The sequence below is a fragment of the Passer domesticus genome, chromosome 15 (genome assembly GCF_036417665.1).
Source record: "Passer domesticus isolate bPasDom1 chromosome 15, bPasDom1.hap1, whole genome shotgun sequence".
Lineage (NCBI taxonomy): Eukaryota > Metazoa > Chordata > Aves > Passeriformes > Passeridae > Passer > Passer domesticus.
Window position 1 is genome coordinate 5,966,026 of NC_087488.1, and position 60,706 is coordinate 6,026,731.

Below are 60,706 nucleotides of genomic sequence, written 5' to 3' on the forward strand. Positions count from 1 at the left end.
ACTGTTTATTTCACAGCTGCCAACATTATGCAACTCTTTAGAAATAGTCAGAAAAACAGATGTGTGGTACACAAAAAGCCATGTCTCCTCCTCTTCCATCAAGCTCCCTGCCCTAACTTCTGATCTCAAAGAGCATCTGCAAAGCCCATGAAAACTGACAGGAAATTCTGCTATGTTTCTGGTGAGGGAAATGAATTTCAGTACTTGATTTATTTGTAAATACTAGAACAATCCCATCACACATTCTTGTGTGATGCTTTACAATATTTCAACAATTTAAGAGTATAAGGAATGAGTATTTCCAAGTTGTAGGTATTTTATAAGAAATCCTATGCAATAGAGAAGATCTTTTCTGTTCTTTGCTTTTCTTAAACCAGTTGCACAGGAAAAAAATCCATGTTGTGCCACATTATGTACTTACTGCCCTTCTGATCAATGGATGATTTACAAAGCCAGTTTGGCTGAAGTTCATAACCTTAAACAAGAATTGGACAGAGCCTTGCCTAGAAAGGAAGGGAATATCAATGCCTTTGTGTTTGTGCATTAGTGTCATATATCTGAGATACTTATATTAAAAGCCAGTGCCACAATTTCAGTTTAAGGAGACATGCACAAAGTTATGGGTGCTCGTACCCCTTCTACTCCCATGGAGTGCCCCGGCATAACCCACAAGTAGGAGGCCCTTAGAAATTAGTCTCAGTGGTTTAGGAAATACAGTAGCTGCAGCTTCAGCTTTCAGTTGTCCTCAGAGATAAAAAATCCCAACCCATCAGTTCCAGTTGGAACACCACTTCTTTCCCCACTATACATGATTTAGGCTTGAATTCCTGAATGTTTTACGGACTTGTATGAACATCCAAGTTCAAAAAAGGAACAAGCATGGTCTGGCTAGAGCAGCCTGTCGGAGGAGGGAGCGGAGCCGGTGAGCGCTTCTCCCGCGGGGCGGGACGGGCACCAGGCTGCGGTGCGTGTCTGTGCTGGGCTCGGCGATGCGGGCACGGCCGGACCGGCTCACCGCGGGCCGCGCAGCCTGGACAGCGGCTGTGAACCCAGCCGTGCCCTGTCCTGGCTGCAAACCCAGCCGTGCCCGGTCCTGGCTGCAAACCCAGCCGTGCCCGGTCCTGGCTCCAAACCCAGCCGTGCCCGGTGCTGTTTGCAAACCCAGCCGTGCCCGGTGCTGTTTGCAAACCCAGCCGTGCCCGGTCCTGGCTGCAAACCCAGCCGTGCCCGGTGCTGTTTGCAAACCCAGCCGTGCCCGGTGCTGTTTGCAAACCCAGCCGTGCCCTGTCCCGGCTCCAAACCCAGCCGTGCCCGGTCCTGGCTGCAAACCCAGCCGTGCCCGGTGCTGTTTGCAAACCCAGCCGTGCCCTGTCCTGGCTCCAAACCCAGCCGTGCCCGGTCCCGGCTCCAAACCCAGCCGTGCCCGGTCCTGGCTGCAAACCCAGCCGTGCCCGGTCCCGGCTCCAAACCCAGCCGTGCCCGGTGCTGTTTGCAAACCCAGCCGTGCCCGGGCCTCGCTCCGCAGCACGGGCGGGTTTGCTGTGGCTGAGGCGCGGCTGGAGCAGCCGGGCAGTGCATTTGCACGGCAGCCAAGTGACAGATCGCGAGGTAAACCAGTGTTTCTAAACGTGCGCAAAGCAGCTGGGACTTCAGTCTGCTTGTTGGGACCGTGCCTGCTACAGCGCAGACTCAAGAGATGGTAAATAATGTGTAAAACAGGCAGAAAAGCGATGCCGTGGGTCTGAACTCTCGGGCAAACCCCTCAGCCGTTCCTGCCGGACGCTGGACGCGGGCCCGGCCGTGTCACACGGCTCGGCCCTCGGGCCCTGCGCGGCCGCCATCTTCCCCCGGGGCCGGGAAGGGAACCGCCTCCCGGGCGGGCTCTGCCCCTCGGCGGAGCCGCGGCGGCCGCTGCCACCTCCCGGTCCGGGCGCGGACAGCGCTGCCGGGCTGGCCCGAGGCCGGCAGCGCCTCGCCCGCTCGGGGCGGCCCCGGGGCCGCTGCCGGGGGGCGCGGGCGGGGCCGCCTCACGCCAGGGGCGGGGCCGGGGCCGGGGCCGCGCGAGGTAGCGCACTGCGCACGCGCACCGCGCCGACGCCCCCGGCACGGGGCTGTGACGGCGTAACCAAACCTGCGTTAGCCCCGCCCCCCGGGGTGTCCCGCGTGACGGACACGTGAGCGAACCAATGAGCGCTGGGAACCCCGCACGGGCCGGCGGTGCCGGGGCGGTGGTGGCCAATCGAGCGCTGCGGGCGGGACGGGCCGGCTGCGCGTTCCCAGGCGCCTCGGCAGGGCTCTCAGTGCGCTCGGGGCGGTGCCGGCGCTCGGAGTGTTTGGGGCCGGCGGAGCGACGGGCGGGCCCGGCATGGGGGTGAGGTAGGGCCGGCCCGGCGCACGGAGCGAGCGCGGCCGGCTGTCGGGACCGGGTGTACGCGGCGGTGGGACGCGGAGCCGGGCGGAGGATGGAGGACAAGAAGGAGGAGGGCGAGGCGGAGATCCAGGAGCACGGGCCCGAGCACTGGTTCAGCAAGTGGGAGCGGCAGTGCCTGGCTGAGGCCGAGCAGGAGGAGGCGCTGGCGCCGGAGCTGCAGGACGAGGCGGCGGCGCAGCCCGAGCACAAGCAGCAGAAGCTCTGGCACCTCTTTCAGAATTCGGCCACCGCCGTGGCGCAGCTCTACAAGGGTGAGCGCGGTCAGGGGCTCGGCGAGGGCGCAGCTGGGGCGGCTGCGGCCGAGAGGCCGGTGGAGCCCGAGCGCGGTGGGCTCGGGGCCCGGGGGGTGGGGGCGCCCAGCAGCCGCGGAGCCGCCGGGGTGGGGAGGTGCCCGTAGCGGTACAAAGGGGCCGAGGCAGCGGGAGGAGCGGCTGCCGGCCCGCGGCCGCCCTCGGAGACGGGCTGGAAAACAAAATGGCGAGAGGGAGGGGGAGCGGCGGTCGCGGCCCGGACAGCGCCCGGCGCGGCCTCCGGGGCGGCTCCTGCGCCGGCCCGGCCGCACCCCCTCCCCCGGCTGCCCGAGCGCTCGGGCCGGAGCGCGGCCGCGGGGCGTCGGGGCGCAGCGGCGGGGGCCGCGCCGGGAGGGTCCGGGCGGCGGGGGCGAGCCCCGAGCGCCGGGAAGGGTGGGGGGGGCCGGGAAGCCCGGCCCTGCCGGCGGCTCCCGACGCCCAGCCCCGGGAAGAGACTCCCGACAAAATGGCGAAGCGGGGCCGGGCTCATTGTGCGGCGGGGCCGGGGCGGGGGCGGCCGGGCGCTCCCCGCCGCGCTGGGGGCACCGCGGCCGCTGCCCCGGCCGGGCCGCTGCCCGCCCGGCCCGCTCGGCCCCGATCCGGAGCTGCCTCCGGAAGGTGGAACAAAATGGCGAAACCTAACATGGCCGTTCGGAGCGGGTGACTCCAAAATAAACAGCGTGTGTCCTTCCCTCCCTGCAGACCGGGTGTGCCAGCAGCCGGGGCTCTCCCTCTGGGTCCCCTTCCAGAACGCCGCCACTGCGGTCACCAACCTCTACAAAGGTAAGGGGCTGCCCCCCCGCTGCCCCGGCAGCCCTCTCCGCCGAGCCGGGCCCCACTCTGCCTCCTGCCCCGGCTTACTCATAAGTAGGGCCTGTTAATGTCTCTTATTCACCCTGATAAAATCTAACCCGAGACTGCTTCCTGAATCTTGCAGGTTTTCCCTGGTCCACTTTAGCTGACAGTAGCTGAATCTTTTCTGTTGCCTCATGTCAATGAGTCACAAACTTAAAATCTGTTTTACTTTGAGACCCTTGAAAAAGGATATCTTTAACATATGTCTGTTTCTTGTGAATTCAAGGGAAGTGTTTAATGGTTTATTAAACAGTACTGAAATTCCCTGCATTGTTTATATTTCATGGTACATTAGATGTTGGGGTGTCAGTATAATGCCTTCTCTTTTGTGGTGCAGCGAAGTTGGGTACAGTGTTCATAAAATTCTGCATAAATGTTATGTGACAGAAAATTTTATCTTCTTGTGGCACTGAGGCTTCTTAAGTAAGCTTCACAGTTTATTTTAAGCACTAAAATGTCATTATGTCTATGTTCAGCATGGCTGTAAGAAGGCAGCTTTAGCCAGAACTTTGATAGGAGTGTGCTTTGCATGTGGCTGTGCTTTAGTGTTGGTTTACTGGATGTTTCTGAACTCTGCAGTTCTCTGGGTTGTCCCAGGAATTCTTGTCTGCAGAAGGATCATTCAGTGGCTTTTACTTTATTTAAAAGGTTGTGCTAAAATGATACATATCAGTGAAGGCTGAAATTGATACATTGCGATTCCCATCGTTACTGCCTTCCATTCCAAGGAAGGGAAGTGCTTTAAAATTCCAGATGTTTGTTTTTCTGGCTTATAGTTTGATTTTTTCCCCCCTGTTTTTTTTCCCCCCCTTTATCTGTACAGTATTATCTGTATCTATTATCTGAAGGAGCACAGTTCTACCCCTCTGCTCCTTCATTTGCCTCCAGTTTTGTCATTTTGGATTTGCTTTAAGCAGTTGAACTTGATGTGTTTGTGACGGGTGATCAGGTTTCTGGCAGATGTGGACAGAGTGAGGAGGAGCTGTAGGTGCACAGCCCTCACTGCCAGAGCCTTTCCTCCTGCAGAAGGTGCATTTGGGTGCTGTGTGTAGGTCAGGTCGTGTGAAGGGGCAGCACCTCAGAGCAGGAAGGTGCTGGCCTGAGGGTGTGGGTCACTAGAACATGTCTGGGAACAACAGTCATTTGAGAATGGTGCTAGGGTAGCAGCAGGTAGTGTTAATAAATTGTCTGGAATAATTATAATCTGTCTTTACAAATGGCATGGCTCTCCCTTACAGTGTCTTTAGTGTGAAGACTTAGGTTGTTTATTTCTGGTTGAAATGTTAGATTACTTGTGCTCTAGGCAAAATGAGCCTTTTTGTTTGCAATGATGTGATTAACTGATGAGTAGGTGATCAGGGAAACTAGGCTTTAAATCGGAGGCTGACTTTGGTCAGGTATAATGTAATACTTCAAAAACCAGCACCTGAAACAGATGTTTTCTTCAGACAGATCCTAAAGTACCTGAGTTACTCAGGAATGCCATCTTTCAGTTTTCAGTTAACTTGCAAGTCAGTAGAAATTTGGTGATAACATGGTAGAACCAGCTGAACACTGTCATATCTGACAAGTTGGAGTCTCTTACTGTGAGCTTGCTTTCCCTAGTGGTGAACATGGCTCTTAAAAAAACCTCCTGTTTTTCACATTCTCAGTACTGTTTGTTTTGGAGGACTCTGTCAAAATACTGGAGGAATACTTGGTGTGGTGAACTGAACACCACAAACTGCCTCTTGCCTTGTCAGCTGCTTTCTGATCTGATAAATACTTGGATTTTTGAGGCATCATCTTTTTAACAAGAACAACCCGAGGAATGGTGCATAATGAGAATGCCATGATGTCTTGAATGTCAGCATTTCTTCTGAATATAGATTAGAAGTTTAATATCACACCACACTGATGGTCTTATGTCCTGAATTTCTGGTGCTGGTGATAGAGACTGCATTCTGCATTCAAGGCACTTCATTATCTTGATTGCACTAAAAAAGTGAAGGCATGGCTTGTAATGTAAGATTTAGAACTTAAGACCACTGGAAAGTTCTAGGTATGTTAGAATAAGACTTCTGAGCCTACAATTTACCTTGTTTTTATTTAAAGAAACTCTGAATATTTTCTAATGTTGATTTTGACTTAGTAATTTCAGAATATATGCAACTTGACTGCTTAGGTTTTGCCAGCTTAACTTTGTAAACAAAGTAGTTGTGGCTTTTACCATAAAAATCTAATGTACCCGGGGTAATGATGCTTGAAACTTCTCTGGGCTGCATCAGCAGTCAGTGTTTGACCTCACACCTAGTTCACAGTTAGCACTTTGTAAAGCATTCTCATACACAAAGAAAGCAGGGTATTGACGTAAAGTCGGCCTCCAAGCCTCAGAAGGACACTCGTGGTATTTCAGGAAGTGATTAAAGGAGTATTTTCAGTTTCCAAGTTGGCTCCGGAGTGTTTGGGCAGCTTTTCTGCCAGTGCATTGGAGTGCGGGCTGCTGTGCAGTACAAAATGGCAGGAGGAGTAATCTGTCATGGTACCATTGCTTTCAGAGGAATTAGCATTTGTAAATGTAGCCTTCAGATTACAAAGGAGTCCAGGCAGAATACTCTTAGAGTGGATACAAATAGCAGGTTAAGTGTACTTTGTGTACTTGTTTAGTTTATATTCCAAAAGCTCCAAGATTTAACTCAGCTCAGTTTGAGGTGGTTTTGGTCTGTTGTGTTAGGTTTGAAGTGCTGCTCTTTGGCAGTGTAGATCTCAGTGCTGTCTTTCATGGTCTGTGCAGTGGTGCCTTAGAATACAAGTCCAAGAATAAGATTTAACAGTAGTACTTTCTGGGTTCTGGAGTGTGACAAAGCTGCATTAGATGTGTACAGCATTGTTTGTAAACCAGTATTTTGGGATAGCTGTTCCTAAAGAAATACCTTTATCTTCTGGTTTTTATCTTGGGCTTCATTAATAAAACAAGAATATAAAATGCTGTTTAAATCAGGTTTGCCACGTGGAAAAAAAATATGGAATTCAAGTAAACAAAATTGGAGTGGATATGTTCATGTCTTTTAAGGAGCAAGAGCAACATAACAGTATGAAACTTTACATGAAACTGAAAAGGTGTTGTTAAAGCTCTGATAGGAGATCTATGAAGAACAACATGAGCATAATTGTGTAGTGAACAGGATTTGTCCCACCTGTTACTGTGGTTTGAAATTTATTCAAACTGGTAGCCAGAAATACACTTCCCAAAGTTTGAAAGCAACTTAATACATTGGAGACATAGTTATAACTGATGTGCACAGGTGATCAGTTACATTAACAGAGAGTGTAATTGAATTTTGTAGTAGGTTTTATTGTAAATAGTGTGTTTAAAACTTTTGTATATCAGAATTGCCATGGGATCCTAAATGGGGAAGGAAACTTTCTTAGCCTTTGTAAGTGGTATGTTGGCTAATTGAAAGACATTGAGGACACTTGTGTTCTAACTAGTTTCAAAACTGTGGCCTGTGAATTGCCTCTGCAATTGAAATCCTGCTGAAAATAGAAGAACTTGAAATAAATTCTGAGTTTTCTGGCAGTTCCTTACCTGTCAGAATGAAGAAGAGTTTTTCCTTTCTTATGTTGGGGCTGCCTGGCTGTATTGATGCACTTTGTGTTCTAAGTCTGTTGTCTGTTGATTTAAGAATCTTCCTCAGTCTGACAAGCTCTAAGTATGTTTTTAATGTAAATAAACAGTGCTGTGGTGTTGACCTGAAGCATAGTAAATGCTGTTTAAGTGGTGCTGGAGTTGCTGTTGACTATCTGAGGTGTAAAGAGGATGGAATGTTTTGGCTAATACTCTCTTCAGGTTTGATGGAACTCCTCTTTGCTGCTGCAGCTGCCTCGGTGCTGCCTTGTGGTGTAACCTGTAGAAGATGTAGATACTTCTTCTTTCCCATGGTTGGCAGGAGGCCACATCAGTGCTGAGCCATGCTGTGCATTGCTGTGTAACACTAAGAGAACTTTTTTCTGTCCTTTTGCAGAGAGCGTGGATGCCCACCAGCGAAGCTTTGATTTAGGAATTCAGATTGGCTATCAGCGTCGGAATAAGGATGTGTTAGCCTGGGTTAAGAAACGCAGAAGAACTATTCGAAGAGAAGACTTAATCAGCTTCCTTTGTGGAAAAGTCCCTCCTCCAAGAAATTCTAGAGCTCCCCCAAGACTGACTGTAGTATCCCCTAATCGAGCTACTTCAACAGAAACTAGCTCATCTGTAGAGACTGATTTGCAACCCTTCCGTGAAGCCATAGCTCTGCATGGTAACAGTCACTTTTTCAATACTACTTGGTTAAAATTGGGTGGGGGTTCTTAAAGTGTGTTTGGCATATCATAATGTGTCATGTGCCTGGTGTTCCAGCTGAAGGTATCCCCTTCATTCTTTAAGGGAGCTTTTGCATGGATAAGGCATGTGTTGGCTGCTAAAAATTTGTATAGTTGAGTATTTTGAATGAAGAAAGGGTACTGAATAAAATGGAAATTTGGTCTATAATATTGCACAGCTGTGAGCTCAACAGTTAAGTATCAAGTCTTGGTAGTGTTTTTGAAGCATGAAGAGACTTGGCATTCATACCAATGCTAAAGTAAACAGAATTCTTGGAAAATAGCAATGCTATGCTAGCAACTAGTTAAATATTAAGATTTGACTGCTAGCAAATTTTTGGGGGCTTAGGGAGGGAGTTTGATGTCTGAGGCTTCTGTCTCTAGCTCTCTAGTACCTTTGTTAGGTACTGGATAATGCAGTTCAGCATTCTACTTAAAGTACCCTGGAAAGGGTGTTTCGGTTACACATTTTTGAAATAATTGAGTCCTATTCAGAACTTTGTTCTAGTTCACTTTCAGATTTACAGGTCTTCCAGTGTCATACTGAATTGCCTTCCTTGCCATCACCAGCAATGTTGGGTGTATCTCTTTTCAGACATGAATATTCAGTAGTTTTTTCTATATTGGATTATGATTCAGCAAGTGATAGACAGATGTGCTTTAAATTGCTCTTGAGGTGAGATGAGGCAGTTCACCTCTGGGTTTTCTGCCTTCTAAAATTCAAAAGGGTAGCAGATATCTTGAGGTACAAACCCTAGACCATTCTAAAAATGAAAATTAAGCTATCTAGTAGTGCAATCTAAATGAAATTTTTACTGTCTGGATATTCTCAGTGTGGGGTAGAATTGATGGGTTAATTAGAAGAGTGAATTCCTGAAAATGCAGTCTTGGCTTCTGTGCTGTGGTGGTTTTTAAAGATGCCCAGCCCAGACACTGTTACTGTCTAGGTGACAGCCATTTAAACCAAACATGCTTCCCCACTCAGTCATGTTGGTTTTGGCAGTTTCCTGTCTCATACTGGAAGGAGGCTAGGGAATTCTGTGCACCACTGTTGCTTACTCAGTGTAGATAAAATTAATTTCATGAGAACAGCTGCAGAAGCTGGCTCTCACTGTGGTAAGCACCCTCGTAAATTGCTTTTCTGAAAATATAGTTGAATCTGTGGAGTTTGATTTAACTGTAAAGGCTCAGGCTCAGGTGAGAGGAAGCTTAGGTAGGCTCACTTCAGCACAGTAAGCTCTCTGAGTAAACTCAGAGGCACTTTTATCAGTAATATGGCTCTTTTTGTGTCCATGTATCATTTCATAGCATCTGCTTTGTACAGAGGTTGTTTATGGAAGTCACTTTTCTATAGCATGAGGATCTGAACAATGATATATAAAGTTGCCCATATTTCATAATGTAATGCAGGGTCATGAGGAAGTTCTGTCCTCTGTAGTGGCACTGCAGGGGCTCAAAATGTACTTTTCCCCTTCATCAGCTGGTTGACAAGATTACATGTCAGTCACCTTCTGGATTAGGTTCTCCTCATATCAGTTTCAATCTGAAAATTGACACAAATGCTTTTGTGCTAATGCTTTAGTGACTGGGCTTGTATTGGGCCTCATAACTCTTTTTACGCTATTGCCTGCAATGTTTACATTACTCCAGCTTATCCCCCCCCCCCTTTTTTTTTCTTTAAGGAAGTTGTGATTAAGCAATCTCATGAACTCATTTCCTATTTATTGTAGGGCTTCTCAAAACTATGTTTTGATTTTGAATCCTGCCAAGGATCTTCAGGTGTGTGTAAATTGTCCTCATTAGGCCTGTGCTTATCATAATTTTTGGCACATGGCTTGGAAGTGCTGCTCCTGAGTATCATGAGGGAATGTGAGACCCTGATGATACTGAGGAGCAGTCCAGGCACACAGGTTTTGAGAAGAGTTTCCAGCTGACATGTGAAGGTGGGAGACTGTTTTGTGCTGGTTGGCTTTCTGGTGGGAATAGAGTATTTCTTTATTAATCATGTGGATGGGTTGAATTAGATTTGAGGAATAATGCTAAAACTTTGCTGTTTGCAGCAAGACCTCTTCCAGTGAAGCAGGGATAGGTTTGAACAGCCTATGGCACCAAGTAAAGCTCAGTGGAAGCAGAGCTGGAGTATTGACTTCTCAGAATAGGTACTATTATATGTCTAAAGATCATGGCATTATAGATTGCTCATCTTCCGCTTTGGTGGTGGAAAATACTTTTTTTTTCATAATTTAACCCCAAAATGCATCATAAACACACCTGAAAATTTTGACAGGAGCAGTGGTAACGGAATAGCTAATAGAGTATTTCCTGGAACATAAAGCACAATTCTAGGTGTATGCCCTAGACTAAAACATTATAGATTATATCCTTTAGGCATCAGTACAATCTTTAAACTGTATGCTTCATCAGAAAAGAAATGTCTTAAAACTGAATTTTTGTCTCCAGCCCTGTAACCTCTGACCTGTATTTTATCTATGCAAGATGGCTGACAGTTTTTTGGACAGGTTATTGACCCCAGAATTTAATCTTGTGATACTCATTATCAAGTCTTTTACTATAAGAAAGCTTGAGATCAGAACAGCAGAGAAGAACCTGTTATAGTAGCTAAAAGCAAAATTATCATGGCAGAAAATTAGGCACGAGGATGTTTAAGATGTGATCTCCCTTTTCTTTTAAATCCATGACACTTATGCTCTGCAGTTGTTACTGAAATCTTTAGTGTTGCTTAGGGAGAATGAGACTTTGGAACCTTACTCTTGAGAGAGTAAATTTTGGTAAACAGCATCTTTTCCCTTATTATCAGCTTTTCACTGTTAGCATGCTGATGGGTAACATTAGAAATAAAGTATGGCTGGTGACTTGAACTGTGAATATTTGAAAAGAAGTTCAAGCCTTTTAGAAAAGCTGAGTAGTTATTTCAAGGTAACACATGATGTTTTACTCTGAAGTGCCAGTGCAGTTTTCTGAAACTTTTAATGAAACATCAATGTAATGCTTGGTGTTTTAAGATGTGGCAGTAGATGATAATACCTCTATTGTCCAACATCTCAGTTACAGAATTGGGTTTTTACCTTCCATTAGTCCCTGAAGTGTCATTCCATTAGGGAAAGTATGGATGTATCTTCACCTACTCTGGATGCGTATTGACATTTCCAGTTCTGTACAAGATGAGTTTCAAGTGACATCAATCTGAGCTAACAGTACAAGATTCCCAAACAGTGCCACGTGCTTGGCCACGTTGTGCCTGGCTGTAGCTGGAGTACCAAGCCTGGTGCCCAGCCTGTGTCCTTCACTGTGGCATGTGCTCCATGTTTCACACACTGTCCTGCCAGCATAATGGGAGAAAATGCTGTGATTGAGGAGGGGCAAGAAGCAAGCTTGGAAAGGTAGGGGTGAAATGCATTTGACTTGAGCATTCCTAATCAAAAATTAGGTGAATTTGGAAACAAAATAGGGCAACAGTAGAGTGAGAGAACTTTAGTTCTTTTTCTCCTTATGTTTGATGTTGATGTGTATAATTCATGTGATTTGGTCTCTGTGGGGTAGGGAGAGCACTTGCACATGCAAGTATGTGACTTGGCCCCTTAAGAGTCTGAATTTACATTGGCCTTTGTATTTTCTTCTCAGAATATTAAAGTGCAGTTTAAAACAGGAGCACTTAGAGTGGAGAAGCAGCAGCTGGTAAAAGAGGGGATGGGAGAGCAGAGTTCAGATTGGTCTGACACAGATTAATTTAAAGGTTGTATGTATATATAGCTGTGCTGGAATTGTGTTTTGGTATGTGCTGCTAAAACTTGCTCTTTGAGCCAGTGTTATGAAAGGGTGAATATGACAGAAAAGTGACAAGGATCTCTCTGCATGCCATTTTGTATTTATCTGGGGTTATTAACTAATTCCTGCTTTAGTCACACTACCTAAGCATGAATGTTCCTTTTGATACTTCCTTATTAAAACCTGTAGAAACAATAGTTAGTACTATTACTGTGTGAAACAGTAGCTACCCAGTATATTATGCTGTGATAGCAACCTGAATAAGTTTCACATGGTCATGATTGTAGGGCAGATGAAACAGCGTGTACAGTTTGTTAGGCCAGTGGTGATAAACTTGCTAATTTTGAGTTGACATTTTAATATTTTGTAATCCATTAAACATATTTTCAGTCAAGCATTCTAATATCTTGATAGTTTTGGAGTGCACTGAGTTGTAAATTGGCTAGTATTGATCACAGCTCCTTCTAATACTACTGTAAGACCCTTTTAGACTATAACTCTTTGTAAAAACATTGTCCATGAAATGCAATTTTGTTGATGAAAGATATGACAGGAAAGAGTGTACTAGGTACTGTAAAATGCTTGAGATATGCCTTCCACTTCAAACTTTTCTAATTCAAAAGGGGGTCAGAGCCATGTGGACCTTCTTAAAGGCCTCTAAGAATAAAGGAGATGTCCCTGGTAGAAAGGAGTGGGAAACTTGAGAGATGGATGTGAAATTGTGGGAAAAGTGAAGCCACTTCAGCAGCTCTTTGGATCTCTGGTGTATTGAGTGGACAAAACTGGTGTGCCTGTGGTTAAGGCCATATTAATCACAGTATAGAAATTTGAGGTTGGGAAATGCTGTTTGCTGACAGTCATGTCATCTTACCACTTCCGAGTGTTAGTTATTGCTTTAAATGCTTTGGGAAGAGCTCTGAGTCTGCTGAAAGCTTAAATTCAGACTAACTCACAGTAAATGGTTTTTCTGAGATTTCCTCTGCCTTTCCACAGCTTCCCAATTTAAAACTTGACTCTTTTCCCTGTTGACCAAAAGTAGATTTTTTTTTTTTGAGCATTGCAGGTTGTTCTCAGAGATGTTGGTTCCACGTAGTGGCATCTTGATATTTGAATGTGTGCCTTGAGTTTGCTCTGACTTTTCCATGTTAGCTCAATTAGCCAATCCTAATGTGCCAATCCAAGCTGTGATCTGATTGTTTCATTTGGCAGTTTTGCCCTTCTGGATGGATGGGCAGTGCTGTGTAATCTGGCTAACTGCCAGGAGCTGAGGCTGTCAGTCTGTCAGTGTACCCAGCCATGACTCTTACTGGTACTAAATACCTGTGTGAGATGCAGAATTAACCTGTAGCTCAAAGCCCCTGCTGTGATGCAATATCCTTGTATTCTGATCTGTAGGAATTAATTCAAAGCTACTCTCCTGCCTTAGACAAAGTTGGCTTGAAGATTTTAACTTCTAATTATCTCCTGAAGGTTGTTTGTGTATTTAAATGTCCAGTGATTCAGCATTACCTAAATACTGGGAAGTCAGTGACTGCTTTAGGCATTGCTTGCAAACTTTGTCAGTCTGGTTTTGTGTATGCTGCAGTGTGTTAAGGATGCATCTTTTAACTGTATCAACTATTTTAAAGAGTGCTTGTTGCTTGAAAAGGCTCCACTTCAAGCATAGTTGTTAAGTAGTGCCAAAAAAATGTCTTTTGACATCACAGGTCAGTTTTGGGGTTTTGTTTAGAATAATTTTTCTTCCCTTACTTGGGCACTAGATGTACTAAAAAGATGTCATGATAAAACTGAATTACTATGTTGCTCCTATGGTATGAGTTGTATAACAGTAAATGACTGATAAGTGATGTAAATTGTGTAAGTAATGACACTGAACTTGTGTGGTCACAGCAGTTTTGCTTGGAAAAGGGATGTGGGGGGAAATCTCTACAGTCAGTTTAGTTTGAAAAAATGTCACCTGTATGCTGTCAGACTTTTTCTAATTTAAATGTGCAGGATGAATTAATGTTTTTTCTGATGGATGTCGTGCCAGTTGAAATTAAAATACTGATGTCTTTGAATTGTGAAGTGATTTGTTACCTGCCCAAATTGTGTATGTTAGTAGTTGATCCAAGATACGGTATCTGAATTGGCTTTTTCTCATACATTTGTCACCAAGTTTAGCTGCATTACTTTCTTTGGTAGATACATGGGAAGTTGTTTTCCTATTAGTTTTGAATTCAAGCTTGACCTTAATCCTGAGAATACTGTCACAAGCCTAATTTCTGCGTTACCTTTACACTGAAACAGCTTCTTCTGTTTAAATACTTTCTGCCATTGTGCATGAACAATGATTTTGCTATTAATGAAATCTGCAGGGTGCTCTTGGAGTTCAGACCATGCTTCTGGGCCCTGTTTGAGCACCATTTGGAGCTGTAAGCAAAAGCCCTAAGAAAGAATCAGTGATCAGTGGCTGTGTCTGCTGTTGTTGTGTAATGCCAGATCTGTGTGCAGTATTTCCTGTGCTGTTACAAGCTGGAAGCTTTAAATGTTCATTCAGTAATGTTCAATAGAGTGAAGTTGGTTGGGCTGCTCCATCCTGACTTGTGTGTCAACCTGCCATTGCTGCAGATGGCTTTTAGAGTTCAGCTTCTGAGGTTTCTGGTGACTGATGTAGTTCTGTCACTTCTCTCTTCCCAGAGCCTCTGAAGTTGCCTGTTTGGCCTGCCAGCAGCTGATGGATTGGGCTTTATTAGGCTTGACTTATCAGTCAGTGGATTTTGGCTGCTCATTTGACAGTATATAGAGATGTGAATTAATGCACACACAAGTTTATGATGGCTGGACAGAGCTATAGAATATTTGAGACTGGAGAAGAGAGCTCTAAGATTTTGAAGGTTACTGACAGTGGAATCTTCCGGGACAGTTCCACATTTCCTTGTTCTTACTGTTAGAAAACATGCAGATCTATCTTTATCTTTCCTAGGGCCAACAGATGTTTCTGTACTCTTCTACTAATATTCAAATTTGAAAAAGTTATGATAGTAAATATGTTTGTCTTATCTCTGAGCTCCTGTTTATTTCCAAATGCAGCCTGAATTGGAAATTGAGAAGAGTAGTTAGACTTTGTGTATTAGTCCTTACTGAATTTATGTTTTAGAATGTCCCACTTTTGCAAAATTGTAATGTTACAGAAGGCAGAGGTTAAATTAGTATGAAAGTTCATGGTTGTCTTTTTATGACCTTGTTTCTACAAGAAATAAACTTCAATTTGAATCAAATACTATTAATCTGAATACAAACCAAAGTACTTTCAGGGTACCTGTGACAGTGGTTTGCATCAGATCTGTTGATAACAAATTTTGGGTGATTGTCATGTGGTTTTCCTTGCTTGTTCTTTTAAGTGCATTTCTGAATTTAGGAATACTGGTGTGTTGGCTGTTAGTGTTAGCCATGAAATAAAAGGTTGTATTTATGAACTAGCTGTGATGTACACCTGCCTGAGACCTGCTGCCACACTGCAGTTTCCTGCAGGGAGTGAAAGGGAGCAGGGTGCTGCTGTTGACACAAGGCCAGCTCAGTTCAACTCGAAAGTCCTTGGCAGGGCTGTGTAACTCCTGGTCCAGTGTGAAGCCTTTAAATTGAAAATATCTGCTCTCCAGTATATCCCTGTTTTGAATAGCATGTCATGCCTATGGAGTTAACGTTTGCCAGAGTGTGCTGTTACATCCTGGTGTGTAAGCTCACTTCCAACGTCACAAAAAGCAATTCTGGTATTTACTGGATTATTACATGGACTGAAAGCGGAGAAGGTGTGCTCTGGACTGGAGTGGTACAAACAGCAGGATGAAGTGTCTTTAAGGTCTCGGTGGCATTGGGCTGAGTGTGATCCTGTGTGGCACACAGGGACCTGAACTTTCTGTGCTGTCTGACTGAAGCCCTTTTTCTCTCTCTCCCCAGGTCTTAGTGGTGCAATGGCTAGTATAAGTGTTCGCTCGAGTACCCCAGGCTCGCCTACTCACGTGAGCAGTGGCTCCAATGCTAGTCGAAGGAGAAATGGACTCCATGATGTTGATTTGAACACTTTCATATCAGAAGAAATGGCACTCCACTTGGACAATGGTGGAACTAGAAAGCGTACCTCAGCCCAGTGTGGCGATGTCATTACAGACTCACCAACTCATAAACGCAACAGAATGATCTAAACTGCAAAAATTTCAAACCCACCATGCTGCTTGAAAGCCACTTGATCCTCAGAGTACTATTGAAAAGGAAACATGAGGCCATCTTTCCATATTCACTGTTTAAGACAAAGAATTCAATAAATGCCATAAAGGAAATTTTAGATATTACATTAGATGCCTCTTGTAACTGCGGCTTTCTTAAACTATATTCTTAGCAGAGGACATCAGATATTGTGTAGTAGTTAGCAAGATCATCATAGGCGAACATGTATCTGTTCCAAGGCTAAAAGTGACCTTACTTGTATTATTAAAGGGAAAGGAAATTTCAGATGTTTATTTGGCTATAGAATTTTTTTTGTCCTTTATTTCCTGCTTTGAGTATTTGCTTAAACAGTATTGCCAGTTTGACTGAAATTGTCTACAACATGACTTGGCATCTTTGTCAAAACTGCAGGCTTCCATTTTTGCAGCACTGTACCATGCACCTAGTTTCTGTATAGTAACAGTGTGCAAGTTATAAATATTGGACTGTACCCTTTTTAGTTTTAAAAAGCAGTTGATAATTCTGGTGATTGTGTGATAATGTAAAGAGGTGCTATGATGGTCATGCAATTAATACTTAATATTGAATCAATACAAGGATCTTTATTGGATTCACTTTGTGTGTTCTAGTGCTCTGAAGTAGCAATATTAAACTTTTCCCCAATTAACTTCATAGGCTTTTAAATCAGTTTGAGAAAATATATGTACTTATTGGTATTATCCTTGTGGTAATCATACACAGTGCAGACTGCACCAGTGCTGACCTAAATTTAGAGAAAAATGTCCTGTAATTGGAAAATAGGCTTTTCTGTTCAGTATTAGTGAAGGGTAGGTTTTGTGTACACCCATATCCTATTTTACATTTCTTGTGAAGTAATTGCCCATTGCTGGGGAGGGGTGGGAGGAGAGGGAATGTGGGGAATAGTTGGAAAAGGGGTGTGTTCTAACAAGTAAGACTTCTGGTCACATGTGGAAACTTGGACTAACTTAAACGAGATTCTGTGATGCCATCCCCTTCAGGAGGGAGTGACATGCAGGTTCTGTGAAGTGCTAAGAAAATAATTTAAAACTGGAAGTTGTTTATAAAACTCTGGATAAACATGCTGTAAGCATGAATTAAAAAGGATAAATGGCTTTCTTTTTGTGTTTAGCTTACATTCATAGGATTGAACTCTGGCTGCCGTAACTTAAGCATAGTCTAAAACTGAACTAGAGATCAAGACTGATCTGCTGCAAATCTGTTTCTGAATGGGGAAGGACAGATGTCAGTCTCAGAGTGTCCTGACTATTTTTATACGTAGAGGGAGGAAGTTCTTTGGTGGAGAGCTCTGAATCTAGGGCCTCTAAATCTCTGCCTTGGAAAGGGATAACACAGGAAGAATAAGAAAATGGAGAGCTCCAACCCTGCACGTTGGGAAAAGGGGTATTTAGAGAGGCGGTATGCATGCTTTAACTGGAAGCATAAGCTGATCCTGGGATTAAATGTAGCTATGCTAGATTCCCAGTACTAAAAATTGTGGTTTCTGGCGAAGTTAAGGCACCTTGAGCTCCATGTTAATACACAGCTCTTCAAGACTTTTGCTTACGTGCTTGTAGAGTCAGATCTCTTTTGTATTATCTTTGCTGTTTGAAGCAGACTTCACTGTAGGTTTGCCCTTTTTACCCTCTCATCGATGTCTGTAGTCAAGGCAGGACAGCAGTGCTGTGTGAGATTCTCAAGGCTCTCTATTTGAGCCTGGTTTCCTTGCCTTGTGGTGCTTCCATCACATTTCTCTACACCGAAGAGCCCTTGAAGATGTCAGTAGGTGCACAGTACTGTAGTGAGAGGCTCTGTAGTTCATGGACAGCTGTCAGAAGTGTCCAAAGAAAAGTGCTAAGAACTGCTCCAACCCCCACCTGTGTTACATAGCTGAACTTGCACATCACTTGAAGACTCAGTATACATTAATTTCAGTTACTGCTATTAACTACAATTCATAAGGTTTAGTTTATGTAAGATGTTAATACTGCATAAAGCTAGTTTCTTTTGGAGACTGCGTTTTCAGCAAAGATTTTGAAGATGGTATCTGAATATACATAAGTATTTATTAGACTATTGGCAGAGGGATTTTTATGTTCTAAAAGAAAGGTGGAGTCCTGAACAGAAAGGACAGGTATGAGAACCATTCTTCAGCTCTTCTGTTTATTTTTTAACTGGCTTGTACAAATAAGATGCTTATGCTCTGTAACTTCTAACACACTTTGTTCTTGATGTGGTAAAGGTGACATCATACTGGTATCAGTCCTGCACGCAGGGACTGAACTGTAGCAGTGCTGCTGGTCTAGCCCAAATACAGAGCCTGTTGAAATTACTTCTCCCCTTTCTTGCAATGAAATAAATCTTGTTAATGCTCTGAAGCATTAATTCAGTCTATTACCATCTAAAACTAAATTTGTCTGGCTTCTTATTTAATTTGTGCCATTTTTCTTTGAAAGAAAGCAGACCTTGATATTAAACTGGTTGCATTAATGTTTTTTTGCTTGTACCTTAAATATTTGGCAACTTTTGATTGTTTTTCATTTAGCCCCAACTGTTGTTTGCTCTTTGACCTCTGCCAGAGTGATCAAAAATGCATGTATTCACCTGATAAACACAGGAGAACGGGTTGTCTCTGAAAAAAAAATAAAAAGAAGTCCAGTACCTGTTGCTTTGAAGACTATTTCTTGTGCCAGTGTAGAAAACAGATGTTCTGGAAATAGCTTTCAGCTATATCCAAACTGTAGCGCCTGGAGCCAGAAGTGAGTTGATTTTCAGTAAGGAGGAACACTGACTGGAGAACTGTTTAGTTTGGTAAAAATGGTGCTTATTTTTGCTTTCTCCTTTGACCGGTCTCTTCTCCATGTACATCCAATCTAACCTGAATGTGCGGCAGTTACATAAAGTACATCCTGCACTGAAGCTACTGAGCTTGGCTTGCTTATTAATGAAGTAAGTTTTAAATGTTCAATTTAAATCTATATTACAATAAAGTCATGCAAAAATGATTTTGGTTGAAATTGAAGTCCTGCAGTTAAACTTACTTTCAAATGTGGTTTACCCAGCTGGAGTAATAGAAACTCTAAGTCATAATAAACCTAATAAAAAAAATACAACTAATCAGGCTGCTTCGTAGTTCTTTGAAGTTTCTGAATAATACAGTCCAATAATGCCAGACAAGATGTGATTAGTGTGAGCTGACAGGCTGCCTGGGCTGTGCAAATCAGGACTTTCCTTGAATGCACTTTACTGGTAGCTGTTTGGTGTAGCTTACACCCAGGGTTTTCTTCTGTCTCCTTTGGACTAATGGTACAGAAAATTGGGCTGTACTACATCTGTACAAGATGTTCTGCAGTCTTCAACATCACTAATACTTAAAAGAAGCATCTTAAAGAGATTTAAGTGGCATAGTTTAGGAAGTTAAGTGGTGTTGACTTCAACAGTAGAGCTTTCCAGTCTTTTGCAGCAGACTCTTTGGACTTAAGTGAAATCAGGTGCTTTAATTAGCAGAATTTCCTGCTTCATGTGGCTGTCCCTAAACCTGCAAACTATTTTCCACTTGCTTTATCAGGAGGTTTTAGAATTCCATTATGAAGGAAAGCTTTATTTCATAGAGGCTTTCATGTTTAAAAAGTATCTTTTTAATTAATGTTAACATTTTTCCCACTTAATTAGCCACCAAAATGCTACAACAGGAATTTAGAAAGATTCTTAAATGGCTTCTAAAACCCAGCATCTTTCAATTATTAGCCTCGAGCTAAGTAATCCTTTGGCAGAGATGAGGAATGCACGCCTGGTGTGTTCTGTGGGGTTCTCTGTCCCAGGTGGGGCTGGTGTGGTGGCCACAGGGCCCTTCCAGAGCCTGTGGCTGTGCAGGGGCAGGGCCCTGGCACTCCTTGTCTCAGCCCGGGGCTCCTGGGGACACATGGAGCCTGGGCAATTCCCTCAGAGCCCTCAGTCAACACTGGTGCTTTCTGCAGCCCCCCTCCACTGGGCCCCTCTCACTGTCCCAAAAGGATAACGCACTTGGGCTGTAGTGAATAAAGCAGCCAGAGTCCCTCCTGTGCAGGGCAAGCATCACCTGCCTCGGGGGGTTTTGTAAAGCATGTTCCTCAGTGGCCAGTGAGGTTGCAGCACTGACTTTGGTTGTCCCAGCAGTTTCCAGGGGCTGTGGAACACCAGCACTGTTCATTGGCCACAGTGGGATGGGAGGGGGGAATGCACACAAGGTACCAGGAGCTCCTTGGGATCTGCTGTGAGCCCTTTGGACAGACACTGCCTTGTAGAAAATCTTAAAATTCAGTATTAAAATGCATCAGTCAGCTGGTTGAGACAACATATAATACCAGTCTAAATCATGCTTTGTAGTATCTCACTGTTCTATCAGATTTATTTTAAGGTGAAGTTGTCTCTGGGTGCTATAGAACAGCAACCTGGGCATGAAGGGGAATCCTGGGGTCCCTGTTTGCTGTTGTCATGGTGTAACAATGATACATGTTAGAAGAACTCACAGTGCTTTTCCAGCTCTGAAACTCAAGCCACAGGAATTTTTTTTTTTGGTACTTATGTGTTTTTTACAAAACATCAAAGCAGAGGATACAAAATGTTTGCACTTAAAGTAGGTGTGCTCAGAACCTTGTTCTGTTTCTGCTGGAGTTCTGAGGTGGCCACGTCCAGCTCCTGCCCATGCAGCCCTGTGTACCTGTGCTCACAGAGCAGGCCAGTGCTGCCCAGGTTTGTTCTTTTCCTGGGGTTTTCCATTTTTATATTGCTGTTTACACCTAGCTCTCTTCTTTTGAAGTGAATTATTTGGGTACCATCTATAATAGCGTATGTGAGATCAAGATGGGGAGAAAATACCAAATTCTGCTGTTAAAGTGAGTAATTACTTGATCTCATGTAATTAATAACTCATAGTGTTTAGTGTTACCTCTCTGCAAGATTATAGTCTCCACATCACTTTCAAACCACAAAAATCTGTGCATCTTTGGTATGCTTTAGGCCAGTCTTGTGGCTGTTTTTAAAAAAACACCTGCTGTGCTTTTTTGAATATATTTCAAATTTCAAAGCTCTGGGGAGAGAGCTTCACCATAAGTTTGCAAGAGTGGTATTGCTATATCTGTTTCATAGAGTACAGCTGAAGATAGCTAATGCTGTCTTCAACAAAAGTGTTCTAACACCTGTTTTTCTATTCTCCCTGAAAGCCCCAACAAAAAGAAATGCATGGTTTGTGCTTAGAGGTGAGTGAACTTCTCAGCTGAGGGGGACCACCTTCTGGAGACTTGCATTGAATGCCCTGCCAGTAATCCTACTGTTTATTCTCCTGAAGGAACTATAATTTATATTTTTGCTTTCATCTCCAAGCTTTTCTGCTGAAAAAGCTCACTCAGTGAAACCTGTTTTTTTTTTCCTGTCTACATTTAAATTACTTCCTGTGAAAGAGCATCTGTGATCTCCCATGGGGTAGGCAGGCTTTTTTCCTCTCCCTGGAGAAACTGTTGTCCTTAATGTGAATCACTGAAGATGCTTGTCTTGCTGCTAAAAGGAATTTTAAAGTCTTTGATTTAAGTGATTGCGGTTTTCAGAGCAGGAATCTGCTGAAGCTACGCTGAGTGTTGTAGCTGCAGAGGCTTGTGTGCTTCCAGATGACAGTGCAAGGATGCAGCTCATTTGGAGTCTGAGATTATTAATTAAAACCTGATTTGTCTGCAACTGCTTGCTCTATAACAGCTTCAGAATTCCTTAGGCCTAGATGCATATCCCAAAATATGAGCAGTTAATCTGTCCTGTGTAGAAATTTTCCAGAAAAATGGGTTCAACATATTTAAATCCCAGTAACTGGGTCTTTAATCCCTTCAAGACAAGACCTAAGAGTTCCTTCAGAGTAAGTTTCCAGGTTAACTCGATCTTTCCTGATTGACCCATGAGCCTTGTCTGAATCTGGTTTTCTTCCTCCCATGTGTGACCCTACCCAAGAAGCTTCTCCCTGTGCTGAACACAGCCTGTCTGAAGGTCCAGATGTTTCTGGTAAGTGCTTTTATGTAATTTGTGGTGGTTTTTCCAAGTTAATGTAATCTTGGATTGCCTGCAGGTTGTGGGGCTTCCACCCCTGAAGACACTGCAGACTCCATCCTGTTCTTGGCCCTGCTTTGGGTAGAGATTGGAGCAGGTAACGTCCCAGGCTCACTTTCCACCTGGATTAGTCAAACATTTGCTCTGTGCTGACCTTCTCAACACAGTTTTATCTGTGAGGGGGTAAAAGGCACTGCTGTCCTTGCTGCCAAGCCACAGCTGCTGCTCAAAACACTGACCACTGGTAAGAGCAGATGAATTTTCCTTTCCTATAAGACACATGCTCCTCTGGAAACTTAAAGGTTGCCATCAAAACTGCAACTCCTAAAGTACAGGTAGCCCTTCAAAGCAGAAACCAATCCCAAATTTGACTATGTGGATTTCTTGTCTCCATCTTGCACATTTCATGAGCTTTGAAGGAACTGGGTGGGTTTGGGCTGGATTGTGAAGGTGCAGGTGTGTGCTGAGTTTGTGTCACCCGATGGAAACATCGCCTGCAAAGGAAGGAGAACATCTGCCAGACCCTGCTTTTGATCAAGGCATAAAAATGCCATTTTCTAAGGGCTGAAATTCAAGTTAAAAGTTTCTCAGCAGTTCTGTATTAAGGCCAAGCCCCTTCCTCATTCATGATTTGGCAGGTTGGTAACTAATACAGTGAACTGGGGAGTGAAACATTTATGTTGGATTCTGTTAGTGTGCATTCTGATGTGATTTGGTACACAGGAAAGGGCAGAACACTGAGGATTAGATACATAATCATTTAAGGCTCTAAATGTTGTTATGTCCATTTCTTCTATGACTTATTGAGAGATCCTAACCCTGAATTTACACCTGTTACAACTTCCTACTTACTGGAGAGTGCCTCAGAAAAGAACCAACTGAGCTGTTGGCTTCTTGAAATTGTTTTACATAAACCGGGGATATTACCTGAAAAGTAGATACCAGATTATTTATTCTGTTTCAGCCTAAAATCTCCAGAAATTCAGGTTTTTGGAAGGTGTTCCAATGCCTGAGTGAGCACAAACTATGCACAGATGTTCAGCAGGAGATGCTGAAAATCAGAAGGAATAAGTGATGTGCAAGAGGTGGTACAGGAGCCTTGGAAGGTGAAGGGAATTTTCCTGTGGACTCTCATTGCCCTCAGCTGCAATAGCTCTGGGCTTAGACTGGGTAGGTTTGTATTCCTGCTGGCCTGGTTCAGCATTGGCTGTAGTTGCCAATGGATGGCTTTGTTTCACTTCAAAAAGTCATTTTTACAGTGGTCAACATGCAGTATTACCAAGAGCTACACAAAGCCAAGAGCCCTGAGTTCCCAAATAAAGCCCTGATGCAATGGTGTGGAGGGGAATCCTTTCTCCTTTTTAAGCCTGTGGCTTTGCTTCATGGTTTAGGCTCAGTGGAGGCATCTCTGTGTCACAGGGGATTTCATGGGAGTGATGCTGATGCTTTAAAATATCTCCTAAGTTTTTTAAAGCAATGCAAAGAGCCCTTGGGATTATTTAGATACTATACCTAGTCCCTTTACCCCTTTGAAAACCAGTCCTTCAGCAAACAAAAATAATTCCTTAGGTGATTCTTGCCAGTGATTTTGCAATGTTCTTTGTGAAACAAAATGCCCAGAGTCAAGTAACAAGTGCTGTGCCCACAGGCAAGCAGGTGATGGCTCTACAAAGTGGTGATCTGTTGTTTCTGCACTGAGAATCTCATTGCTCTGAGAAAAAAAAAAAAACCAAACTGCTCTGACCACAAAAATGAAGGTTTGGTCTGAAGAATGTGCAGCTGTCCAGGGCCTGTGCTGCAGGGCAAGATGGCAGCAGAGCTCCTGCCAGGAGGCTGCAGAAAGCACAAAGCACCAGGAGCTCTCATCTGCTGCCTTTCCAACCTGCCTGGCAAGCACTGGGGTGGGCGTGAATAGGGATCTCCTGAAGGAAGACAAAACCAGCCCACCGGGGGCCATCACCTTGAACTTGCCCTTTCAAGTGTTATCTATAAATAGGGTACCCCAGAGCAATCCAGCTGGCACCCTCTAGTCAAGCTTATCGTGATCTCAGATAAAACTATCAAGTGGAGCCAGATCTTCAGCTGCTTTATGGAGCCTTGCCAGTTTCCACTGCTTGGGAATGATCTGGAGGAGCTTCTTCCCATGCTGGAGCCTCACAGGAAAGGAGAGGTGTGAACCTGCCAGTGATGGCTGTGCTGCAGCTCACTGATCTTTGCAGGTAGAGAGGAGGAGGAGGTGAGAATCCTCTCCAGGATTACAGAGATCTCATGTCCTGTAAGTGCCATGTGGTGGTGGAACCCCTGGATTTTTGGGAGTCTCACTCTAGGGCATACCCATAATGTGGCAGTGACCCAGCTACTGTGTAAATATATTTAAAAAGCAGCATTTGTCCCCGTTTTAGCACGTAGAGGCAAGGTGGTATGGGCAGCCTGAGGTGTGGGGAAGGAGTCCTGGCTCTCCCAGGGTCTGGAGTTTTGCTTCTTGTGTTTTAGCCCAGATTTTCTTCTGGAATGTGGCATCCAGCAGACTGTGCCAAGAGATGCTCTGCCCTGTGTGATGGCAGGGCTGCACCCCTTCCCTGTGGGTTTGCTTCCCTGTGCCTTTGCCTGTTCAGCTATGACTGGTGGGGAATCAATTATTTTTTTAGCTGAAGAACTCTAAGATTATCAGATGAACAGAACTGTGCAACAGAAAATCTTGAATTTACTAGCTGTATTTGTATCCTTAGAAGCACAGTGTGCTGTCATCTTGCCTTTATAAAGATCAAAATCCATTCTGACAGCCTGCTTTGCCTACTTTCTCTGTGGCTTGAAGGCAACTTTGCAGGCCCTTGGAGCTGAAACTGTCACTTTTTGTTAATCCTGTGTGTTTCTTGTGTTTAAACTTTCAAATATATCAGCAGAGCTGGTGTAATCTCCATAATCATGACTTTATTATACAAGAGTGACTCTTGAATATCTAGCCCAAAGTTAACTCTTCTCAGACAGCAGTGGCATGGGTGACAAGAAGGCCAAGATGCTTTTCAGGTGACGTGGTAAAACCTGTGGCACTGCCCAGCCCAGCAGGGTGAGGCTCAGGCTGGTGCCTTGGTTACTGCAGGGAGATGCATGAGGCAGTGGATGGAGTGATGCTTTCCCACTTCTGCTACTTGTATCTCATTCTGGTTTTCATTTGTAGACATATTTTGTCCATTATCTGCCACAATGACACTTAATCCATGTGGAAAAGTCCAGGCTTAGCATTTTACTTCATGAAGCTGGTAATACATTGCAAGTTAAACAACATTATTTGCTCTCTTTTCTTGTCTCTCAAGTTTGCTTCCATACAGGATGTGCTCAAGAAATGCAAGATGGAAAAAGAAAATCAATAGTCATTGATGCTAAAATATTAATGTTTCTTCAGAATGAAGGGTGGAGATTGAGTGAACTCCCAGGAGTTCACTGCAGCCCTGACTGCAGCACTGCAGCGTTTGCAAGAGCATTGGAGAGCAGAGGTAGGGCCAGCATGGGCAGGGAAAGAAGAGTGTGTTGTGAGCTGGCTTTTGTGGACTCTCTGAAGGTCTCTGACACCTTGCAGAGTAAGATGTGTCCCGTGTGTCAGGGAGGGAATGGCACCCAGCATTTCCTGCTACCCTGTGCTCCTGGAAAAATCCCCACAGGGTGTGCATCTCCTGCTCCTGGGTGGATGCAGCAGGAATGGCCCTGCAGCTCCCACTGCCCAGCACGTCCCACGCAGCCATGGCCCCCTGTGTGCCCTGTGCCAGGGCTGTGCCCCTGCCCTGGGACTGTCCTCTTGGCTGGGGAGTGAGGAGCCATCCGGGAGCTGGGAACAGGTGCACCAGTTCTGAAATGAGTAGTTATTGTAAGGTGTGGCTAGGACTTGGAAAGGATTACACAGAGAAACAGGCCAAGGTTTCCCCATGCTGAGGGTGTCCTCCCTCCCCAGCGGTTCAGCCCTCCCAGTTACCCTTTCACAGTGGGTTTGTTCCATTACTGTGCCAGAAAAGTGTGTTGGTGACAGAAAAAGCAGAGTGTGTCTGTGATCTTTGCAGGCTGCCTGGCAGAGCCGGCTCTGTCCTTGCCATGCTGCCATGAGGGGCTCTGACACCTCGGCTCCCAGCCTCCAGAAACGCTCTGTGTTCACACCATGCTCCTTTTGTTCAGGTTTCCAGAGGAATTTCTTTTTAGATGGAAACCTTCAGATGGGATTTATGTGAACATGAAAACCCATCAGGAATGGGCAGATTTGGGTTTCCCAGCCCATTCCTTGGGTGCTGCTGCCATCTAGGGTGTGAGCCAGCAGAGCCTCAGTGCCGGCCATGGGCAGCCACGGCCTTATCACACTGCCCACGGCCTTATCACACTGCCCACGGCTTTATCACACTGCCCACGGCCTTATTACACTGTCCACGGCCTTATCGCACTGTCCACGGCCTTATTACACTGCCCATGGCCTTATTACACTGCCCATGGCCTTATCACACTGTCCATGGCTTTATCACACTGCCCACGGCCTTATCACACTGTCCGCGGCCTTATCACACTGTCCGCGGCCTTATCACACTGTCCACAGCCTTATTACACTGTCCACGGCTTTATCACACTGCCCACAGCCTTATCACACTGTCCACGGCTTTATCACACTGCCCATGGCCTTATCACACTGTTCCACAGCCTTATCACACTGTCCCCAGCCTGCTCTGCAGGGCTTGCTCTGAAGGGTTCATGGCAGCCAGGCCAGGGCCCACTGCAGCTGCCAGGGCCGAGCCACGTTTGGGGTCAAACATGGTCGTGTCACCTTACTACAAGGTGTTGTTCCAAGGGAAAAGCTGTGCAAATGCAGAGGAGCAGTGTTCTGAGGTGTCATTGTGGTGTGGGGACACAGTGTGCTGTGGGGTTTGGTTCCTGGCGCTGCCGTGCTGCAGGTGCTGCGGGTGCTGCGGGTGCTGCAGGTGCTGTGGGTGCTGAGGGTGCTGCGGGTGCTGTGGGTGCTGCAGGTGCTGTGGGTGCTGAGGGTGCTGTGGGTGCTGAGGGTGCTGCAGGTGCTGTGGGTGCTGCAGGTGCTGCGGGTGCAGTGACACTGCTGGGGCTGGCAAGGAGCCCTGGGCTCACGCCAGGTCTTGCCCCTGGCTGGCCAGGTTGGCTTGGCTGTTGTTTAAAGGTCCCTGTGCAGACTGCCAGCGTGTGTGGAGGGGGTCAGAGATGGCCGTGGTGACTCTGAGCTGAAGCCCCACTGAAGCAGGCTTGTGTTCCACCTGGGCCGTACTGCCACCTTTGTTTTTGTGTCAAACAGGTCTGGTCTGCCAACCCAAGAAGTTTTTACACACACTTAGAATGTGAGCCAAAGCCAGGCTGGCTCCTGTCCAGCCTGAGGGGCACAGGGAGGGAACAGATGTTCATGTCAAACCAAAATAATTCCTGTGATTGAATCTGCACTAATGGCTCTGGCCCTGCATCAAAGACTTCAAAGCAAAAGAAATTTTTTTTTAATAGTTCCAGCTCAGGTGTAACTGAAATCCCATTTTACAGACTATTTCCACAGACTCCATGTTTGTGAAGCCCAGGAATCAGAACTCACTTTTCTGCAGAAAACCGGAGCCTGGCTGAGTGTGCTGATGCCACGTGGATTTTCCCTGAGCCTACCTTGATGAGGTAAAGCTCTGAGCTCAAATTCCTGGTTAATTAAATTTACATACGGTGTGAAATCCCTCCCATCTGCCCTGGAGCCAGGTGAGGGGCTGCCAGGGCTGTTTGCCACCCTTGGTATGGATGCAGCAGTCACTGAGTAATGCAGATCAATAGCTCTGCTGTATTATTGTGACCCTCCTGATGGAAGGAATGGCCCTTGAGATCCCTGTGGAATTCAGAACGGGAGACACAGCTGACACAAACAAGCAAGTACATTTTTTAAACTTTTTAAAAAATTATTATTTTTAACCATTTCTATAAGTAGAACCAAAGCTGTGGATCTGCATCTTATTCTGGCAAATTGTTTCCTCCTTGTGCCCCCCTGTGGTACCTCCTTACTCTGCTTTCATTCAGCAATATGTCGTATTTTCTTTTCTTCCCTTTCCTCACATCCTCTCATTTTTTCATTGTTTTAAATAAGTCTGTGTTGAAATTATCTGTATAGCCTCTAGTGTCCATTTGTGAGACAAAGTCCACCAAAGGGCCAGCAGGAATTAGGTGTTTTCATCTCAATGGCAGCTATGCTTTGTTCCAAGTTTCCTATTGATTCTGATGAATTTCAGTAACTTAGAGCACAAATTCTGACATATTTTTCATCTGCTGTGGCTGTAGAATGAAGTATGGATCAGATTTTAGAAGATCTATAGTTTCAAATGCTTTGACATGTTCTTTTGGGAAGCCTTATAAAGTTATTCGTGCATGCAGGTAACTTTCCCTCCTCCATTTCTTACAAATCAATTCTTTACACAGCTACCACAACTTTTTGCTCTTTTGATGTAAGCGTAGGATTGATCAAACCTTGGAGTGTGCTCAGGAGTGGAGACATGACTTAAAACATGCAAAATAATACTGGGGTGAGCATGTCTGAGGCTTGTAGTGCTGGGTGTAGTGGGGCAGATTTAGAGCTACTTGGTTTTACACCAAGGCTTTGGGACTCACTATTTACTTACCTTCAATAAATATTAGTTAATGCCAATATTTACTTAGCTGACTTGCTGCACTGTTTTGGTTTCATTTTTACTTTTTCATGTTTTGAAATTATGTGAAGTTGGAATAAAATATTCTTCCCTTTCAAAAAAAGCAGAAGACTGCACACCAAAGAGCACTTCAGTGGGTTGTCCCCTAAATTTTCTTTTGGGTAGCCCCTGTTTTTCCCTTACCTTTGGAAGAACGTAGCAGAAATTACTCATTATTGCCACCCTGAGTTTTTCCCCATTTTTAAAGGCTTCTTGGACATTTTCTCCCTATCTGAAATACTCTTTGGAGTCCTGTGGGGCTGGTGGGAAGGTGATTCAGTTCCTAGAAAAATGTTGAGCTGGCAGTTTTCAATGTGTGAGTGCTTTAGATTCATCTCAAATGAGTACATTTAAAGGTGTATTGATTTCAGTGTGCTGGGAACTTGATTTTTTTTCTTATTTGTTAATATGGAGGTAGCTGTTGGAGATAGCTACTCACTTTAAGTATTACAGATGGACTGAAATCCATCAGTGACTCAGAGTGCAATTAAATGCTTTCTATTTTGGGTATTTAGAGATTTCAGAGGCTGCTAGCAATTTGTTATGAAAGCAATTTGGTTATCACAAGTATTATACATTGTGTCTTTATAGAGTTATATCATACCTTGAAGTGATGCTTTTGGGCCACAAAACAAGAGAAGTGGTGCTTCACTGAGGGGCTTTCTGGATGGGACTGTGAGGGATGGTGGTGTCCCTGCAGTGGTGACACTACCTCAGCAAGACTGAATATCAGCAGAGAGAAAAGCAGCTTGCTAGGCACAGGCACCAGCTCTAACTAGGAATTTCAGGAGAGACCTTTAGTGCCATAAATAGCTTTAAAGTAATTGATTAATTAATGTTTGTGTCCCACAGAAGGAAACCTTCAGCAGCTTCCCTTAGCAGCCATGCAGAGCCTGGGGCAGAGCTGTGGGGTGGATTTGCCACAGAGCCTGTGCTGGACCTGCACTGTCTGATGTGGAGCCACAGCAGGAGCCTCAGCTGCAGAGGATGTGCCCACCTGGAGTGTCATGGTGTGTGTCACCTCCTGAAGGATGGCTCCATCCTCCCCAGGGCTAACCTGGCTGGTGCCCTGCACAGAGGGGATACCCACACTACAGCACATGAACCAGCGCAAGGGAGCTCCAGCTCAGCTGCTGCTGCTTCAGGCCAGAAGACCCCAAACCTGATGGTTTTGACATAAAAAAAGATGATTTCACTGATGAAATTGGCCTGAAACTGGTCATTGTTGGCCTGATGAAGGTGCATTTCAATAAAGGTAGCTCCTGGATGTATGGCTTTCCCTTTAGATTTTACTTTGGGACTGATTTGCTCAGAAATTGAGGCATTGCTTCCTGCTTGCATGTCCACAGGTGATAAAAGTGGAAGTGCCTTGATGGGCTTTTCCTCAGAGTGGTCTTGTAGTACTCCTATAAACTGGGAGTTTGAGTAACAGCCACAAGTCATTGCATGTAACTCATTTTAGACTCCAACCAATACAGTTTATGGTGTGGAAACACCTTTAGTGTCTTCTGAACTTCAGTTTACTTTGGTGCAACATCTCCCTTGTTCTGTAAGAGTCCCAAAACTTGTTTTTGAATAAATCCCCATTTCTCTGCTGGCTTTCTGCAAGTTCCAGATCTGGTTCTAATTATTGCAGTGGGAGCATATGTTATGTAAAGAACTGACAAAACCCAAAATCATTGGAAGAACCCTGGTGTACTGATGGGTTTTGTGTGAGCATCCAAACTGGGACAGATTAGTTTTCTCCCATAGATCTAAGTTGCAGAAAAAGAAGTTAGAGGTGTCCAAATCTGCATGTGAGGAGCTGTGGGTGTCCCCTGCGTGTGACCACCAAGGCCCTTGCACAGGTGCTCTGAGCTCTGGGCTTTGCTCTTTGGCTGGAGCAGGGCTCTGTGGTGGCCCCTGGTAACACCCAGTGGCTGCAGTGTGGCCTTGCTCTTCTGTGACCCCTGTGAGCACCACACCAGGTCTCTGCTCCCACCAGGAGCTGCCAGAAAATAGGTTTATAGAAAGGTAGTGGCAGGAGACCTGGCAGCTGATAGCAGAGCAGCTGTATTTGTTGTTTCTGGCTGCCAGAACACAAAGCAGAATCAATTTAAGCTGCTGTACAGATAAATACATCTTTTAAGGTGAGAGATACTGTATAAATATAGTGCCACCAACACCCTAGACAGCATTTTATTGTGAAATTTTATCTGATATTATTAATTTTACTTGGAGAAAAGCATAAAGGAAATACATAAGAAATAACACATCATGTCAGGTTGTCTATCTATGATCACAGAGACCCTGCTCTTGTCATCCATTGCTGGTTGGTGCTGGTGAGAATAACAGACAGTGAGAGGGGCACAAGAGCCACTTCACAGGGTGAGCTGTTTCTGCCAGCTCACCTGAGCCCTGGTTTTCAGCTGGGCAAACTGGTATTGCTCCAGTTAGAGCAATTTAGCTTTCAGATGGCTCAGCATCCCCAGGAGGAGAGTCTGACTTTGCCAGGAGGTACTGTCTATCCCCGGCTCCCTGTAGGGCAATTTCTCTTGGTGCTGGTGACAGCAGTGCCACCAAAGCCATGCTCTGCCCAGCAGGGTCTCCAGGAGCTCTTCCTTCCTGCTCAAGGGTGGTGGTAAGCTTCCTAAAGCTGAGAGGTGCTAAACATGTTCCTGCTCTGCTTAACCTGGGTGTTTTTTGCTTTCCATGAGCTGATCAGGCTTGTTTCTGTCAGCCTGGTTAGGGCTGAGGTGGTCTCAGCAGTTTGTGTGTCACCCCTCTCCCCCCTGAGCTCTTGGGTGGCCTGGCCCCTGGGGATGTGAGGCTGTGTGAGCCTGTGAGGGGGGGCAGGAGGAAAGTTCACTGCTGGGGTTACAAGGACAGGTCAGGAACTAGGAAATCCTGTTTGAATGGGGGCCTTCACCGCTCAGTTTGCAGTGCCCTTGCTGGAAACCTTGCTCAGCTGAGCTTGTTTGGAGGAGCCTTGGGTTATTTTTGTCTTAGTTTTAAGCCATTAAGGGTTGTCATGTGTCATTAAGTGACAACTCTCTCAAGGATGGGAGCTGGACACCTTCATTCATTGTAGTAGCCTGGTGCTGGAATTCCCACATTACAGCATGGCTCCAGGCAGTGGTGATTCAGAAGGAGGAAAACATGTTCTCTCTGCTGGCACATCAATAACAATTCTAAAGGCATCTGGGGACAGTATCCCTGGGAATATTCCCACTTTCCAGTAGTGAAAAGATTTGCTACTCATCCTTTTAATTCTTTCCATTGCTTTAGGATGCTTAATAATATCAGACCAGAAAACTTCATCACAGCTGCCCTTCAGAAACCCTTGGGCTGAGAAGAGAACTGTTTGGAAAACACTTTGTAGCAGCACCACTGCTTTTAATACTGTGGTAACACGGGGATAAATCTGTGCTTTTGTAATTCCATGACAGTGTAAAAAGTCTGGAAAGCTGTCCAGGCAGAGTGGGAGGATAAACCCCAATGTCAATCCCTGATGACTCCCTTCGGCCTCGCTTTCCTCCTCTGTGACTTTGTGAATACATTTGGCAGTGGCTGAAGTTCAAGTTACAGCCACACAGAGTAAAAGTGGATGTCATTGAAGATGTGCTCTGGAAAGAAGATGCAAACCTGCTGTACATAATGACATGGGATAGTTTGAGGATTATTTCTTCCTAAATGGCCCGATAACTATTCTGGACTGCAGCAAAGAGAACACAGTGTCCACAGAAATTCTGCAGCATTTTCACATTTCCCTTAACCTTATAAACACCATTTTTAATGGACTGTTAGCAGGATGTCAGGCTGGAATGTTTCCCCAGCCTCTGAAGGCGTGCAGACCTGCTGTGGAACGAGCTGGTGCGCACTGAACAGGAGAGGGCACTGGCACTCCAGCAGCTGTGCTGGGCTCGGCACCCAGGCGCTGCCTTTTTGCTGCAGCTCAGCACACACACTCTCATCATCTTCTGCTCTTAATGTGAGAAAAGTCTATGAGAAGAGTGAATGAACTGCATTTATTGTCTGTGTCTCTCTGGGGACAGGGAAATCCCCTCCTTGCACCAGGTGGGTGCAGCTCCTGTGAGTGTCTTTATGAAGAACTCTGCTGTAGTGTCCTTTTGCTGCACTGACATTAGGTATTCAGTACACAAACTAAGGTGACATTCATGCTGACCGAGGCAAGCTCAGGTTGTGCATTCTCTCCTGCAGCTGTGGATGTGCAGCCCTTCACCCCAAGATCCTGTATGTGCTGCCTCCCCTCCTGCCCCATCTCTCAGCCATCAGACACTCTGAAAGGCTGAATTTCCCTCCTGCTTCACAACATTAACCACAGGATACTGGGGAGCAATGTGCAAGTGGCCCCTAACCAGTGGGTGAAGAGCTCTTGTTCAGGCTCTGTCCCTCTGGCCACCATCTCCAGTGGTGATGGTCATGAAGGGCTCCATGCCCTGACTCAAAATGCTGGACACAGACCTCTTTTCTTGTTTGTTTCTCCTTGCATTTCCATTCTTTTTTCATTTTCACCTTTTTGCTTTGCACTTGTAAAGGGTCTATCATACTGGAAAGAACGAAGTTCTGTTTGTTTTCAAATCTAATAAGTCTTAATTAGTCCCAAAGTAAAGCTTTCGTGGAGCTGTCAGCATAATTACAGGCTAGGAGAACTTTCCTGCTGAATCTAAATCCAGCCCCCGGCTTCCTGGTCCTGACAGAGTGTGCCAGAGGAATGGGGGACAAGGCAGAGGCAGGGGGAACAAGGCAGGGGTGACAGCAGCCCTTTTGCTTCTCTCCCAAGTCCTTTGCAAATTTTTTCTGCTCTGCATGAAGGTTTGTGAAAGGCAAAGCAGAATAGGCCTGACAGCAATGAAAGGAAATATATTTAGAAACATGAAAAATAGGAAGAGAAAATGTTTTATTTGCATTATTCACCAGGTTCTATTATTTATTACATTGCTGTGCTAGTGCCTGGTTTTATAACTCCCAAAGAAATGATTGTGCTTCTGAGGGCAGCTTTGTGCTGCTGTCTCTTGAATATGGGCTCTAGATACGAGGCATTCTTTGGCTGCTGTTGCTCTGAGGGTGGGGAGGGCCTGGCACTGGGTGCCCAGAGAAGCTGTGGCTGCCCCTGGATGTGTCCCAGACCAGGCTGGAAGGGGCTTGGTGAAACCTGGGATGCTGGAAAGTGTCCCTGCCCATAGCAGAGGGGTTGAAACAAAATGATCTTTAGGGTTCCTCTAACCCAAACAATTTCACAGGTCTGTTTCAGGGCTGCTTAGTTGAAATGGTGAATTTGTCAGGTTGGGTTTTGACAGGAGAAAGGTGAGCACATTTATTCTGCTTGCTGTGTCCCCAGCTCAGCCTTCTGCAGAATTTTTCCTGAGGTTATCTTGTGAGCTTGGACAAGGGCAGGCAGCAAGGTGCAGTGGAGCGATTTCCATGCTGGATTTATCAAAAGTGATGGGGCAGCAGGACCTGCTTTCCTGCCCAAGCAGGTCAGTGGGGCTTCATCCTCCTTGAAGACCTTCACAAGCACTGGCTTATCCTCAGGCTCATCTAACCCAGAAGAGCTGTCCTGGGCAGCAAAGGCACATTTCAGTCTTGCACAAGCACGTTTAGGAGGTCTCTGCATTTCAGCATTGTTTGTGAAGGGTATGGAGCTGCTGGTGTTCTCTGGGGTGGTTGGGATTGGCAGTGATTGTGCACAGCTGGATATAAGGGGAATGGATGAGCTTAGGAGAGAGTTTGCTGCATTTTTCATAGTATTACACAAATGAGAATGTTGTTTTCTTGAGACAGGACAGCGTAAATTTGGTGTTGATGTGGTTTGGTTTCTTACTGCAGGTTTGTGGGAACACTGTCCCTTGGAGCAGGCCCTGCAGCAGCTGCTGCCCACCACAGCTCTATGGCCATCTCAGATTAATATTTTCCATTTATGATACAGGCAAGATATCTATCCTGCTCAAGAGTTCTATCCTGCTCCACAGGAGACACAACTCAAGGTGTCTATGCCTTCCAGTGCCTTCCAGTGCCTTTCCACAGGCAAACATTTGCACATACATAAAAAATTAATGAATTCTCATGTGAGCCCCATTCAGGTCCGAGTGTCCTTTAATGAGGCTCTGTCTGGAAGCCCAGCATTAAAAACTGTCCTAATTCAATGGTCATCTGAACCCTAATAGCCTGGAAAAAATAAGGAGCTAAAATGTTTCTCTATGAGAATGCATAAATATTCAAATGTTAAACTAAAAGGGCTCTCATCTCATCCCACAAACCATTTGAGACCATTGCTCATTCAGCCACCAGAGGATTTTAGTACTTTAAAAAAAATTGCCACAAAACATCTGCAGTGTGCAAAGAGCTGCTCTGCAAAGCATCTTGTAGGCATTCTGTGGTGCACCCCTGAAGGATTTATTACCTCAGCTGGCTGGCTCGCAGCACATCATCCTTCCTCCGTCTAGATGGCACTCTGCAGTCTGCTAAAGCCCTGTGCAAATGAGCACGGAGGGCAGGTCTTACAGTCACTGCCTGGAACTTCAGTTGCAGTTTTGTCAAACTCTGATTCTGTGAATGGGCAGGAAAGGAAAGGGAGGAGAGAGAGGGGAGAAAAATGACATCCATGGGACCTTTTGAAGTTTTTGAGCTCTGGGAAGTTAGAAGAGTCTTTTCTTCTGGAGCAGGTGCTGGTGCCTTAATGTTCACCTGATAATACATGCTGAATATTCTCCTTAACCACTTCTACCTCTCTCCTGCATATTTCTTGTCCTTGAAGGTGCTTCTGAATCTTTCTGGTACTGGATATTTGGTCCATCTGAGCTTGTTCACCCTTTCTGTCCCTTAGGTCACATAGCCTGGCCTTCAAAGGCTTGCAAATAAAGCAAAGGGGTTAGAAAATAAGGATGCTCATTAGTTATATACTGACAAACTGCTGGGCTGTCTCAAGGTAATAAGTTTTTACTTTTGAAGGCAATTTTATGTTCTTCTGCAGGTTTAATTTTCTGGTTCTTCTTGGGCAGGAAGAGAAATGTCTGGGGGCACCAAATACAAAGCAGGATCCAATAAAGGCAGCTTGGGGAGGATGATGAATGAATGCATGGGGATGTGCTGAAATGACCGGGGGAAGTGCAGTGAGGAAGTATGAAGAGAGATGGAGGAGGTGGGAACAGCAACATGCATTTTTAAACTGCATTGAAATGGCAGCATCCCCAACAGAAGCAGAATGCCACTGATGCCATTTTTCCAATGGTCTGAGTTCATGGTATGGATTTCAGGTGTGAGACAGTCAAGTTCCTTAATCTTTGCAGATATCTGGGGATGCTCAGGGTACATATGCAAGATGTGTATGCATCATGTGTATCCCTATGTAGCTTATTGTAAAATTGTGGAGTTTATTGGCTTAAAAGGGATGTTTGGAGAGCATCCCAGGCTGCTGCAGGGACCCTCCTTTCCCCATGCTGGGGCACTTGGCCATGGTCTTGTGCCAGTACAAATCCCCAGCACACACTGCTGAGATGTTTTGCAGGAGCAGCTCTTTGCTGGGTGGCAGCTCTCAGAGCAGGGTTTGCCAATCCAGTGCCCAGGGTGTGGTTCTGCCCTGGGAGCCCACGTGTGCTGCCTGGGGTGATGGTATGAGCACAGCTCACATGCTCCTGTACCAGCTGCCACTGCTTCCTGTCCCTGATGTTACTCATGTCTGAAGATGATTACCTGCATGCCCGGAAGCACTTCCTAAAGTTCTGCCCTTTAATCTCTTCCCCTCTAGCGTGGGCAGTTCTTCTACAGCTGATTCTTGCCAATGTGCGTGAGTTCCATTTGCCAGACTCAGGTGTGCCTCATTTGTTTAGTGTTCACCTGATTGTTGTTGCCTGTTTGGGGCTAAGGATCTCTGGGAAATGGTTTTGTAAGGCTGGTGCCCAGTCCTTCAAATTCATGGCCTCAAGGCCTGCTATCTGAAGCAAGGTCGAAGAGGATGAAATGTGTGCAAATTAGGAGATTTAAGCAAATTAAGTTACATAATCTTCTGGTGTCTATTGACCAAAGATGTGTCAAAAGAAAACCTACCTATCTAGGTGCACGTATCCAACCTCTCTCCATCCCTGTCCTTCCCTGGCCAGAGTCCCTTCCACAAGGCATTGTGTTTTGTGTGCCACTTTGACCTGCATCTCCAACCCTCAGCTGCATCACTTGATGCTCCTCCTAAATTAACAGGTGCTCTGAAATTCACAATTCATGGTGTCTGCACGTGAACCCACTCTTTCTTCAGAGCTGCTTGACCCTGCTCTGGACAGCTTTAAATTCTGCTGTCTGCTACCCCCAGGCAGGGATGAAGGCAGGAGAGTGATGGAAACCTCTTGGTGGGTTGTCACTCGTCATGGTGGCTGTGAGGTGTGACTGGATGGACCACAGGCTTGGTCACACAGGATGTGAGTCACTTGAGGGAGCTGTGCTGTCCTGACATGGAGCAAACAGGGGTGGTGAGTCAGAGGTGGCCTGAGCGTGCCATGGTGGAGCACCAGAAATAAGCTCAGGCTCCGTGGAGGAGCTGCTGACGTGGAGACAATAGGAATTTCAGGATTCTGACAGTGTGTAAGGGGGTGGCAGAGCTCCAGATGGGGTTCCCCATGGTATAAGCTGGAGCAGGCTTTGAACCTGTGCTGCTTTTAGAGCTGAAATAGGTTTTCATGTCTGTCTGCTGGCCCAGCAACACCCTCACTGCACTGAGGAGCCTCTGACTGCACTGAGAACCTGCCAGGGCCCAGCAGCAAGATTAATGTGTCTGGGAATTTCCTGGTGAGATTTTTTGTGCTATTTACCAGAAGTCCCTTGAAGGCAGAAATTATTGCATTAAAAGATTAAGGCATCATTAATCATATTTTTTTGTCTTCCATTTTCTTCTGGCAGGCTGGCTCAGTATTACTGGTAAGTTTTTTTTTTCATCTTTTCTCCATTCAGAAGAAAAAGTTTCTTCACGTCTTTTCTGTGACCGTGCCATCCTCAGGTAAGAAGGAACCTCGAGAAAATTTTGGGCAGCTGAGTGGAATTGCTCACTATTGTGAACACTGACATTTTGACCTCCTTGCTTTCTATGTTTTTTTGAGTGATGTATATAATTCATGGTTCTTCATAAAAAGAATAGAAATCATTAAAAAAAAAGTATTTATAAGATATTGTAATTGTCCAAAAGTCTTGCCTGGGTGTGAGGGGGGCAATGTGGGATGGAAGGTGGTTGTAGATGTACCAATTTCTTCTGTGTGGTGGTAGGGGTCGAGATGGAGGGGTTGACCTGGTGGTGGAGCTTCAGGGCGGTTCCCAGCTATGATCTGGCTCCAGAAAGAGTGTGGCTGAAGTATATTTAGGTGCCCATTTTGGAAATATTTGGAAAATATGTCCTAACTTTTAAAGCAGAAAACTTGAAATGTAATCAAGGAAGAAATAGCTGCTGTGATAGAAGCAGGGTGATTTTTTAATTTCCTTTGGTTATTGAGTGACTCTGCACCACGGGCCATAGATATGACAGAAATTTGTGTCCTGGCTCCCTGGTGCTTCATTCATTTCCATGCCCACAGCTTTCCTTCTGTGCCATGTCAAGGAGGGCCCTGGCTGTGCCTGGCACTACTGCGAGCAAAGCATTTCTTAATTTATGTGCTAATTAACCTGACAGAGCGACTCGATCGTTGGGAGCCTGGGCTCCGGGCAAGCCTGTGTGTGCAGGCAGGGTTCCTTCCCGTTTATTCGAGCTGAGCAGGGAAGGCGAGGCTGGAGCAGTGGGAGGCAGCGGCTCGGGATGCGCCAAGTGCGAGCGCTGCGGAGGATGCGGCAGCTTCAGAAATATCTGCTCTCAGCCTCCCCTTTCAATGGAAGTTTTATTTTAGAAAGTTTTAGCTAACGTCATTCCAAAGTTTATTTCCATTTTATCTTTTAAATAAAGAGGCTGTAAAGCTCCTGGCTGGCGTTTTTCATTGCTGCCGGCTGGGAAAAGAGAGGTGAATGGGCTGCTTGTCTCCCGCGGGGATGCTTTAGGGGCTCTGGGCTGCAGCCTGACCTACCTATGGCCGGGGCATGTGAGGCTGTGGGGTGGCTCCTGCCGCCTCTGGAGCTGGGTCATCCCTGGGACAGCGCATGCAAAGCCCTGTCACCTGTGCTGCTGGGTTTGCTTTGCTTCCTGGGCTGCCTCTGCTGCCCCAGCCTGGCACCGAGCCTGGCCAAACCCCTGTCAATGGAGGAGATGTGAATCTGTGCCTTGCTGGGAGGGCAAGGCAGTTTTGTGGGGTCTGTGTCAGAGTTTTTGCCCTGACTGGCATGGGGAGGGGGATGCAGAAGGCACAGTGTGCCAGGGGTCCTTGTGCCAGCCCAGTCCGCGGGGAGCTGCAGCCCCAGCTGCATGTCTGGCCTTTCTGTGCCTTCCCTTAATGTCTTGTTTCCTACATGCCTGGCATAAGATAACTTTAATACTTAAAGTCATATAAAATGAAAGTCTTGTAGTTACGCTTTTCCTAAAGAAGCCAATTTTGTGTTAAGAGGGAGCATTGCAAAGGCCAGTTCCAAAGCTGGACTTAAGCCACTTTTGGGTTCATTTCCTGCACTGCCACAGGCTCCATTCCTGCACCTGGGCAAGTCACTGGAGCTGCTGTGGGCTTTTGATGGAAGTCTGTGATGAGAGCACCCAAATCCCTTCAGTACAGGAATTCTCTGTGTTCCCACACACTCCTGAGCTGTGCAAGTGCAGCATTTGCCTCACAGGTGTGATGAGCACAAGGATGCTGATGGTGCATCTTGTATCCCCTGGTGGTGTTTGTGCAGACTTCTCTCTTCCCTTGCACCTCTCCCCTCTTGGCTGGAGCAGTCCCTCCCCCAGGAGATACAGCCAGAGTGTGAGGGCACTTTGTTACTGAGGAGCTTTTCCAGCCCACACCAATGGCAGGACATTTGGACTGGAAGCAGACTTGCTGCTCAGTTTATTCTTTGGTTTCCTCGTGTAGAATAGGGGAATTTTGAGCATATGGATAAAGCTAAATCAAAATGATAAAGTATTTCATTTCAGACTGAGGGCATTCACACAAGAATAACTCTTCCAGAATAGCTTATCACATAGACAAACTAAAAAAACTAATCTATTTTAACCAGAGGAATGAAGGAGGCATGGAGCTCTGGGTGACAAGCACAGCTCCCACAAACACATAAATCACAGATCACAATAGGCTCTTTTAGAGCTGTAGAAATGATAGTGCTGTTTTGGTAATGGAACACCTTGATCCCATCTCTATGTGCATGTACTATATTCATATTCTACACATGTATATATTCCCATTATATATATAAAAAATCCAATTTACAGGTGTGGGCTTTAATTAAGAGCTCTGATGTGTACTTTTTACTAAAATAATATGATGGAAAGGAATGCAATTTGTCAAAAAAACACTGCTGAATTTATGACGAGAGCAGGGAGATAATGGGATTTCTGAGACTGTGTGGATGCTCTTTGCAGTCATTTGAGAGGACAGGATATGGGGGAACTTAACTGAAAATGAGTTTTTTCTGAGATTGTTTTAAACCTAATGTATTTGCAACTCCTATTTTGTGGATGCACACAGATTCTTATATGAATACTGATTTTTTTTTAGATAATTTATTGTCACAAGTAGTTTTTGCCTGGAAAAAAAATCTGATGCTGCAGATTCCATTAAATATATTCTTTCATAAAGCCAGCCTGTATTTCTTTTTAGTCACAGCATTCCGACAAATTCCCTACTAAATCTGCTGTTCTGACATGTGAAATGTTGCCTAATCACTGGAGCTTTGTCACGTTTTTCCCCCCTCCTTTTAACTGGATAATGTGAATATTCCCCCCCAGCTAATCCATGCACAGGTTTGGGTGGAAGTGCTTGTGGTGGTTTGGAAAGCACAACAGACGTGTGACTGCAGAGGGTGCTTCATCCATGTATGGATGGGCATAAAGGCTTGATGAGCCCTCCTGTGCAGGAAACCTGACCCCAGTGCACTCTCAGTGAGCAGAAATGACTATTTCTGCCTTCAGGCTGGCATCAGAATGTGCAGTTCTGCAGATGTGAGGGGCTAGTGGGGAGGGGGTTGTCCTGCTCCTGCCTCCTGGTGACTTTGCTGAGGCTCTGTGGGTGTTGGGTGAACCATGTGGAGCTGGGGGGAGGCTGTGAGGCTGCTGGGCAGCTCTGCTGAGGCAGCTGGGGGCACTGTCCTGGGTATGATCTGTCATTTTAAAAATTAATTGAATCCTGCAATGGTCTCAGTGGAAGGGTACAGTAACACAGCCCCAAACCATCCTCAGGATGTTCATGGGTCCATATGAGGAATAAACCCCAAAGATCTCAGTGTCCTCTGCTGCAAATGGCCTTGGCAGGCAGTTTGAGCTGTTGGCTCCTCAGGTACACTCCATGGAGCATCTTGGAATTTTTCCCACTGCCATTAACCTCATTTTTGATGCTGTTAGGGGATGTGTCACACATGGGTCAGAGATGGGCAGCTAGGGAGGGCCATCAAGCACAACTGGGAGAGTTTTGTCACCTGCAGGACCCCCACAGCCTTCTCACTTGTGTGTCCAAGCTAGGAGGTGCTGTTTTGCACATCCAACTCCACCTGCACCTTCTGCTTTGGGCTCCTGATGTCAGCCTGGCATTTTGTCCACACATCACTCACACTTCTCACCGAGTGGAGTGGAGCTGATCACAGCCCAGGCTTCTGCTTTAAAATGTTTGCTGCATCTGCTGGTTCTTCAGTGTGTCCATTTTGGCTGGGCCAGCAGCCACCTGCAATCAGATTTTCTTCCTCTCAGAGGTAATTGCAGACTGAGGCCGAATTAACCCTGCCACTCTTGGGAAAGTTGCATAGCCTGAGCCACAAAAGCCTCTTACTGTGAGGCAACTTTTCCAGAAGCAATATGACTTCAGAGTCTTGTCTGAATCCTTCATATATTTCCAGGCCTATCCTTGCAGTATGGTCACCAGAGCTGCTCACAGCATTCAGCAGTGGTATCTTGGATACTGGATGCTGAAATAACACCCTTTCCTGTGCTTGCTGGTTAATCTCCTCCTTATGTAGCCCTGGATTGCTTTTCCCCTCAGTAACAGCATCACATGAGGAGCTCATGTACGGCTGGTTCTGTACAAACCTCCTCATTTCCTTTCCTTAATTGCTGTTATCTGTATGATTAGCATGACCCTATACTCAGTCCTTAGACAGGCACTGTGCCATTTGCAGCTATTGAGAGCACTTTGCTCAAATAAACGGATATTGCCCGGCTTCCCAGATCTGTTCCCATCATTAATGCTGTTCCTGGCACCCAGTGCTGCCGTGCACACACTGCATCAGCAATGGCTTCGTGAGCTCCCCACATCACTGAGTAATGCATTCAATAGGCTTGGATCAAGCACAGAAACCATTTGGCTACATGTCTGTTTATCATGTAGTACCTATTGGTTAACTAATTTTAAAATCATTTGAGTGCCTTTTTTTATTTTATAAAATACTTTTAGACTGAAAAGCTGCTGCATCTGGAAGTCTGCTTTAAGCTTAGGTCTGTCAAATACTGATGCAACCCAAACACCTGGTTTACTTGATATTTTATTTTCCATGGTTGATGACAGGCAGAATATCTGATCTTTAGCTGATCTTTCCCCAATACCCCTTTTATTTATTGGCTTATGCTGAGCTTTATCCATAGTCCTCAGATGGATCTTGCTATATTCTTTGTATGTATTAATATTTGGCTTGAACTACTCAGGGGTCTCCTTGGCACCTTGTCTCCACATTTTTGCTGGGAAGTCTGCTTGTTTAGGAGTTTGCTTAATGAGAGTTTGTCATAAGAGAAAGCGTTCTGGCCAGAGGTGCAGTCCCAGCAGTGCTGTGAAACACACTGAGTTAAAATACAGGAACCTTGTTGGTGGCAGCTAGCAGCTTTAGCTGGCCCCAACTCGGTGGGTGCTTCTGGATGGGTTTAATTTGGCTGGCTTGGGCAGCCTGTGCCTGTCCCAGCTGGCTGTGGCCCCAGCCTGTCTGACGGGCAGGAGGGCAGTGCTGGCAGACCCTGCTCAGGGCTGGGCTGGCACTGCCAGGGCAGTCACGGGCTGGGGCTGTGTTGGTGCTGCAGAGCTCCAGCTCAGCCTTGCACTGTGCCAGCCCACTGCCCCTCAGGCTCTCACAGGGGTGGAGATGCTGACTGAAAGTTCTGCTGCAAATCACCAGATGATTGGGACTGATAATTGCCCACAACTGTCCTGGAATGGATCCAGATCTGAAATGAGGTTACTTCGTGCGTGGTTTGTTCTGTATTCTTTAAGCACCCCCAGAGATTTATTGCTTCCACAAATAGGAGGGGCAGAGTGTCCTGGTTTTGGGTTTCTGTATCAATACTAACAAGCTTCTCTCTGCATCTCCCTCAGTGAGAGCACCAGTAATATTGGTTTTTCCTGTCCCTTGAGTGTGCCTTGCTTGTTGCAGAGGTGCTGCAAGGCTCACTTGGAGCTGAGGGAAGGGATCTCTGCCTCCTGGAGCACCACATCTGAGAAGCCTGTGCCTAAAGATAAAGAGCCACTTGGTCCATGGGTGTAAACCCACCCTCAGCCAAGCCTGAAGCCGTGCCCAAGTCAGCAGCACTGGTACCTTGGAGCCAGAGTGCAAACCCTGGCTGCTGCACAGGTAGGAGCTGCTCATCCTTTGGGCAGGGTCCAGAGCCAGGCAATGCCTGGCTTTGTCTCTGCAGCACGTGCTGCTGCTGTATTTCTCTAGCTTGTTGCTTGAAAAGAGAGGGCACATCATAGCTTGTGGGGTTCTGCAGAGCAGTAGCCTAGTTTTTCAGGAGGAATTTGCCTCAATCTGTCCCTGCTGGGGATCTTTTGCATGAAGATTGTTCGGTATTGCCTTCAAATCAGGCGGTACCTGCCAGGGCTATCCCCTGGGATTTCTTACTGCCAAATCCCCCAACAGAAGACACATCAGTAGAAAAACAAAACAGGAAGAATTAATCCTGAAAATACAGGTGGGAAAGGAAAGGTGGATTTTTGAGCCCCGTGGCTGTCGTGGAGTGCTCTGCTGACGTGCCAGTCCCCTGTGATGCACAGCATATGTCAAGGCAGCTCCGTTTAAAGGGATAACATCAAGGCATCTGAAAGGCTGCCTCCTTTTTGTTCTTATTTCATCCTGTATTACAGATTTTATTCAGGTTTTTCAGTGGCCTCCTGGGTAATGCTTTATTGCAGTGACAGTGTGGAGTTCTAGTTTGTAATAATGGGATCTATATAAATAATACTGATTCTGCTGCTTCCTGTAATGCTTCCTGCCTGGGAACACTCAAAAGCTTTTGAAAATGTTAATTTCCTGTAATTTGGGATAGAGAAGCACCTCCGGGTGCTGCAGAGGGCATGGCAGCAGTGTGTGTGGTGATGGTCAGCTGCCTATAGCAACCATGCCTTTGAATCAGGGCCTTCAAACAGTTGAGGATCTTTTTGCACCCAGAATGAGTAATTAAAATAATTGGTTCTTTAGGTGTTGGTCTTTTTTTCCTTTTGTCATTTTGAGGCTTTGAAACAGAGGCTAGGTAGTATGAGACTCAGTCCCAAGCACTGAAGATACTGTAAGGGGAGATTCAGACTTGAAGAAGACTCAGATGAACGTTGGGAGAGAGGGATTGTTGCGGCATTTCACAGATTTTGACTTGATATGCAAAGAGATGAGGTATGCTATGACCCAACACACTGCAGTGCTGTGTTGAGGACAGGCTCTTTGGCTCGGAGCAGCATCCTTGCTCCCACAATACAATTTTCCTTATGGTGCTGCCCTGTGCTGGGTGAATCAATAGTCAGATACTGAGGCACAGGCTAAGGCCCCCAGGTATCCAGGCTCAGTTTGAGCATTTATGTTGCTCTAAACAACCTGTGCTTGATCAGGAAGAGGAGAGTGACCTGAGTCCCTGGGACTCTGTCCTGCTTTTCCCTGGGGAGCTGTTGCTGGTGGGAAGGGAGATGCTGTGCTGGGTGTGGAGCAGAGCCCAAAAGGCACGTGTGGCACTGGCAAGAAAAAACATCAGCAACGGTGAACAGGGTGAAGGCTTAATGGATTTCCTCGATCCATGCTCTGTAAGGGCCTGGTTGACAGGATTTGCACTGGATTGACATGGGTTTTCAAAGAAATGAGGGCTGGGTTGTACACTGTCACTATCCTTGGCTGACCTGCCGTGCTCCCTCCTTTCAGGGTAGCATTAAAATGAATATGGTACAGCAGAGAGAGCAGCGTGATTGGCTGCAGACAAGGCTGTGCTGTGCTGTGCAGTATCGACTGCTCCCTGTCCCAGGATCTGTTTCTAAACCAGCCCATTAAGCACAGCCCCTTGGGTGGATGCCAATCCTTTCACACTCCATGGCTCTCGCTCCAAACTGGCTGTGCCACAAGCACTGTGCACAATCTGCAGGCACTGCACAGCCTGGCACACAGCCTGGCACACAGGGACACAGAGCCTGCACACAGGGACACAGAGCCTGGCACACAGGAACACGCAGCAATGGGCACACAGGGCACACAGCCTGGCACACAGCCACGGGCTGTCCATCGTGGCCCCCCAGCCTTTGTGTGTGAATATTCTTTGCTCTGGTGGGGATGTCCCTCCTTGTGCTGGTGTGGTCAAACTTCCAGTGATGAGTGGTACTGGTACCACGTGTGTGTCAGGGTTTTGTGAGGCTGCAGTGAAATCCCAATGGAAAACTGGGGTTTTTTTTTAGGTAGATGAATTAAGGGGCAAGCCCACCATGGGTTGGTAGATGCAGAAGGGAGTCCTGGGGGTTGGCATAGTGAGCAGAGGTGATGCAGGTGCTGTTGGGGCACATCTGTGTCCCAGCACACTGAACAGCCACCTCGGCTGCAGGAGGTGGTGAAACCAGCTGTGCAGCTGCTGGATGGGGCTCTGCTGCTTGCTCATGCTGGGGCCGTGCCCTGTGGGGAGCTGTGCTGGCCTGTCTGCTGCCACCCACCACCCAGGGGCACTCTGTCTGGCCCCTCCCGTGCTGAGCCTGTGGGATTGACGGCAGCACAGAGGCTCCCTGGTGGGGATTTTATCACCTTTTAACACTGAAAGGCTTCTAACTCTCTGCATTCAGGGAATCACAGCGGTGCTTTTCCAGCAGTGCAGAGAAGGAAGCTTCATGCTGCTTCTCTCCATCCTTCATCTCCAGTCTGTGCCCAGCAAACCCAGTCCACAGCACATGCCAAAGCTGTTTGGTGAATATATTACTACATCTTCATACATCTTATTCCATATATATGTACACATATATGAATGGGAATTATTCCTCTGGTAAATCTAAGTCAATAATTCCTTTCCTCCTGCAAGCATTTAGCCTTCTAGCAGATCCTGTAATAAATTAATCTTCTTTATCACTCCTTTAATCGGTTCCTCAAAACCAGTGAGCAGTGAAATCTTCTCACCTATTGATTGATGTATAATGTTAGATTAATGTATAATGCAAATTAGTAGAAAGCAATTACAAGAGCTGCTGTGTGGTTTGGTACTGCTGCTGGATTTGTGCTACAAGGAACTCGTTCAGGGTCATGGTGTTAGCTTGTACCTTGCATGTAGGAGCAGCAAAGTGCAAAGGTTTGGGGAGCAAAGACTTCTTCTGTAGAGTTAAAGCTTGAAGACGAGAAGAGGGGGTGTCTGTTATTTTACACACACCACACTATCTGTTCTAAAGAGAGAAGAGCAATATGCCATGGTGTGACAGACTGCTAGAATCAACAGCCAAATTTTTAAATAATAGACAATGATGAAGAGCCTCAATGTTTGACTCTTGGGGAGCTGTGGGTGGCAGTAGTGGCTGTTGGGAGGGGGATTTGGGCTCATCTCACCTGAGCTTTGACATTTATTCCATGGGATGGGACAGCATTCCCTGTGGGCTCACTTTGCAGGAAGAAGCAGAGATCAAGGTAACATCTGGGTTGTTATTCAGCTCACCTCAGCTGTTTCTCCCTCTGCAGATTTGAAGGGTGCTGTGTGTGGGCTGTGGACTTTTAACACTTTAAATTAATGCTTCATATTTAGGTGGGATGCAAACATGCTTAGGCACACAATCAGTTCTTCAGTGCCCTGCTGTGATCTGCTGATATGAAAGTCTTAGTTATAAACTGTGCTTATTGTGGCTACAAATAAAGCTTTGGGGCTTCCCAAAATTCTATTGTTTTAATAGAGCAGTTGGCAATGGCTCAAACTCCTCTACTTACTTTTTTCCCAAGACAGTGGGGGGGAGGAGAGAAGCAGAAAAGGAAACACAATAAAATGTCCCTGTGGTATTTTTTCTATTACATACCTGCCAAAGCCTGTAGTGCTGTGTTAAGACAAAGGGCTGAGCCCTCAGTGTGGTTCAAGGGAAAAAGCACAGAAAACTCTATTAAAACCTCTGGATTGCACTGACCTTTGGTTTGCTCTCATCTTTTCCTGGTTTCTGTGATGTGACACATGGCAGCTGTGGGGAAAGGTGGGCACTGCAGGTCCTGTTCTTGATTTCAGCTCAGAGGGTGGAGGCACACAGGTAACACATGGAGTAAAACCATCAGGGCAAATGGAAATCTCATTTCTGTGCTGGGATTCTCCCCAACACCACAGTGTTGGCTTTCTCCTGCCCTTGGACTGCTCCTTTGAGAAGCCAGTGCCCCCCTAACCTCTGTGCTGGCTCCTCAGCCCTTCATTCAAGGTGCCATTTGCTCCTGCTGCACATCAGGGAGCCTGGAGCTGCTCACAGCTGATGCAAGAGGAAGAAAAATGGTTTTTTGACCTGGTTTTTCTTCCCCACTTTGTTATGTGGAAGAACAAAGGACTAGAAACTTCTGTGAGTTCTGTCCTAGTACAAGGAAGAAGCTCAAAAGGAGTTAGGAGAGCATGTTAATCCTCATCTCTGCCTGGATGAGACACTGAATTTCTGGTGCTCTGTGGTGACAGGAGCTGTGCTTCTGCTCCTGGGGAGCTCTATCAAACACCCCTCAGAGTAAAGCAAAAAGGAAAGGTAGGCTGCAAAATGCACATTCCTTTGCCTAGCAGGAGTTTTTCTCAGGCTGTGGTTCTAGTTCACCTTGTTTCCCTGCAGAAGGGACCTCATGCTCCAGAGTCACTTGTGCAGAAAGGCATCTCTTCCCCTTCCTACCCAGTAATTCTCAGGCCTAAATAAGACCTGGCTTTATAAAGCTTAGAATGTGGAGAGCACCAAAGATCAATTCAAACAATAAATAAAATGTAATCTGGTGAGAAATTGCAGAGACTAGAGATGGACTCTCTTCTGAGCTGTGCAGCACAGGGCAATGATGAGCTGATTGCAGCAAGTGGAATTGTCAGGTAGGAAGAAGATTGTTCTGGCTGTGAGTGGGGTCAGGCATTGCCATGGGGACCCAGAGAGGCAGGCAGACCTCAGTCCCTGGAGACACTCAGAGCTTCACCGGACACAGCCAGAGCAACCTGACCTGAGGCTGAGGTTGGCTCCAGTGAGCAGGGGCTGGAGTGGGGATTCCTGCCAGCCTCAGCTGTTCACTGCTTCTGGGATTTACAGCAGCAAATTCTCTGTTACAGTTAAGCTATAATTCTGAAGACCTGTTTTTATCATGAGAGCACCCTGCTTCATGAACAGTGGTGTCTCTGAGCATTCATTATTCAGAAAAAGTTTGTCTTCCAATTACACAAGATCATAAGAAGAAAAGTGTCTGGTTTGTCAGAACTGCAGAGCTAAAATAAGCTGCAGCAAGCACATCTCCTTGGCAAGGAGCTGGTGTCTCTAATTAGAAAAGCTCTGGAGAGTTAATCTTCTTGGGTATGAGACCTATTGCTTCCTCCTGCACCATGTGATGGCTGGAGCTGAGCAGCTCTGAAAAAGGCCTGGCGGCTGGGCTTCTGATAATTAGTATGTCCTACTTGGGAACTTATATATATATAAATATATATATATAAATACATATATAAAAAAATATATATAAATATATATATAAAAATATATATAAATTCTCAAGTAGGATATATTAATATCCTATATATATATTTATGAATTTCCCAAACATGAGGTTTGGTGTGGTCCTGTCAGATGGCTGAGCTGCAGCAGGGCTGAGAATTGACTGGGAATTGAAGATGTAAATTCTTTTACTTAAAAAGTGCTGGAAGTCCTAATCTCTGGCAAGCAGCTGCTGCAGAGTGGAGTAAGTTATTGTAGCACCTAGCTGGGTGAGAGCAATGTCCTCAGCAGGCAGAAAGAATTGTTGTTGCCTGGAAGTGCCCAAGACTGGGCTGGTTTCTTGCTTGGGGTGGTCATGCCTCACCCTCCCAGAGATATGGGCACCAGGAGGGGAAGAGGTTGTGATAATGAGATTAAACAAGCCTTTTCTGGGACAATAACCTCAGCCCCACTGCCAAAGAGATAACCTTGATATTTCTGTGCCTGTCAAATGTGTCTTCTGCTCTCATGCTAATGCTCTCCAGAGCAGGGGGGGGCAACTAATCAGCATTGCAGCAATCAGGCAGGTTTCCTTTGGCACATGATGAGTGTAATTATTCTGCAGTTCACTCCATGTTCTTGGTAGCTGTAGGTGATGTTTATTCTGGGAAGCTTCTGGGACTGAGGTGGTACAAAGGTTTTAATTTCAGACTTACCAAGTTGGGTTCTTGGCCTGGGCTCCAAATTTCCAGAGTTTCTCTGAAGTCCTGGTTGGCCTTATTAGACTTTATCAGTCCTAGTTGCTCTTCCTGAGACATCTACCACATGTGACAGTTTTGATGTGGATACTGATGTACCAGAATTGACTGATGAATCCCATCAGACAAAAATAGCTTGTGTGTATCAGCAATTGAAACCAAATTGCTTGGTTTAAAAGTAAAAACCTTATCTGACTTGGCCAGAATGCTGTACTTTGTCTCCTCCCCAGCAAAACTTCCAACCCTCCCTGCAGCTTATGGGCTGGAGGCACAGGAACTCATGGCAAAAGCAGGAGGGACTGGGGCTGCACTGGGGCTGCACTGGGGCTGCACTGGGCTGCATGGGGGCTGCACTGGGGCTGTGCTGGCTGTTCTTGGGCTCCAGGAAAACTCCGGGTTTGTGTGCCACATCCAACACAAATTGTGGTGCCTCCACTGGCAGAACTGTGGCTCCCTGGGGTTTGAAAACACTCACCTGGTGCAGTGGGCAGCTTTCTTTCAAATGCTCAACAACCACTGAGCAGGTTAGCACTGCCTCAGACCTCACACTCACCAAGGAGCACTTACTGAGGTATAAGTTAATGAAAACCTGGGCAGGACTCTCTCAGCCTTCAGGCAGCTGGAAGTTCACTCTGCCATAGGTGCTCTCCTGACCACCCAATGGCACCCAGATAGAGCCAAAGTTAATTTATCTCATTCTAGTAATTGGAGTTACTTGCAGATATCTCTATCATAATGTTATATTCTCATATCTGAATTGCCCCAAGTTTGCACCTTACCCATATCAAGCTCTGCAAATAACCTAAGTGATGCTGTAGGAATTTGATGTTTGCTGTCAATCTCCTGTGCAGCACAATACCTTTGAAAGCTGCAAGAAATATTTTTATTATTGGATGCAAACTCCATGGGAATGTGCAACTGATTATTCAAACCTCATGCTGCTGCTGCAGAGATTTGTGTTGCTGTGAGTGACTTTGATTCCCTGATAGCCTGTCTCATGCTCCTGTCCCCTAATGGAACTGATAGCATTAAGTCATGCAGTTAATCAAGTGAAAGAAATTGTTTCTCCTTATTCAAAGACCTGATGACTTTATCCAACAGGGAGGATCTCTAACAGAATAAGACAAGGAGAAGCAGATGAGATAAAAAACAGCCACAGGAGTGGGTGTGTTTTTAAAGGCTTCAGATTCGGAATAGAAAAACATTCTGAATGATCTATGGAAAGGTAGCCTCTGGCTGGCACTTTATTATTGCATTTTTCTGTATTAAGGAGTCAAAGATCAAGAATAAATTCAATCCAGGTACTGATACACAGAATTGCTAATTGAGGTGTGCTGAGGTGTGTGAGGACAGTGTGGAGCTCAGCAGCTCCTTGGAGGAGGGAGCTGGCAAAGGTGGGTGCATGGTCCCAAATTATCTGTGTGTGATGGGTTTTCTGCACAGTATTTCCATCACTGATAATGAGGAATTAAAACATAATTCACTAATGCATGAAAAGAAAGGTCTTCACAGGGCTGGGTACTCCCAGGGAATTATTATCCTGATGAAATTAACTTTAATACAGGAGGCTCAGGAGGAAGCATAATTCTCCCTCCTTTTCATGCTACCCATTATAACAATGATCTGTGCAAAACCAATTTGACTATTAGATCATTCCTACTAAAATAACTCCAAACCATTTACAAGTATCCTATTAGGACTTGCTGCAAGTAGATGCTGAAGCACTTCCAGTGCTGCTGAGTTTAATTTGTACCCTCCCTGTTACTTTGCCAGGTGGAGCTGTTGTCTCTGCTCCGTGGAATTCCTGTATTTCTGGGGAATGGCAGCAGGCAGAAGGGATCACTCTGCCTCTGTGGGGACAGTGGCAGTGTGCTCTTGTTCACAGACTTTAGGAGATGGCCCCTCAGGAAGCAATACCTGGATGCTGTGTGAAACTGCCCTCTGAGACAGGCCCCACGCTGAGCTCTGCTGTGCTCTCATGAATTTATAACAGCTCAGCTACACTGGAATTGTTCCAAGGCTTTGCTGGTGAGGATGCAGTCAAAATCTCTCCCACGGGGAGCAGAAGTGCTGCAGAGGAGTTTGCCCCCTACACCAGGGCAGTTTGAAGTTTGGCTGTCCTGCTGAAGTGTGTTGCTTTTATTCTCAGAGTTACAGGCAAATAAGAAAGATAAGAAAAAAGAGATTTTTACCAGGTGGTTGAGTTCTTTGGAGCAGTGAATCCCCCAGGGAGGCAGAGAAACAGAAACCACACTCCTTTTATGCATGCTGCACAAGGGATAAAAATGTACAAGTGTCTTCCATTCCCAGATTGATCTTTTGCTTTAGGCTTTGGTGAGCAATAATGATGCAGTAAAAGTAAATGAAATGTTAGTGGCAAAAGCTAATGAAGATTATGTGGAATAAGGCTGAACATGGACTAAAATATTGATAAATGAGAGTTTTAAGGGAAATAAAAAAGCATTTTTTCTGGTAAATGCTTATGCATCTTCTTCTCCCTTTAGACAAGATCTTACTTGCAATCAGCTGGTAAAGGCATTGAACATCAGTCTAGAGTAACCAGCACAGCAACTGTAGAAAAGGCATTATTTTAGAGTTTATCTGCTTACTTTCAAGTGATTGTATAGCTCCCATGTGTCAAGGAAAGACAAGTTTTTACCTTTTGAAAAGTCTATATCCTGCTGGACTAAAGAGTGCAGAAAATGCCTGTTTGCTGGTGAGTCACTAGTGAAATCATTAGATTTGAGCCTTGAACTGCAAGTTGTAGATTCAGGTGCTGAAGAAGAGAACCAAGAGCCATGAACACTTCCCTCAGCATGGTGCCACACTGCTGAGCTTCTTGTCCCCAGCTTTGTCACATGTGGGCACATCTCTGATAACAGAACTGGTAAAGGTCTGTGAGAAATCCCAAAACCTGGAGTAAGGAGGACTTCTCAGTCACAGCCCCATCCTAGTTCTGGCTAGGATGCTTCAGAGCATCTCAGCAGGTTGCTGTTTAGCTGTCAACTGCTCCTTAAGGCAAAAAGAGGTGAGTCTGAGTTTGTCACAGCGTGTGACACTGACAGAGCTGGCACTGCTCAGTGCTGTGGTGGCACCCAGGATGTTGTGCCAGCATCCTGGAATTTATTGCCCACGTTTTGCCACATGTGTGAAGGTGAGCTGGCACCACATGAAATGTCACGTTGGCCAGGTAATCCCTTTAGCACATATTTAAGATATTGTGGGATTGATCATGCTGGGTCTGGGCTGAGAACCACACTGAGCTTACACAGGCCAGTGCATTCAGCAAGAGTTCAGGTATCTGCACCTTAACGTGTCACATCCTCCTCAAAATACTACCAGGGACCTCATCTGCAGTGCTTACCAACCTGCATTTCACTCTCTGCTGCACTTGGTTTCTCACAGATTTCTTTTGTTTTGCTCAGGATAAGCCCACACTACAGAGAATTGATTTGGAACACCATAAAGTCAAGTGTTACTTGCATCTATTGATGTTTCAGTCTCGTCTCTCTTGTCTGCTGTAATTACCACAGAAAGGAGGATGTGATAATGGTCAACATCAGAATTAATGAAGGAAAAATAAAACAGACATAAAAGGCCATTGCAAGGTGCAGCAGGAATGTAACAGGTCTTCATGAAAAACTTCCCTGTGTGTTTGTAAATACTGATTTTCTTCTTTCTTGCAGTTTCTCACTCCATGTTCACAGTGGCTTTCTGTTCCCTGGTGGCAAGCCAAGGCAGAGGAAATCCAGCCAGCCACTGTCCCCAGCATGGTCCCTCCCCAGACCATTCCTGCCAGGCAGACTGGGAATCCCCTTGATGCTGGGATTGTTAAAGTTTTACTGGTGGTTAGGGCCTTTTATACCCCTTCACTGCCAGCTCTGTTCTGCTGCTAAATGGCAAGAGCCAAGCAACTCTGCTGGTGAGTTGGTTTGAGCTGCTCCACTGCTCCTGCTCCTCCTTTGCTTCTTTGGAGTGTATGCAACACTCAAGGTGGGTGCTGGCTTTGCCCTAAATGCTCAGGTTTGAGATGTTCTGTGGGTTTTGCTAATTTCTTCCTGCTGTTCAAGGACTTTTCTCTCCTGGTACAAGTCCAGCACTCTCATCCCCAAGTGCTCTCAGAAGGGAGAACATGGATGGGACTGCAGGAGCAGCTGGCTCCTGTGGCTGTGATCCACTTTGTCATCCCCCTTTTCTGGTTCACTCCAGCTGAAGAGGCACCTGGGAGAAGTTTGGAGTTTTCCTAAGGCACACCTTGGTGTCCAGCCCAACCTCTGGGTAATGCTGGTTGTTAGCTTTGCAGTATTTGCCATAAGCACTGTCACAAGGTTGTGTATCAAACATCTCAGTTAGTAAATGGTTGGTCATGTTACAGAATTGATACAGAAAGAAAGCAGTCATTGCCAGTGCCCAGGAAAAAACATAATCCATTCCTAAAAATAGAAGTGTGACAGCTCATGACTTGGTTATTAGGTCTTGGTCAGAGAGTATTTAATTGATTTTCAATGTGGTGTGTGTTATTTTAAAGTCATAACCTATTTTTGGCCTTAGGAGGATTTTGCAAAGAGAAGGAGATATTGCATCATATCCATTCAGTAAATATTTTAGTAATAACGTGAAATAGGTTGTAAGCAACAGGTTAGGAACTTCCTTCATAGAACACTACCTGCTCATCAGCTTGCTAAGGATTATTCCCCCCAGCTTGTGGGAATTGGGGGTCAGTGTCAGGAAATTTTCTAACATATTTTTTGCCGTATTGGCAATGGAATATTTTTTGTATTAAAATAATCTGATTTTTTGAGAATAAATAATTATGGTATGGTAATAAATGATTCTGTTTGAAATCACAAGAATATTCACTGCCTATTTGGTGGCAGTGTGGGCTTTCCCTACCTTTATGACCTGTCTGTATCCTCATGTGTGGTTCCCTCTCTCTCCCTGTGCCCACCCTTTCCTGTGCAGTCAGGTAAGGAGGTTTCACACCAAGGTGCTTCTGCCTGCCAAAGCAGGGCTGTTTGTTTGAGTCCCTCCTGGCCAGAGATTGGTCACAAAACAGGTCTGACAATAACATCTCTGAGACTACTGTGTTGTCATTAATTCAAGCTGATCTTGGCCAGCAGGCTCCAAACTTATCAGAGTGGACAAACAGGCAGGCAGCCCAAGCACAGTGACTGCACAGTCTTGGGAAATGAGCTAAAAATAATAGTGTATTTATTTCTGCAAGAGTGAAATTGGGTTTGATTCGACCAACCTCTTGAGCTAATAAGGGTAATGAAAATGAGATTACCATGGCTGATTTATTATTTCTGGTAGCTATTAATTATTAGGTTTTTCTTTTGAGTAATTAAAAGAGAATTTTTTCTGCTTTAAGTGAGTGCACTAGCTCTCATTAATCTGAAGTCTTAAAAATATATCCTTAACCTGGAAAGCCTAAAAACCCACCAGTTTCCTTATAACTGTTCATTTGCAATGTAAGACCATGAAGCTACACATAGAAAAGTTGTTTTTACTCTTTCCACATTTCTATGAGTGTGTAAATCCTATTTACACAGTGGCTGATTATTGGCATCTTGGTTCTGCCTTCTGTTTCTTTCCTGGACAGATCAAGAGTTCCTCTGCAGAATCAGCCATGGCTAAATTTAGGCACACAGATACAAAATAAATACTGGATAGTGTTTTTCCCCCCACAGACTTCAGTTTCCCTGAGAGAGCCCTTAAAACAGAGGCATGTTGCAGCAATTTTAGGTGGTAGCCCAGCTTTTGTTTCTGAGGGCATGCTGTGGAGGCAGCTTTCTGCCATGGTCCGACAGCAGCAGGATGATGGCCTTTAAAAATAGGACCTCTTGCCATTTTGTGTTCTTGTCAGAATGTCACAAATGTCATAAGGTCAGGTTTGTTTTTCTCCCATTTTTCTCTTCTGGTTATTGCCCTCATCAAAGGAACGAGTTGATTTTGTTGGTGTGGGGTTTCACCCTTGCAGCGGCAGGGCACGGAGGCCCAAAGCTGTGCAGAGGTTCCCAGGGCAGCAGGACTGTGCTGGATCAGAGCTGGGCTGGGCTCTGCAGAGTGCTGCCCACTCCCTAACACTCCTGTTAGGAGGCATCTGACCTTTCCAAGGATAGAAACATCAGCTGCCCACAGCTGCAGGAGTGGCGGCAGGACTTGTCACCCTTCCCTCCCCAGAGCACAAACAACCCACGCTCAGGCTGTCGAGGTCCCTGCAGCCCATCTGCCCTCAGGGCTCCTGTCCATGGCTGTCAGCACAGCCACAAAGGGAAGTGTTGTATCCAACAGCTCCTAAAGATTGTGGTGAGAAAAAACAAAGCCAAACCAATCAAACCTTCTCCCCATGAAACTCAGCCACGCTGAGAAGCGATGTGAGCACGAAGCAGGGAGCAAGAGGAGGGCAGTGTTTGGTCAAACCAGTAGGCTGAATGGTTCCAGTGCCTCCTGCCAGCCTGCTCAGCTGGCCCAGATCTGGTCCCTGAAGTCTGCAGGGTGCACGCCAGAGGGCTGTGGCTGCCTTTGGGCATGCTGCAGTGCTACCAAGCCAGCCCTACAAGCTCTGGCAAAAGCCAAGGCTGTGTTTGGCACCAGGAATGATCCTTCGTGCCCAAGTGGCTCATCCAGGGACAAGCTGTGCTCATTGCCACTGATTTCCAGGTCACAGTGGGCTGTGCCCTCAGCTGGCTTCATCCCTTGGCCTGGCTGCATCCCCTTGTGTGCATTTATCAGGAATGGTGGGCAGGATGGGTGTTGGGAACACCACACTCCTCAGCAGCTCACTGGGGACAGGTGAGATGGCCCTGTCCCCTCTCCACATCTAAGTTTATTCAGCTGCAAAATTGGAATAGTAGGAAGATTAATGTCTGGGCTAAACTGCTACCCAAGTCAAAGGTGGTCTCTTTATTGCTTGTAGTAAATAACAAACATGTTCCCAAGGCTCTGTAATTAACCTTTTTTGTAAAGAGGAAATCAATTTCCACAGTTTCCTTGCAGAACTTCTGCATCCTGTCTGGAGAGAGCTAACATTTATCATCCTTCAGTAAATCCCATGGGAATCTTTGGAGCTGGCAGAGTCCAGCTCAGAGCAAGCTCCTGCAGGTACCATCCCCATGACAACTTACCTTTGAACTGCAGCCCAAATTCCTCAAAAAAGGAGCAATACCCTCCTGTAGGAAAGGGAATGACAGTTTAGGAATATTCTCTTTTGCTTTAGAAAAGCAGAACCCAAAAAAGGCAATTTCCAGGAGAGGATTAAAAATCCTGAATTCAGTAGCTGATAGGGAAATCTGTTTTAGAGCAATCAAGCCCACTCAGACCCTTCCCATGCCTCTAATTGTTAACACCAGGATGTGCCAATGGTAATCTGCACTCCTGGGCTATGTGATAGAGACTCCAGGAAATGAAGAAATGGCAGGATTTTGACCTTTCAGCAGAAAGTTCTGCAGAAAAACACATTCTCAAGTATGTTTATACTTCCAGAGAAATAAACATTCTCCAAAGGTACTCTAACAAGCAGATCCATAGCAGAGTAGATCAAATGGGTTTTTATTTGCTCTACACGCTGTCGGGCAGCCAAGATTGATCACTTTATCTAGGGAAAATGGAAAAATCAATGTAAAAAAGGAACAGGTAAAGTTTTAACAGCAAAATACTAAGCTTTTCTCACGTGTCCGTAATTTGATGCCATTTTTCCCAGAGGGTTGGCAGGACTGTCCATTCTGCCAGCATCAGAGGAGCTGGTAAGTGCAGGTGGGCACGAGGGCACTCACTGCTGGTCTGGTCTGCTGGGCTGGGGGGGAGGTCTTTGTGTGCTGGTGTTACTGGGGGATGAGCTAAGAACTGTCAACCTCACTTTGTGCCACGGGGAAACTCTTTGGAAGTTTTGGGTTTGGAAAATTCTCACTTTGTTTTAAATTATAGGAAATTTGATTGTATTTCTGTAATTTTTTTTTTTCTGAATTGATGGTATTTTTTTTTTCAGAACTGGAATATGGAAAATGTAATGTGTGATACAAGAACTCTTAATGTAAACAGAATCACAGAATTAACTAGGTTGGAAAAGTCCTTTGAGATCATCAAGTCCAACCTATGACCTAACACCTCGTCACCTAAACCCTGGCACTGAGTGCCATGTGCAAGCATTTTTTAAAATTGCTCTGTTTGGAAAGAAACTTTTGCTTTAAAACTTTTGACCTGCTCTAAGAGACACACTGAAATTATGTAACTGACTGAAAAAATCTCAAATTTAGAAATAAAAGCTGCTTTCTGGGTTTAAACCCACTTATTGCTCTGATATGGGGCATTTTCAAGGTTATCTTTGCAGTCACAGGTGACAGAATAGTTTTCCCAGTGCTGAGACATGGAAGAAATGCATGATACTGTCCTGGGAGCTCCTGGGAGCTGTTGCAGTATGGGTTTGTTCATATTTACAATTTAATTGGACTTGTTCTTGGCAGTTTTTTGGATTTATCTTAAGAATAATCCATATTGTCCAAATAACTTCCTAATAATAAAGACCCACTGTCAGAGCTAAATCCCAATATTACACTGCAAAGTAGCTGGAGAATTAGCCATTGTCTTCAATAAAAATCACATTTTCCCAAACCAAGCTGTGAGAATTGTTGATTTTCAAGACTTTTAAAACTGAGTCAATAAAACATGTTGAATCTTTCCTTATCTACACTTCAAGTATCAAAAAGCATTGATGTCTCTCAAACAGAATTATTGTTTTTTAAAACACAGCGAAATGAGAAAGTACCTCTGCAAATTTAGCATTTTGGAAAGAATGGTTTCTTGAATAAGAATATTGTAAAACCCATCAGAGGGAAAAGTGCTGCTAGGAGGAGGATGTTGCATAAGGTGTCTGAGATAAAGGTTTTACTATTTTTCGTGTTCTCATAAAATTTTACTGAAATGGAAGATTTTTCTCTTTAAATGTTCATTGTTATGCACATGCTTTGCAGAGATAATAGCTACCTTTGCCTAATCCTCATGGGCTGATTTGAATACAGAATTGGTATCATTCCCCAATTTCTTTGAACCTGGGGGAAAAGCATCAGCGTTTATTTCAAAAGACTTGGTGAGTTTTAAGTTCCCCCAGACATCAGAGAGATTTTAGTCCATGACTGAAATTAATTGCAATATTTATCTGTTGGCTTTAATTTTTAAACATCCTTCAGTATCAGGACCCGGAACCTGATTTACTTTTCAAAGCAATTTAAATTTTTCAAACTAAATTTGAAAATAATTTTTTTTGGAAAAGATAAGATTTTTTTCTCTTCTTCAGCTCACCCCATAAATGTACTTACAATGTATGAACACCTTTTGTAGTGACTGGGAGCTCTATCAATTATTTTTTTAAGGCTGGTTCTTGGAGTACCACATTCTGTGGTGGAGAACTTGCTCTGCTGTGCCCAGGGGGCTGCACAGCCCAACCAGCCAGTGCTGGGAGGATGCACCATGAGACTGCTTTGTCACATTATGGGTGTCAGGGCTCCAGTTCTCATGTTGAACAAGTATTTTGATTATCTAAAATGGAGTCACAACAAGATCCAGTTATTCAGCAGAACTGATCATCCTGCAGACCATCCTGCTCCCTGTGTGCAGATCAGTCTCACACTTTCAGCATGAGTAATTACAGGCTTTTCCTTAACTACAAGTTATCTTGAAAGAAATCCAGTCGCTTCAGACCTCTCCAGAGCCCCCCTTGAACCTGAGCAGAACCTGCAGGGAGTGGCTGATGCAGAGCCCTGTCTTGACACTGGGAGTCAAAGAGATGAAGCCATTGCAAGTCAGAATGTTTAATTGTTCCTGTGAGTCACTGAAGGCAATATAAACATCAGTCTCCAGCCTACAGACTTGTCATTCACTTCACAGAAAGCAGCAGGCTTCAGGCTGATGAGGAGGCTGATGTAAACAAAACAAGATCCTGAGGGGTCATTTCCAGGATTGTGCAAAGGTTTGGGCTGGACCTGGATGTGGCCAAAGAGCAGGTCTGCACAGTATCTGGGTGCTACTGCCCATGCTGCTGCTTTCCTGAGGTGCTCAGACCCCTGCTTGGAAAAATAAATGTTTAATTAAATCATCTAGTCAGGGAAAAATTGATGTCTGTATTTGGATTTATGGATATGTTTAAAATACATTCATTTTATTAATGGGACTGAAAGATGTGCTGAATTTTAAGCACACTTTTAAATACTTTCTGAAAAAGTGCAACCTTACTGTTTGAAAGCTTTTGTGTGAGCTCAAGGCTGCCATATTACAGTGCTGCAGGGACAGTCACATTTGTGCTTGGAATTCCATTCTTCATCTTCTGGCATTGTTGCATGATCCTCAGCTGAAAATTGTGTTCATGGATTGTGGGATGAGCACTTCATTTTAACCTTGATGAAATCTTACTGATTACACAATAGCTTGTAATTTATTAATTAAAAATAGATGGTGGGCTCCCTCATATTTTGATTAACCTAGTATCTTTCACAGTAAGAACTGAATTAAATCAGAAATATCATAATAACTTTAAATATAATGATCTGGAGGGGTACTGAGAGCATCCCTTGAAGTGCTTTCATTTATGAGACAGCTAATTTGCATGAGTAACCACTTGGCAGCTGAAAAAAACACACCCTGGAAAACATTCTGCTATGGAAATGATCTTAAATCTTCTAGTCATGCGTGAGAAGCTCCATCAGTTGTCTTTTGGCTTTAACTAGATGTGTTTTCAGTGAGAGAAGATGTGAAGGACAGGGGGCTCTGACCTCCTGTGAACCTGTGAAGGAAGTGACAGACAGCAAGATGTAAACCTAAGGACTACAGCCAAGATACAGCTTGATTACAGATGCACTGAGTGATTTGGAAAGATAAACTTTGTGTGACCCTGGGAAGAGGAATGCTGCTGAATGCTCAGGATTTCAAGTGAAGCCACTGAAGCATTCAGTAGTTCAAGGAAAATGTTGTGTCTTTAGGGCTAAAATGGAAATTTAGATCCCTTTTGTGAAGTGTGGGCGTGCAGGTGAATGAGCTGTGCCTCCCTCCTGGAGGCAGCTGGGTGTGTAAAGAAGAAGTGCTCTGACTGAGGTGTTACTGCTGGCAGTGGCATTGGGAGCTTTTATCTCCCAAACTGGGTTTGGGAACAGGTAAAACTCAGGGTTTGCTTTGCTGCAACTCCTTGTGAGGCTGTGCCTGGCTCAGGTGAGTGTTTGGCAGCTGCCGGACCTGCTGTTTGTGTCTCAGGCATGAGCAGCTGAAGAAAGCTGTAAAGAACAACAGTGGGAACACTTTGCCATCTGCATCTCCTTGTCTTCTTTCCATCTCCCATCCCCCTTCTTTGGAG

At 45.4% G+C, this 60,706-nt stretch overlaps 1 protein-coding gene and 1 long non-coding RNA gene across 2 annotated transcripts; both read left to right on the forward strand.

Annotated features, from left to right (window-relative positions):
* Positions 1 to 2,295: 2,295 nt before the first annotated feature.
* Positions 2,296 to 19,044, forward strand: HAPSTR1 (HUWE1 associated protein modifying stress responses). Its single transcript, XM_064389773.1, has 4 exons — positions 2,296 to 2,682; positions 3,424 to 3,504; positions 7,581 to 7,856; positions 15,643 to 19,044. Exons 1-4 carry the CDS (start codon positions 2,463 to 2,465, stop codon positions 15,885 to 15,887), a joined length of 822 nt encoding a protein of 273 aa, XP_064245843.1. The 5' UTR covers positions 2,296 to 2,462; the 3' UTR covers positions 15,888 to 19,044.
* A 6,832-nt stretch (positions 19,045 to 25,876) lies between these two features.
* Positions 25,877 to 29,967, forward strand: LOC135281159 (uncharacterized). Its single transcript, XR_010347903.1, has 3 exons — positions 25,877 to 26,160; positions 27,526 to 27,648; positions 29,553 to 29,967. It is a non-coding gene; the product is annotated as an uncharacterized LOC135281159 (long non-coding RNA).
* Positions 29,968 to 60,706: the final 30,739 nt, after the last annotated feature.

What these genes read in the sequence shown, in the direction of transcription:
- HAPSTR1 (XM_064389773.1), top strand. Translation starts at nt 2,463, where the DNA reads ATGGAGGACAAGAAGGAGGAGGGCGAGGCGGAGATCCAGGAGCACGGG. An exon ending in GGTCACCAACCTCTACAAAG is followed by an intron (nt 3,505 to 7,580) that starts GTAAGGGGCTGC and finishes GTCCTTTTGCAG; the next exon opens with AGAGCGTGGATGCCCACCAG. An exon ending in TGAAGCCATAGCTCTGCATG is followed by an intron (nt 7,857 to 15,642) that starts GTAACAGTCACT and finishes CTCTCTCCCCAG; the next exon opens with GTCTTAGTGGTGCAATGGCT.